The sequence below is a fragment of the Cyprinus carpio genome, chromosome B19 (assembly GCF_018340385.1).
Source record: "Cyprinus carpio isolate SPL01 chromosome B19, ASM1834038v1, whole genome shotgun sequence".
In the NCBI taxonomy this organism is placed as follows: Eukaryota; Metazoa; Chordata; class Actinopteri; order Cypriniformes; family Cyprinidae; genus Cyprinus; species Cyprinus carpio.
The window spans coordinates 18181356-18253444 of record NC_056615.1 but is presented as its reverse complement, the minus strand read 5'-3'; the positions used below and the strand labels follow the sequence as shown (position 1 = coordinate 18253444).

Sequence of the window (72089 nt, the reverse complement as noted above, 5' to 3'; positions counted from 1 at the left end):
TGTGTGTGTGTGTGTGTGTGTGTGTGTGTGTGAAAAAGTTTCTGTTTTTGTTTCCATTGAGAAGCCTGGCAACCATAGTGGGCTAACTTAGTTATCAAGCTGGTCATCTATAAGCTGTCCCTCACCAAAACCAGAAATTGCTAAATTCACTGAGAAATTTCCTGACCACAATCTAAAAATATAATATACAGCTAAACACACAAGAGATGGGGAATGTTTGTAATTGCATAAAATTCAGGAAATATAAACACTGCAACTAAGAGTAGAAACCCGACAGAATGAACAACGTTTCCTGGCAGATACATAGGAACGGGTTTTGTAGAACATGGTTAGCAGCGACATCTTGTGGCAGTTTAAATAGCTCGGCCTCTTCCAAAAGTGCTGCAAAATATTAGAAACGGTAAAAATTGCATTATGCAACCACAGCGGAGCGCTAAAGAGGTGGAAATGGTCTGGAAATTCGTCATATCCGGACGTGTTTTAGACGTTTGTCATTGGCTATTTTGAGTGATGATGTATTCAACACTGGACAAATGAGATCGTGCTAAAAGTGCGCAGCTCTGATTGGATATCGTTGAACTGTCAATCAAGGCGTGCAGTGCCCAGAGAAACATTGGCCGTCAGTTGAACGCGTGGAAGGCTACAGGCAACAGCTCGCGCTCTCACAATCAGAGATTTAGTCAGAGTTAGGCTTTCCTAACTTTAGTAAAATAACTACATTTTATTTTACTTAAATTATATCACAAAAACAACAATAAATAATTAGTTTAATATAAATATTACAACATATTTATTTTATTTGAATATTTATCGTTTCAAAATATTCTAGTATTGCATTTTATCGGTTGCCACTATTTTACTTTGTTGTATGCAACATTATTATTGCTGTTATTATTTTGTCTTATATTATCACAGTTTAACTTTTCTTATTGCAATAATTGCTTGATTTTAGACTGATATAAAATAGGTAGGCTATTAATTATAAAAGTAGAATATATATATAGTATAAAATGATAAGTACAAACTGATTAAAATATGTAGGCCTACTAATAACTACACCGAAGTTTTGCAAGTTTAAACAGGCAAAACTGGGTGGGTTTTTCGAACAATATTAAAAAACTGAATGAAATATAAATAATATAAGTAAGATACGCACAGTATTTTATTTTATTTTTCTGTCAAGTTTATAATGGATTGTTTGATAGCTATAGCCTACATAATATGTTGATGTGAATTATGCGTACTCGAGAATATCCATTATATAATCTTGTTTAGGCGATGTATGTTCTTCTTTCCACAGGTATCTCATTGAAACGACTTAAATTTGGTCTCTCCATTCATTTGCGATTACACACAACTTTGCGGAGTCAAGCAATGTTTGTGCGCATGTCCAGTGACGTCGTAATTCTGTAACCTATCCTAGAGCTCCTTGATCCAAACCCAGAAAAGAGAATCTCTCTCTCTCTCTTTCTCTCTCAAAGTTTTATTTTAAGAGCAAATCATTAAAGTATTTGCCGTTCAGTATTTGTTTTATGCATCCATATGATTTGCACCTCCATAAGAAAACGTCCATTTATTTATTCTAAGCAGAAATTCTTTAGTCAACAAAATATAAATTTGTAAAATGAGTTAGACTATATATAGGCTAATCTGTATATAATTGTAATTTAATGTAATTTATAATCTGGCATATTTGAATGCTGTGGTTGTGAAGGTAGAAGGGAGAGATTCGTGTCCACACCATCACCAATGAGAAATCAAGTAGCCTGTGTGATTATGGCTCCTCCCCAATTTCTCTTTAAATGAGTGAGTTCACTGAAATGCCAAACAACGACCACGATTACTTTGGATGCTGTAACACACCTAATGATTCTGTCATTTTACTGACAAGACAAAGACACAAGCTGAGGTTTCTGAAGGATAATACCGTGCTGGACATTGTTAGGGGATGCTGAGAGATCGTGCTTTGGAGTGTGAACTGTGTAAAACTTTGCAAGAAGTATTTTTCCATTTCATTTGGATGACAAGATTACGTAAATCTTAAAATTCGGATTAAGGATTTTATGATTTTTATATATGCATTTACAAGAAGAGCGGAAGATGGATTAAAAAATATCCTGCGTTGAGGTCTTTAATTATAATATTACAATTATTATTTGTTGTTACTACTGTTGTTTTCGTTATCCTCTTTATGGTATGCTTATAGAAATAAAATGTTGAAAATACAACTGTTGAAATACATAGAATACCAAACACATGGCCATGGACCGTACACATGGATTGTAGATCCTTGCTTCTGCATGTATTTGTACTTAGTAATTTAAATATCACAGAGTGGCATGCACAGTAAAACATTTGGAGTGATAACAGAATCATTCACCTCCTTCTCTGAGCAATATCCTCAGTTGGATGCAGAAATAACCTAATAATCACTATTCAGAGACGTTCAGTGAAACTTAAAAAATAGTGTGCAATTGCTTTTTAAAACAGTAGAGGGCGACGAATGTTTAACTTGCTTTAGCTTAGGCGATTTAGCTTAGCTTGATTTTTTCCCCCCTCCTGAAAGAGTTAACGTTCTTCCTTGTTAAAATTCCAAGTTTCAGTTTGTTAATACACTCTTGCTGTGTGTTTAGGTTCATTTTTGTGTTGGAAGGTGAACCTTCTGTCCAGTCTGAGGTTCTGAATGCTCTGGACTAGGTTTTCATTAAGCTATCTCAATATTTTGGTGCATTGAGCTTTTCTTTTACTCTGATGTGTCCCTCAGTCCCTGCCACTGAAAACAGCCCCACAGCATGAGGATGCTACCAGCACACTTTACTTTTGGGATGGTACTCTGCAGGTGATGAGCAGAGCTGGTCTCCTTCAAACATGATGTTTGGAATTAGACCAGAGAATATTGTTTCTCAGAGTCTGAGGGTCCTTTAGGTGATTTTTTGCAAATTCCAAGTGTTTTCATGTGTCTTCACTGAAGAGAGGATTGAGTCTTGTCACACCGCCATGAAGACTGGATCGGTGGAGTGTAGCTGTGATGTTGGTCCTTCTGTAGATTTCTCCTGTCTCCATATATGATCATGGAGCTCAACTAGAGTGACCATCAGCTTCTTGGTCACCAAGGCCCTTCTCCATCAATTGCTCAGTTTGGCCAGGAGGCCAGCTCTAGGAAGAGTCCTTGTCGTTTCAAACTTCTTCCGTTAAGGGTAACAGAGACTACATGCTTCAGTGACCCTTCAAGGAAGCAAATTTATTTTTTTCCGGAAATCTTCCCCAGGTGTGTTGCTTAATGCGAACCTGTTTCTGAGCTCTACAGGCAGTTCTTTTGACCTCAGGACTTGGTTTTTGCTCTGATATGCATTATTAGCTGTTAGACCTTTTATTAAGACGTGTGTACCTTTCCAAATCATGCCCATTTAATTGAATTTGACACAGGTTAATTTTAGTCGAAGTGTAGTAACATCTACAAACAATAAGAATGCTCCTGAGCTAAATTTCAACTGTCCCAAATAAGGGTATGAATACTTATGCAATGGAATCATTTAAGTGTTTTATTTTTAATAAATTTGCAAAGATGTTAAAACCTATTTTTTGCTTTACCATTATGGTGTATGGCGTGTAGATTTATGGGGGAAAAAAGTAATTTAAAGCAGTTAAACATAAGGCAGCAACATAAAACATGGAAAAAAATGAAGGGGTATGAATACTTTCACAAGGCACTGTAGACAGACAGGTGCCAGATAGATAGATAGATAGATAGATAGATAGTAAGAGCAGTATGTATAAGCCATGTAAGTAAGTTTGGTAATGAATCACCATTCGTGATCCCCTCGTGTCTGTGGTTCATGGACAGTTGACTGATGACGGCACCAGCCATGATATCCGTTGAAAGTAGCCGACTTGAAGAGTGCAGCGGGTTAGTAGGTCAAAACAGAAGAGGGAGTAGCTGTATGTTTTGACAGATTTAACAAAACACTTTTTTCGTTCTTAATAGAAGAATATATATATATATGTCATTAATATGACCAAGAACGGAAAAAATGCCCAGTTCACTTTAATATTTCGTCCAAGAGCGGAAGGAATAAAAAGGAAGTTAGGAAAGCATACTTGCTTGTGATTGGCTCTTCAAATGAATGACAACAGAAATGGTCCAATCAGAGCTTGTTGCCAAGGTAATTCCGTCGCATGTGAGTGGGATTTTATGAATTATGCAAATTTGAGCAGTTGTTCCCCTCCTCGGATGAGAAGCTAGATTCAGGATAGCCGAGGAGTTTTGTTGTTCTTTATAAAGTATATATGTTTTTTTTTGTCGTTGCTACTTAATATATCAGACGAGAATGACTTGTTTTGCTTTGCGTGATTAGATGGCGGCGCTGCATCTCTGAATTAGGATGTTATAGGCCAGGAAGTTATGAAAAGCCGGTAGTGTTTAAGTGCAGCGAACAGTTTCGCCGGTCGGGGCTGCTCTTTGTCTGACACAGAGAGTAGTCAACGCGTGCTCTTTTGTTTGGGGGTTTGTCATTGTTTAACTGCAAACGGGCGAGCTTAGCTCTCGTTTAGGCCTCCCGAGGTTGAAATATTTGTTTTGAAACATGCACCACATGAAGAAATATTTCACCGAGGGGCTCATTCAGTTCACGATTCTGCTGAGTTTGATAGGAGTTCGCGTGGATGTCGACACCTATTTGAGCGGCTACTTCTCGCCGTTGATAGAAACAGACGGAGGGCCGAGCTCGGCTTTCATACAGACCCCGTTTCACCACTACCGGGACACAGCGGCGGGCCATCAAGTGCATCCGAAATGTCCCGAGCTGGACTATTTTTTCACCAGCCGCAGGCTCTTGAATGAAGTGCGTGCGCTCGGGTCCCCGGGCCGCTTCCCCACGCGTGTCAGCGCATGGCTGGTGCACCTGGTGCCTGATGATGGCTCGGATGCAGGTGAGCCACACGACCTGTCAGGGGACCCTGGTGACGAGGAGATAAATCCCGAAAATCACCGGGAAGAGGATGATGAGCACAGGGCTGGAGAGGGCTTCGGTCTGTCAGTTTCTCAGGACCTCACTGTTTCCAGGCCTTGCTGTGCAGCTGGGGAACTTTCCAAAGAGGTAACAATACACTGCTGTATTACACACTTCCCATACTTTTACAGTTTTATTATGTTGCGTTCTCTTCATGGGGCACGCCAGGAGCCCCATATGACGTGCTTTAAGTGTTTTTTAATGAGCTAGCCAGTTAGCTTCATGGCAAGGAACGTAGTATTTTGCACTCGTGAGCAACTGAAGCCAAAAGTGAAACAATAACTGACCCCTCCATAAACAAACTAGTTTAATATTACATATTTAAGAAATGTTGTTAAATATGGTCAAGTTAGATCTACCTAGTTGAATTGATCGTTATTGAGCCTTAGGCTGTGAATTTATGTGTTAATTTACATTGCTTTTCAGCAACGTTACTGCAATTACTTTTTAGGGGAGAATAAAGTTTACGAGGTAATTTATCTGTTCACTTGTTAGTTTGAAGGTCGGTAACCAGATGAACAGGTGGGAGTCAGGTGTGTTGGGCAAACTTTAAATTGAAATTATAGTTTTAACGTTAAGACTGTCAAATACCATTCATAAACATACTCGTGTGTTACCAAATAAATATCTACAGAACTTTAGCAAATTTTTTATTTTTTTCATTTGTTCTGTAATAGTCTGTCTGAGGGAGGAGTGGTAAATTATCCTTCGGTCCAGCCCAAACCTGCTCTTTCTGAAATGTTCGTTGTTACTTGATCATGTCTTGACAGAGCTCAACCTAGTTTTTAAAATCCATGAAGTCAAGTATTATCCCTAGAGTTCAGCATATTATGCGAATGTATCTAGTTTTTGTTTAATTACCGCAGGTGCAAGCAAGCAAAACATAAAGTTCTTTGAATGAGATTAATCTAATGAATGAGTAGCAGTGAGTACATTAGTCTTAAACAGGTGCACTGTAGTTTGTGGAGTAATTTTTTAACCCTCATGGAATTGCTCTTGAATGCACTTTTCTAATCACAGATATTGTTTCACAGATTTACTTTATATACAAAGTTAAAGCCTCCTAAGGCAAGCAATTTAAAAGGGGTCATATGCCGTACATAATTGTTGCTCCTCTATGCCCTGCCTTTCTGAAACACATTGATTTTTACAAAGCTCATTGGTCTGAAAAGCGAGTAGTTTCTCTTTTACAACGAAACAGCTTCTCCACGACATGGCTGCGGTGGCGGCAGCAACAATATTACAGCAAGAATAAAAGTTACGCCTTCTTTCTTTGCGTAAACATTTGGGCGGTGTTATGCAAATCTTCCCACATAGTGACGTAGACATGTGGGGGCGTGTTTAAACTAGGCGTTTTAGGAGGGCGTGGACGAATCTTAACTTTTTGAAAGAATATCTCTTTGTGTTTAAGACTTTAGTCTTTGCAACTTTAGGGATCTTATCTATGCACAAACAGCTTGTAACACTCCAAAGAGAAAGGAAAACTTGAAATTGCATCATATGACCCCTTTAATCCTTAATTTGGACATCCCAATTTCTTTCCAGGAAACTTTACTAGACCAAGTGAATGAGGAGGAGGTGAAAGACGAGAGAGAGCAGGAAGAAACCAGCCCCGCTACGCTGAATCAGCTGACTCAGAGTTTTGCGTTAGAACAGGAGGTAAACAAACTAACTTCACTACCCACCTAACAAGAATGGTGTGTTTATCAGGTTTAATGTCAAAGTTTAATGTAATGTTAATGTCAGGTCAATCAAACTTGCATGACATTACATAACAGAAATTTAGTTAATATTTTACTCAACCAGCTCTGTAAATGAATGAGAACAGTTACACTTGAGTATGTTAGTTATGGTTCTGGTAATTCAACTCCATATGAACTGTGGTGTTGGTGTGAGATGGTAAAGGGATAGTTTGCCCAAAAATAAAAATTGTCATCATTTACTCACCCTCATGGCATTCATTTTCAAAACACAAATGAAGATAAGGAAACCTGAGAGATTTCTGTCCCTCCACTGATTATCCACAAAACTCGAGTCTTCTTGAATTAGAGACATGATCACTTTATATGGCAAAATACTTTTGCTTATCAAATATTGTAAACATGGAAACTCAACCGCACTAGCTTGGTGCAACGTGAGGGTAAATGAGAACTTTCATTTTTGGGTGAACCATCACTATAAATAGTTTAAATAGACTATTTATTTATGTATTTTTGCTGCTGCTTCTTACAGGATTTGCTGGGAAGTAGTACCCTTCCTCCACCTCTTTCTGGGCTTGAGCTTCCTCCACAATGGCATGACTTCCTCTCTGAATTTGATGTAAGTAGTTTCTGTGGAAGACTCATCCTCCTTTAGAATTAAAGGAATTAATTCAATGGTACAATTTTTATGCATTTGGCAGATGGTTTTTATCCAAAATGACTTACATTCAAGGTACACATTTTATGTCAGATTTTAGTTCTTGCTTTCCCCGTGAATCGAACCCTTGACCTAGGCATTGCTAGTGTTATGCATAATCACATTATGCAACAAAAGATGTCAGTAGATGCTAAAGAATACTTGTATAAGAATACATAACTGTAACAACACAAAATGAAATGTATTTGTGTTTTAATTTATGTGCATTTTAAGTTCTATACACTCTTTCAGGTTCTTGTTTGTTTGTGCACATCTGACAATTTTTTTTTTACTTTTCGATCTACAGGATTTTGACTCCATAGTCCCCCAACACATGTCAGACTTAGAAGCTGAACTTCCTAATCCCATCAGCTATGACGTAAGCCTTCAAGATGCAATGGTAACCGGAGGAGATTCAGCTAATAGCAGGCCTGCATCTTCCCGAACACCCCTCTTCCGTCTGGAGTCCACAAACTCTTCTCACTCAGACCCGTCTCAGAGCTCAGCAGGGGCTCTTCCTTCATTGCTCTTCTCTTTGTCAGGGAACAGCTCTCGTAATGAAACCTCCCCTTCACAGATGGGAGGCTATCTAGATGAGGCTGTTTTTGACCACATCAATATGTTGGATTTAGGTAATCTTGGGACAATTGACCCTCAGATGCTGGACGGCATGCAAGGGGACATGGACACTCCATGGCCTGAGGATTCAGACTCTGGCCTGTCTTTGGAGAGCAGTTCAAGGAGCCCCGCATCCCCGTCTACATCATCTGATTCATTTTGTGAGGATGAAGGTGGAGCTACAGGCTACAGCAGTGAAGTGGAGTCTCTTTCATCAAAAGGCGGAGCTTGTGCAGCCGCTTACCGTGATTGGTCACCTGTAAACCTTGTAGAAAACATCTGGCATGACCATTCCTATTCAACTCCGCAGGCGCAAAATTCTACACCATCTAGCTGGTTCACAGCAATCAAACAGGAAGTGATGAGCGAAGATGAGGCTGAACCAGAAGAGGTGAGTCGTGACGAACATCGGGTGCAGGCATTGGGTCTTCCATTTTCAGCTTTTGAGATTGTCAACATGCCTGTAGAAAACTTCCTGGAGCTGCTGGACAGCCAGAATCTGTCAGGATCAGAAGTCTCGCTCTTGCGCGACGTGCGCAGACGAGGTAAAAACAAGCTTGCCGCGCAGAATTGCCGCAAGAGGAAGCTCGACGCAATCCTGACCCTGCAGGGTGAGGTCGAGGGCCTGTCGGTGCAGCGGGATGCTCTCCTGCGCCAGAGATCCCACACAGCCAAAGCACTTTCTGCTGCTGCAGAGCGGTTCGAAACGCTCTCGCGGACTGTATTGGGCCAACTTCGGGATGAATATGGACATCCTCTGAACCCTGAGCACTACACACTGCACTGCAGTGCTAACGGACGGGTGATGGTTCAGCCTCGCACAAACACAACATCACGGACAATGACAAGTAGCAAGATGATGAAAAGAAAGAAGGACAAGAAACCCTAAAGACTTTTTGAGTGTGTGTGTGTGCATGCGTGTTTGTGTTGACATACAAATATTTCTATGTTTTCTGAAAGGTGAGTTTTTATGCTTGAGATAAGATATTATGGGGCATTTCTGGCTCTTCTTTGTTCCTAAAAGCCATTCGTAACTCAAGTGGAGGCAGAAAGACTGTAATAAATAGTATACTTGGAGCATGGGAGAAGCCTTGTTTATTTGCAGGAGAGAAAGTACTGAAAACACTGGACGTTGTGTATAGTAAGAGTGTGTATAAAGAGTATTTCTAAAGAGCACATTTGAAAATTAAAATTCATTTTGCTTTTTTTTTTAAACTGTTAATTTAAATGGCAAGTTACTAAGTAAAGATTTTTTTGCATATGGTCACTGGAGGAACATGTTAAAAAGTGTGATCACTATTTCTTGCCAGAATGAGCTTAAAAGGCCTTCTGGCATTTTCTCACTCTCATTTTGGTCCTAATTTTTTTTTTGGGGGGGGGGGGGAAACGAAAGAAAATATTTAGAAAAATGTCCATATGCTGAAAATCAATGGGGACCAGTGTTGTTCGTTGTTGTCTTTTGCAGACAAGGTTTGGAACGACATGAGGGTGAGTAAAATTTTTGGGTAAACTATCCCTCTAATATAAGGATCCCCACAGACATTGTTTTTTTTTTGTTTTTTTTTTACAGACATTAGAATCAAACAAAGCTTTGCGTTACCTTCATAACCGTGTGTACGTTTTCCACACCATTGAGAAATAAAATGATTTATAATATGATTTTGCATCTATGACAAACAGTGATCACTCAGTTTAAACTTTTCCTGTACATTTATATTACTGTCACTTACATTTGCATTTTACATTTATGCACTTGCTTAACAAGAACAATTATAATGCATTCTGGTAGCTTTTTATAAAGGGGTTACGAGTTTGGATTGCAGATTTGTTTTCAGTTTGGTTTTCCTTTGGGTTGTTTGCAAACAAATTAAATATACCTTTAGAAGTGATCATCTTTGAAGTGAAGTCACAGTAAAGACAACAAATAAAGTGGAAGTAATTAAATGAAAATATGGAATTGGTGAGTTTTGTTCTACCTCACTGCACAGTTATGCGATTTGAAAAAGGCAAATACTGCATTGGTTTAATGACAAATTATTTAGTGAATTCGTGTGTATAGTAAAACAGGGCCCAAACAAATTAACCTCTCAGATGAACCTGTTTATTTCTATTATTGGCAGAGCAGTTTGATTTGTGTTTCTGAGTAGGAGCTGCTTGTCTTTTTTTTTCTTTTTTCTTTTTTCAGTTTTTCTATTATGTGTGTTTTTGAGCAATTATTTGTATGTGTGTGTTGTAAGGGTTTGGAATACATTTTAAACAGGGATGTTCGAAATCTGTCTCTTTTATATCTTTTAAATGAATAAAGGAGGACAAAGTAATTGTTGAGTTTTTAATGGATTATTTTTGTTTTATGGTTCCCATTTTACAGAACATGGTTTTAGAAACACATACAGTGCTATGCTGAACTTGACAAAACCTTAAAGCAAACATCTAATCTACAGGAAAAAATAATTGTAACCATAAAAATCCTTGCTGCATCATGCATTTGTTTTGAGTTAATGTTTTGTAAAAATTTGAATTCCAGAATGAAAATCTAATTTAAACCTGGAAATAATTGTATTTATTTTTTTTAACTCTGAAACAAATATCATTATCATTTTACATGACAAACATTTTTAGTCACTGATCTTTTTTGAAAATTTGTCTCATACTAATGAGCCACTCTGTGCAAAAAAAAAAAAAAAAAACCTTTACAGATTTTGTGGGATTCATACAGTGCCCTCCACTAATATTGGCACCCTTGGTAAATATGAGCAAAGGCAGCTGTAAAAGTAAAAAAAAAAATTCCTTGAAAAAAACAATTGCATTGATCTTTCATTCAAAAAATTCACAAAATTCTAACCTATCATTGAAGCAAAACAATTACAAAAGTGGGGAGAAAATCTCATGATGAAATAATTGTTCTTCTACATTGCATGTACATCCCCTAGAAATTATTTTGAGTAAAATATCTCTGAAGTATGTTACCATTGATATTTACATGTTTTAGCACACCAGGGTGACTAGGAGCATTCCTGTTCCTGTTCTACAGGATTATAAATATGAGGAACACAAAGGCCAAATACCCTTAATCATCCATCACAAGGAGTAAAACCAAAGAATATAGTTCTGATTGTTGAGCTTCACAAAATAGAAAGTGACTGTAAGGAAAGAGCTAAAGCATTGAAAACCCCAATTTCCACCATCAGGGCAATAATTAAGAGGTTCCAATCAACTAAATGTACAAATCTGCCTGGAAGAGGATGTGTGTCTATATCATCATAATGCATGGTGAGGAGGAGAGTTTGAGTGGCCAAAGACTCTCCAAGGATCACAACTAGAGAATTGCAGCGATTAGTTGAGTCTTGGGGTCAGAAAGCCTTTAAAAAAAATTAAATAAAAATATCAAACAGCCCCTACATCACCACATATTGTTCGGGAGGGTTTCAAGAAAAATTCTCCTTGCTCATCCAAAAACAAACTTCAGCATATTCTGTTGTCAGACATGACTGGAACTTCAAATGGCATTGGCTTCTATGGTCAGATGAAACTAAAAAAAAAGAGCTTTTTGGCAGCAAACGCACCAGATGGGTTTAGTACAAACAGGGATAAAAAGTACCCCATGTCCAGGGTTAAATATACTGCGGGATTTTTAATGTTGTGGACCTTTTTTTCTGGAGTGGTTTTTGGAAGTATTGTTCAAATACATGGCATCTTGGATTCTATCAAAAGATAAAAAATCGAAACCTGATGGACTAAAAGATAAAAAATTTAAACCTGACTGGTTGGATCCTCCATCAGGACAATAATCCAAAACAAACATCAAAATCAACACAAAAATGGGTCACTGAGCACAAAATGAAGCTTCAGCCATGGCCGTCCCAGTCCTCTGACCTGAACCCTATAGAAAATGAGTGTGGTGAACTGAAGAGGAGAAGCACCAAAATGGAGCTGTGAATCTGAAGGATCTGGAGAGAAGAAATGGTCTCTGATCTCTTATCATGTGTTCTCCAAACTCTTCAGGCATTATGGGAGAAAACTCAGAGCTGTTATCTTGGGAAAAGGACGTTGCAATCATTGGGGGCCAATAATTGTTGCCAACATAAAGTAGAGACAGCATTTATTTCACAGTGAGATTTCCCCCCAATTTCAGTTGTTTTACTTCAATGATATGTAAGATTTTTGTGAATTTTTTGAATGAAAGATCAAAAGGATAAACAATGCAGATTTATTTTCACAGCCGCCTTTGCTCATATTTACCAAGGGTGCCAATATGGGCAATATATTTCCCATATTTTCCAGTGAAATGTAACAAACGGACAAAATACAGAACGTATATGGAGAGGTCATTACATGAAGTTGTGCAGCTGATCAATAGCTAAATATATCATGTGAACTAATACCAGACAACCTCCATACTTCTGCTATATTCTATGTCAGCCTTTGACATTTGTAGCGGCCAAAGATCTTTGATGGATTCTCCCTACAGTGGCTGTGAATTTTTATGTCTTTAAGAAGATTCATGATGCTAACTTAGATCAATCAGAAATAGCTGATGAGTATATAAACAATTAATGGAATTTTATTCTTCAACATTTAGAGAGATGTCTTCATGGGACACATATCAGGATTAAAGATTAAAAATGATTGAAACATTTATTTAAAATTGATTTAAAAAAAAAATAGAAAATGATTATATATAAAATACAGTGCGATCAGTTTGGACATAGCACAGTGCTCATTCAATAAATGCACAGCTAAACAGGTGAGTTTTGAATCTGGATTTAAATGTGGCTAATGTTTTAGCACATCTGGTCTCTGGAAGCTGGTTCCAGCTGCGGGCGGCATAATAACAAGCAGACTCCCCTTGTTTTGTGTGAACCCTTGGTATTTCTAACTGACTCGATCCTAATGATCTGAGTGGTCTGTTAGGTTTGTATTCAGTGAGCATATCTGCAATGTATCAGAATCAGAATTAGCTTTATTCGCCAGGTGTGCGCAAACACACAAGGAATTTGTTGTGTTTTTTTAAAGGTGCTCCTGGTACATACATACATACATACATACATACACATCTGACATGAGAAATTTTTTTTTAACAAGACTTAGCAATAAATAGTGTGAAAGAATCTGGAACAGTATATTGATTTATGTACAGATTTGTGCATTTTTACTCTATATAGAACTATAAATAACAGAGATATGCATATGTATTTACATAAAACTTGAGAAGGCAATAATTAAAGATGTAGAATGATTTACGGAAATTAATTACAGAACACAGAATTACAGAACACAGGTAATGATGTTAGCTGTTTAAGCTGGAGATGGCATGGGGGGAAAACAGTTTTTATGTCTAGATGTTCTAGTGCACAGAGATCTGTAGTGTCTGCCTGAGGGGAGAAGTGCAAACAGGTTGTGTCCGGGGTGAGAGGGGTCTTTGATGATGTTACCTGCCCGTTTCTTCACTCTGGAGTTGTACAAGTCCTGAAGACTGGGCAGGTGCACACAAAGGATCCTTTCTGTGGTCCTAACATTCCGTTGCAGTCTTCTTAAATCTGATTTGCTGGCTGACCCAAACCAGACAGTTGTAGAAGAGCACAGAACAGACTCAATAATAGCTGAGTAAAACTGTGTCAAAACAATCACACCAAGATTCTTGACTTGATTTTTAGTTGTTTGACCCCTAGAGTCAAGGTATGCATTCACCTTGAAAACGTCATCTTTGTTTCCAAATGCAATAACTTCAGTTTTTTCTTTGTTTAACTGAAGAAAGTTCTGGCACATCCAACTGTTAATTTCATCAGTGCATTGGCAGAGGGAGTCAATAGGGCTGTAGTCATTTGGCAATAAGGCTTGGTAAATCGGCAATTTGGTTCTTTCTCATTATTTGACTTCGTGGGAGCATATACAGGCTGAACAAGAGCGGTGCAAGAATTGAGCCTTATGGGACTCCACATGTCATGGAGGTCCACTTAAACTTATGCTCTCCTATACTCACATAATAAAGCATGAAGGCTGTTTTTATAGATGCTATAGTGAATTTCAAGTTTCGTCTTCCACCACATCCGCTCAGCTTTTCTGCATTGTCTTTTCTTACTCTGTACTGCTGTTGATTTTCTCCGCGGTGATTTTTTTCTGCCAGTCTTCTTACTGATTTTTACAGGAGCAATATCATGAATAACATACTTAACTTTTGAGTTAGATGAATCAAGGAGAAGATCAACAGAGTCTGCAGAAATGCTTGGTGTTAAAGATATAGCCTTCATAAATAGCACATAGTGTTCTCATTAATGCATCGCTTTCTGACAGAGACAGATCTAGATTCAGCGGTAGCAGAGATCAATATATCAAAGATCAGACAGTGCTACATCCTTAATTACAATGGATGAAATGTTTAGAGCCCTACTGATGATTAAATCTAGACTGTGTCCACGATTGTGTGTGGGTTCATGCACATGCTGAATCAGGTCAAAAGTGTTTAAAACTGCATTATTGATTTCTGCATTATCTATGTGAATATAAAAGGGGTCCTACTATGCTCTTTTACAAAGTCTTGATTTTGTTTTGGGGGTATACTAGAACAGGTTCTCAGATTTTGCATCAGCCGGAGAGCTCTGGCCCACAGGCTTTGGTGGTTGTGGGGCCCACTGTTTTTTATTTGATATCTGGGGTATCAACTAAAATATCACTACTGCTCTGCCGTTTTCAAGTTTTGGATGCAGAACGTGGCTAGAACAGATTTAGACTATTGCCTATTTTTAATCCGCTTACTTTGTAGACCCTAAAATAGATATCAAATGATATTATTGAATAATGTTATTTTGCATGACCTGAGGAGGATCGCGGTTGCTCCGCCCTATGAAAACGTCGTTGGACACACGTGACCGCTCATAGGCGTGGCTTTACGTCCTCGCGTTAGATTCAGGCTGGCGTTCGTCGAGCTTCAGTCGGCTTCTGTTTCATTGATTTATAGTGTACGAAGAGAGTAAAAGTTTTAAAAGTTTGTGTCCCGGTAAAGTGCGACATAATTTCGCTGCAGCTGTTTGCAGGTCGGCAAGTGTGGAGCTTTGAAATTCACATTTTAGTCCTTTTCCTTTGTGAGGGTGAGTTTTCGCGCGCAGGCACGCGCTACAGCAGCGTCCATTGTAGTTTGCTGTTAAGAATGCTGTAACCTCAATTACTGCAATACGTATTTTACTTTAATCTATTTATTATTGTTTCAGTTTACATAGATGTAGTGTGCATGAATGTACGGTGCTGTATAACAACATTGTTTTTGTTTGGTGTGTGTGCGCGCATTTTCCAGCTAAGTTAGCTAGTAGGCTAACTCCTGCTGTTTAAACCAGCGCGTGTTATCGTGAAAACCACGCGAACAACGATTTCATAAAATAGTCAGACCTTAATCCGGAGCGTAAGGTTTTACAAAAATATTAAAAAGCAGTGATCTCAAAAAACACCATGAACTGTGTTTGGGCCTCTGGCCTGTTCGTGCATGCGTAGTTAGCTCGTTAACATACTAGCACACACAAAAGGTAGCACAAAACGAAGTCGTAAATATGGCAACTTTTTTTTCTCTTTCAAATGAAGTTTTTTTTTTTCGAAAGGGAACATGTCTGTAAGTCGTATTTAAGTTTTCAATGACTGAAATTTAAATCGCTAGACCGGTTTCTGGGTTATCATTATTTTTTTTGTACATTTTAGGTCGACATGGGTAAGAAGCAGGCAGGCAAATCAAAGAAGGACGTTCAGGAGGTGGAGGAGTTTGTGGTGGAGAAGGTGATTGACCAGCGATTGGTCAATGGGAAAGTTGAGTTTTTCCTCAAGTGGAAAGGCTTCTCAGAGTGAGTACTTTTTGATTTCTTTCAAGTATACTGAACTGCTTGTTTGGGATTTACATAATTTTGATTCACGCAATGAGAGAGTAACAAGAGAACCTTAATCTTCTTCAGTGCTGACAATACTTGGGAGCCCGAAGAGAATTTGGACTGCCCTGAACTCATTTCTGCATTCCTGGAGTCTCAGAAAGGAGTTGTGGAGAAACCAGAAGCCGAAAAAAGAAAATCCTCCACTGATGAACCAGAAACCGATGAGAGCAAGGCAAAGAGAAAGAAGGAAATGGTAAAGTTTTGTTTGGTTATCAGTTTCAGGGATTTGATTTTAACATTGATTAATGGTAAAACTGACTCAAAAATAAAATTGTCGCTCCAGTCTGACAAGCCGAGAGGGTTTGCAAGAAACCTTGAGCCAGAGAGGATCATTGGGGCAACTGATAGCAGTGGAGAGCTCATGTTCCTCATGAAGTGGTAAGAAACTCATTTAGTTTTCTCATGTAGTATACAGCCCTAGTGGAAAAATGACATTTCCTCACCCTCATGTTGTTCCTAACCGGTGTTGTTTCTGAGGAGCACAAAATATAATTTTGTGATAATGTTTCAGTTGTTTTTGTCCAGATAATTCAAGTTTGTGTGGTCCGAAACTACAATGGATCACAATGATTTTAGTTGTATGGACAGAAATAAAACCTTTTTTGAAAATATTATTGTGTTCTCTGGAATAAAGTCAGGAAGTTTTGATACAACATGAGTAAATGATCCCTGAAAATTGATAGTCCACTCAAATGGCGTTGTCGTTTACTCACCTTTGTCATTCCAAACCTGTATGACTTTCTTCTGTGGAAGTATTATGAATGCTAAAATATTTTAAGAATGTTAAAAACAGCTTCATTTCCCTTTGACTTTCCATTGTATGGACAAAATTATACAATGGAAGTCAATTAGAATGGAAAACCCATGAAAGACCTGTAGGGGGCAGCATGTCTACATACAAAGCCTTTTTGATTCAAAGACACAAGATAATGGCTTGTCAAGGCTGCACTTCCTGCACTAATTGTCATGTTACAGAGTCTGTATTATCTGTAACCAGATATATGTTTTGTGTTCACAGGAAGGACTCTGATGAGGCGGACCTGGTACCTGCAAAAGAGGCCAACACCCGTTGCCCACAGATAGTCATTGCCTTTTACGAGGAAAGACTAACTTGGCATTCCTGTCCTGAGGATGAGCAGCAATAGCACCATGTCTCGCTGAATTGTGCTTTATTGTCATCTACCTGTACAGTGTTAGCGGAAGTGTTCATAGCCTGTCGGTGGAGGATTTCTCCTTTTTTTTTTTTTTTTTTTTTTTTTTAATATGTATTGAGGTTTTGCTGGAAGCTATATGCATGACTGTAGTGAACCAATGAAAGTATGTACAAATGAGGTGAGTGTGTTTTTAAAAGTTACTATGTAGGGCAGTGGTCTCCAACCCTGCTCCTGGAGAGCTACCGTCCTACAGATTTCAGCTCCAATCCCAGTCAAACACACCTGAACCCGTGAATCAAGGTGTTTAGGGCTATTTGATAATTACAGACAGGTGTGTTGGAGCAGGTTTGGTACTGAAGTCTGCAGAACAGTAGCTCTCCAGGAGCAGGGTTGGAGATCCCTGATGTAGGGTGCTTTAACTATTCATTTGAACTAGGTGTCACAGCAGTGCTGTTCATTAATGCACTGGCTTGTGTTTTTCTTTCACTCTTGTCATTCAGAGAGATCCAAAACTTGCATTCTGTTCATGGTCATAGTTTCTTCTGGTGGATTATGCTGTCGTTACCGTAGTTGTTTTTTTCCTTTATTTCTTATTGTTTACCTGAATATTGGAATCGTCTATGTAAATGTCTGTGTAAATATTTCTTATTTTTTAGTTCAATAAAGGTTTATATGCCTGCTTTTAATCTGCTTGCATGTTTCTGAAATATCCAAAGCCAAAGTTTTGTCTGAGGTTTATGGCTAAGAAATCATTACTGTCTGCCTCAAAACATGGTTATTTGAGTGCTTTCAAACTGTTTTTGTTGGCATGCAATGGGCTTTCATATTTGTTATGTACTATATACAGCCATTACCACAAAACATATTTGCCCTCTTCTGTTATTTTAACCTTGTCATGGTTTCACACCACCTTAAAACTACAAAATGAAAGTGCCACATTTCTCTTCTGCATGTTCTGTAGGTCAAACCTGTTTTACAGTAATAGTAGTACATTTTAACTGAAGCTAATTACCAACTGCTGATTAAAAATGAGGAAGTGTGTGTTTTCCCATAGTTATTTCACAGTGCATTTGCTTCAACTCTGGCTTCTTTTGTGGGCAGTGTCTCACCTGCATTGCCTGTTTGCCGTCTTTATAGGAATGAGTAGACTTGCAGAAAGAGTTCACTTTAGTGTGCACTGTAATGTGAAAGTTTGTATCAGTGTATCACCTTCAAAAGAACGGTGGGTTACCTTTTTATAATAAGTGCCTTACTCCTTTTACCATCTACAGTCATTTGAGAATGTAGGAAGTAGATAAGAATAGCCCACATTTTGTAATCAGTGACAAATCACTTTTAAGTGTTTAATTGCACAATTTAGTTGAGTAAAAAAAAATTCCAGAGCCAGAATCCTTAATTTTTAGCTTGTTTTTAGGTGTGACTTTCAGAGGTTTCTCTTTTAATATTTCTGTGTCAGTCACAAAACTCAGAAATTGTGTCCCAGACTTTAGCTGGAAACAGATATATATTGTGCATATCTAAAATGCACCCAGACACAGTAAAAATAATGTCATTACGTTTCCTTACCTCTCTGCTGCCTCCACCATCATCAGGGTTAGAGTTCATGTTCTGTACACCTTATCAGACACGGGATGCAGGTGGTTCTATTTGTAAAATGCTTTAGATTGCGTCTCAGAGGATTTAATAACAGTTGCACATCATGGAAATCCCCCTAAAAATCCTCTCAGTGTGTGATCTGGGTTGTGATAGTCATTAAAGTGTGGGGAAAAAACAGTTATACACCATCTGACTCTTATTCAGTGACAATATCTCGAAACAAACAAGAGAAAGCAAAAGAGCTATTTGACTTCTATAACCGCATTTTCAGATCATGACCACAGAAAACATATTTATTACCATTTGCTTGGCTGGTTGCAGGTCTCATGACAAAGATTAGCAGCAAAGTGATGGACTTTGAGTTCTAAGGCTTCTTCCTCTCAAGAACCTGTTTTTGTAAAGTCATCCTGAAATAAGCAGGTCAGATATTGAACTGAAAACTCTTTACAGTGATGATAAAAAATAAATAACTGCACTGGCACTTGCTGATGTATGTGTATTTGTACTAACTACTTAAAGGGTAATATATAACAGACAGTGTTGGGGTAATGCATTACAAGTAACGCGAGTTACGTAATCAGATTACTTTTTTCAAGTAACTAGTAAAGTAACGCATTACTTTTTAATTTACAAGAAAATATTTGAGTTTCTTTTTTATGGATGTGATGTATTTTAAGTTGTTTTTTAATTGTGTTACCTGGACAAGCCTCCTGTTCCCATATTGGGAGAAATCGGAAGTATGGAGGCGTTGTGTGCGCTGTGTGAACATGATGTTACTGTAGTTCTAGACTAAATGTGAATGTGCATTAATTCATCCCACTCACAAAAAAAAACAAAACAGATTTAGTATTCATCAAAATTAATCAAAACAGTGAAATGCAAACTCAGAATATGACGCAAACCTGCAATAACTAAATATATTAAATAACACAAATGTATCTATTCCCATTCCCAGTCTTTGCTGCTGACCTTTAATGATCCAGTTCAACCATACTAATAATCAAAAATGACTTTAGATAAACTAACAATTGTGCTTCATTGTTTTTTTTTTATTGCTGAAGAGTGTTGAACCTTCTTCTCCTGTGTTCTACTGTACAGACGTGAATTTACTTTTCCTTCAGCCTGAGGTTTATTCATTACACTTTTTGGTGTGAAAGGGCTTTTACATTTGCTATAAATAGAACTTCTTATATTAAAAACAATCAAGCCCTGCTCATATTTAAAAAGTAACGTGAAAGAAACGCAAAAGTAATGTAACACATTACTTTCCATAAAAAGTAACTAAGTAACGTATTTAGTTACTTTTTTAGGGAGTAACGCAATATTGTAAGGCATTACTTTTAAAAGTAACTTTCCCCAACACTGATAACAGACAGTACTTAGTGTCTCATATGCTCTGTGTAACAAGGGTACAATCTAATCTGTACATATTGTAGTTACAAGTACTGATTTCTGAATTAGGAAATCAAGTTGCGGTAGAGGTAACATGGTGGACTGTATTATGACACAGGGTATGTATTGATAGGTAAAAGTCCAGCTTCCCACACTACTGGAGCTTTGAGTAAAATATCAACATAAAAGAATTTGATCAGGTATATTTTTGGAGATCTGTTCAATCAATCAACAATCATCAAGCTATTGTTAACACCCCTGCAGAGTCAAAACGGCTTCCTTAATAAAATATTACCATGGGGAAACTGGTAATAAATGATTTTGGAAGGGGAAATGTCAAAAGCAATACTCAATACTCAAGTTACACAACTTGTGTATGTAAAATTTTGACTCGTGCATACTCCACCCAATGGGGATACCCATGCATCCCTTTCTATATCAGTATATATAAGTCAGAAAACAGTGTGGTGTAAACAGGGTCTGCTGAATGAATGTTGTGTATGTTTGTGTCAGACACACCATATGCAAGTTAGCTGTTTCTCATTTAGCAGTGGATTTCACTGAGAGGGTAAGAAAATACATCAATTGCAAAATTAAAGAAACTGATCAGAATCAAAATGCCTAATAGAAACAACTTAATAGATGTGCAAGTTTCATCTGTTTTAAATCTCTGATACAGCCGCCTACATCAGTAAATGTGCTATTGGTTAGAATAAATTTAATGTTAACCATCACACAATGTATGGATTTTAATTATAAAAGATTTGATTATCCTTATTTATCCTTAAAAGCAATTTTTATAGCAGTTGTACATTTTAGTGAATGTCATAGGTATCAATTGCACACGGAAAATATATGTGCAATTACGAAACAAATACACAATAGTAAATACCAAAACTATATGTGTAAAAATATTTTAATGGTTAATTTTCTTGTTAACACTGTATATGAAGATTTTAATTTGTATTTGTTGTGTTTGGAGAATGATTTAGCAAAATAGCATAAGTTCTGCTTATTTCTGAACACTTCCAAGAACTTTTATTTGTGGGAAAGTTTATCTAAAGTGTGTTTAAAATGCATCACTGATACCAGCTGAAAATATTGGGTCTTGTGGCAACATGTCCTCTCCACAGCTGTCATGTGCCACAGACCACAAGTTGTGGTAATTGTCAGTTTGACTTGCTATACGGAAATTTTTGAATTTTTTAAAAAAGAAACTGAAACAATAGAAAGAGACATACTTATTTCTACTTACAATATTTTTTTACTGGCTATTTTTGATTGTATGTCAGCTGTTTAATTATAATACATACATAGACCTACATACATATACACTGCCGTTCAAAAGTTTTGGGATCAGTAAGATTTAAAAAAAATTATGAACTCTCTTGTGCTCATCAAGGCTGTATTTATTTGATCAAAAATACAGAAAAAAATTTAATATTGTGAACTGGTTTTCTGTTTTAATATACTTTAAAAATATCAGTTGTGCTGCTTCATGTTTTTTTTTTTGGAAACTGATACTTTTTTTCTGGATTGTTTTATGAATAAAAAGTTAAAAGAACAGTATTTATTTAAAATTAAAATCTTTTCTTTCTAGTCTAGGCATTTTTATCCATTTAACACATCCTTGCTGAATAAAATTCATTACTTTCAAAAAAAGAAAGAAAAACATTTACTGACTCCAAACTTTTGAACAGTAGTGTATATTGTAACACAAGATTTTGAATAAATGCTATTTTTTATTATTATTTTATATTCATAAAAGAATCATGAAAAAAGTATCACAGGTTCCAAAAAAAATAAATAAATAAAATAAAAAGTCACGAAGCAGCACAACATTTTTAACATTGATTAAAAATTAACATATTATGATTTCTGAAGGATCACGTGACACTGAAGACTGGAGAAATAATGCTGGAAATTCAGCTTTGCATCACAGGAATAAATTATATTTCAAAGTATATTAAAATAGAAACTGTTATTTTAAATTTCAATAATATTTTACAAAATAATTTTTTTTAATATATATATAACTGTATTTTTGATCAAATAAATACGGCCTGATCCCAAACTTTTGAATGGTAAAATATATATATATATATATATATATATATATATATATATATATATATATATATATATATATATAAAGCACTGTCAAACGTTTTAATCGCGATTAATCGCATCCCAAAATAAAAGTTTTTGTTTATATAATATATGTGTGTGTGTACAGGTGTATATGTATTATGTATATATAAATACATACACATGTATATATTTAAGAAAAAAATGTTTATATATGAATAAATATATATATATATATTAAATATATTTATATATAATAGAAATTATATAACATATATACATGTAAATACATGTAAATAAATATATACTGTATGTGTGTATTTATATATACATAATAAATCATCACAGTGCATATATATATATATATATCTATATATATATATATATATATATATATATATATATATATATATATATATATATATATAATTACATAAACAAAAACCTTTATTTTGGATGCGATTAATCGTTTGACAGCACTAATATATATGTATAATTCTATTATGAGTAATGCTTTAAATTTGTTGTGGATTTACTGGCAGGTCCCATTTAGTTTGCATCGCCCCATCCTTCCATAACAGGCTCTTTACAAGTCCTGCATTACACTGTCACAGGTTAACAAAATGAATACCTGTTAGGTCAGACTGAAATGCTTGGAGACACTGGTAAAAATAAACTAAAGCCACTTGCCTTTAATGCTGTGATTCCTCAGAAGGATATGGCCAAGGGGACAGGAAGCTTTTTGTTTATATGGTCATATGGTTAAATCATAACCATTATGATTTTTGAATTACCCATTTTTGTAGCTAAGTTTCAGTAATAGGTTCTGCGTGTATTAGCAAGGAAGCTTATTACTGTGAATATTACAGCTGTTTATATAGTTCATTTATTTAAAGAAAACAAAGAAAAAACCCTGTTTTAACAAATGCTTCCCTGTTTCCTTGAATTTTTTTGAACTCTGAAACAACAGCTATAGACTATTTATAAAGAAGGTCTCTAAATATCACGCCTCAGTCAAGCCCAAAGGTTTAGGAGGAAGGAGTCACAGAGAGTGGTTTCTATCTGACTATTAGTAGGCTAACAGAAAAAAAAAAATAGCCTACATTTCTTCTTTAAAAATCCCAAATCTATACCAACGTACATATTGTTTATTATTATGTAGGCTTGTAGTAGATTGTTATCATTTTAACATTTTATTTGCTGTAATGATAACGCGCATGCTGATATTATGCATGACAAGCAACAAATAACCTGAGAAGTGCTGGAACGCAGTTTTTCAGTGTTGAGAGCGGCGCATGCGCACGTCAAATTCTGCGAGTCAGAAAAACTTTCATTTACCACACGCGAACTTGTCTGCCGCTTTTAATCACATCAGTTCCACGAGCACCTGGACCACGGCGGCAGAAATACGCGACACGACAGAAAAGGTGAGAACAAAAATTGACGTAGCATATCAGAAATATATATAATGCGAGAAGATATATAAACATATGTAGGCTACTCAACAAAACAGTAGGCTACTAAACAGCAGAGTGAGGAAACTTTTGTGTCAGCTGCCGTTCGTTTGAGTGAAAACTGTTCCTCATACATTTTTAATACTATTGTTTGAACTTTTAGCCGGTCATTGTACGTTTTCAGCTTTGGTTACAACTTATAGCCTTCAATTTAACCTTCTGGTAAAGTGTGCTATTTTAGAGGTATGTATTAAAACACACGTGTCAAATGAATGAATTTTAGTGTTCATGTTCAGGGCAAAAAAAAAAAAGTGTATCATATGATTGACTTACATTCAAAAATAGAAAGAAACAAAAGAGCTGTTTAGAATGTTTAGATGAAAAAAACTAAAACAAAAAAACAGGTCACAGTAGCCCTGATCTTGTAAGTTCAGGGTATCTTTTTCTCTGCTGGCCAATTAGTCTGGGATTCCCAGTCAACTAAGTAATTAAGTTATCATCAAAGTGAATTAGTTCGAGTATGAATGAAAGTCACTGATGGCATATATGTTTGGACTAATGCTGATGGGATTTTCATTTCTGGATTCAGGAAAAAGGGAAATGGATCTGCTTTATGGTCCCATTAGAAATGATTCTCTCTTACTTAGCATGTCATTGCAAAGCATACACAGGAAAACAAAGCCTGATTTCATTGAAGGAGCCAAAATGAATATCTGGGTTTGCTGTAGCATAAAATTGATTTATTGTTTTAATGTCTGTTATTACACATTCATCACTGCAACTTGCTTCCCTTTTCAATAGTTATGAAAAGTCATCATTGCTTTGTAACTACTTATAAAGTAAAGTGTTTGGTGGCAGATTGATCAAAATGATGTTCATCATTGTCTTGAGATCTGTAATAACAGTCTGCACTGCCGTTTTTAGACCATTTTCTGTAGTCTTAGTGCAATAGTTCTGAAAAAATCCAACATCGTACAAAAATGATTGGTCAGTTGTTATTTTTCATTACTAATGTAAATTACTTCTAGCCTATTTTTTTCCCTTTTAAAATACATTGATCTTGACATGAAATAGGCATATGCTGGTCTGAAAATAAAAAGCAAACAAACAAACTGACAATGAGACTTTCTTTTTTTTCCAGTCAAGTCTCTGAAATGGAAAACACAAACCTTGCGAAGAAGGTCAGTGTCTTGTTCTTTCCACCTTTTCACATTTTTTTATCTGTTCATCTATAGTTTTGCTTTGTGTGACTCAGCAGTCCTGATTTATATAGTAAACTGATTTTTCAGATGAAACCTTGATTCTGTGGGCAAACAGTAAAAAGCTTTTTTAGATCAACTGGTTGCCGGTAGAGAGAAAATTAAAGCATCATGGGTGGAAACAAGTTTTTAATTACACTTTGTAACTGATCTGTGGTTGCATCATGTCTTTTGCCTGGAATTTTTAAAGAGGAAACTAGTAGCATAATTCCACCAGTGACCATTGATGTCGTTTCTGGTTCATTTGTTTCTCAAATCTCTTTTCACAGCCATGCAATACTATAAAGACTGGCTCGCATTAAAATGACTTCTATTTTGTGATATTTTTATTCAGAAATAATTAAGATGACCTTTCTCAGATTAGGTGCAACTTAAATGGCTTGTATATGTTAGCTATTTTTAGGGAAGTGCTTTGTTTGACCTCAAATGGGTTTGTTGGCTGTGATGCAACAAAGTGTGTTAATTTGAGAAATTCCAACTGTACATTACAAATTAGTGCCTTCAAAACTCCAGTAAGCATGAAATATGGGTGAAAGGTCAGAATCTGAATCAAACTGGTCTTAAAAAGTGGTAAAACTTTAACTCATAATGAGAAAAAGTACAAGCACGCTTTCTGCTGAGTTACTTCCTTGTTCAATTTGAAAAACACCACTGCTCATACTTTTAATTTTTACACTTACTTTTTCCTCTAACTGCAGGAGTTTGTAAGTGTATGGGTACGAGATCCTCAGGTACACAAGGAGGATTTCTGGCACGCGTACATCACCTATGAGATCTGTCTTCATGTGAGTGTAGTACCTAAATGTTTGCCTTGCACTTACTACTGTGGAATGTTGCTGTTCAGACTTTATATTCTGATGGCTTTCTGCCTATATAATTTTTTTTCAGCATCACATGTTAACCAATGAGAGCATTAAGTTCACTGCATTTTCCTTGATTATAGACAAATAGTATGTGTTTCCGGAAGAAGACCTCTTGTGTGAGGAGGAGGTATAGTGAGTTTGTTTGGCTGCGTCAAAAACTACAGAACAATGCTTTGCTTATGTAAGTACATTTCAGGATATCACACTCTGGGCAGTATTTTATTTTCATTTACTGTAAAAAAGAAAAATTGCATACTAATATTAAGAGTTTTTATTTCAAGTACCTGCTTGTAAAAACTTGATTGTTCTTGGTAGGATTGTAATTTCTCCCTTTCTTTGCTATTTCTGTAGAGAGTTACCTAAACTTCCCCCCGGGAATCCTTTCTTCAATCTCAGTAATGATTTTCAGATCACTCAACGGATGCAGGGGCTGCAACAGTTTCTTGAGGCGTGAGTTTCTTCAGTCACTCTGTCATCATTCAACTTAAAAAATTCAGACATTTGCCTCTAGTTTCACAGTCAAGGCTTAAGCCTATTCCCAGACAAAAATGCATGTCTGAGCTGTTTCGATAAGTCAGTGCCATTGTTTTGTCTCAAGATGTACACCAGCAATGTGTTTTTTTCTAAGGCATGTTTATAAAAGCTACTTAAATGTACTAATTGAACCTTGATGTCCTATATTGGTACCATTCATACTGATCTCAGATTGGGATGAAGAAAATGCAGTATTTTTGCCATCTAGTGGCCGCTGGGATGAAAATTTACTTTAGATGGTATTTTTTTTTTTTACTCTAACCAAAAGCATTTATTTGATTATATATTTTCATTATATTTAATGTAATAGAAAACATAGACATTAAAATATAAATGTATGTATTTGACACAGTATTAAAATTGCCCAAGATGGTTTAAATATTATAAACAGTGTTTGTTACAGAAATAGAGATATATTATTAATTAGAAGAACATTTTCAAAAAGTATTTTTTTATGACTGGCATAATTTTATAGAATATAGCATAATAATTTAAATGGATTCTTTAAATAGCCTCATCACCAGTTTCTAAAAATGATTACACTCCATGTTTTTTAATTAAATGTTTGTGTTTATAGCGTTCTACAGACACCATTATTGCTGTCAGACAGTCACCTGCACCTGTTTCTTGCAGTCACAGCAGCCATCGCAAAAATAGATGCGTGTTCACAGGGACAGACGCATTACACGGTTGCGCAGGCAATACAGCGATGTGTCGGGTATACCCGTTTCCCTGTGGAGGATGAGCATCAAGAAGACAGCAAAACATGCTGTGACTCAGACTGTGAAAGGTGTGTGCCTCTGTCTCGCTATATAATAAACTTTCCCAGTGTTATTTAGATTATGTAAATTGCTTAAACGAGATGGATTTGGCATGTTAAATGCTTTATGCATCTATATAATCATGCCATAGTAAAATGTTATAGCTGTATATATACATAAATGTTGAGAAGAATAGCCATTTTTGTCGTTCAGGAATAAAAGGGGCATTGTTGTAAGTTCAAATAATGTACAAAACAGTACATTTAAAATTGCAATATGAATATTTGTATGGTATTTATTTCTTTTTTTGCAGTACAAGATCCTCTGGCTTTGGCGGCAATAGTCTAGGACGTGCCACACCTGTTGAAGAAGACTCTTCCTATAATGAAAGCTTTTCCCATGAATTTCAAGTCACAACCCCTGAGGCAGAACTCTGTAGCATCCTGTCTTCATCTCCTAGCAACCAGTAACGTGCACTCTCTTATATGAACTCAAGAGATGTATACATACACATCCACGCATACTCTGTTAAAGAGATTTGCTGCCCAGTTGCTGCTTCGAACCTCCAGAGTTATATTTGGATGGATATTGAAACAAAAAAAGGTCTTGGTTATTGTTTTATTACAATACATGTTGTGTTGTTGTCCATGATTTTGATGTTTTTTTTTTTTAAATAGAGAGATCTTAATTTAATTTCTGTGGTTATCATATTAAATAATCCTCCTTTACTAAAGGGCTGACCTGGAAAGAAAAAAAAGCTAGTCAATTACAGTGTGAATTATAAGACTGAGTGCTTTTCTTGATCCTGCCATTCAGGGCACACTGGGTTTAATGTGTGCCTGAAAAAAAGCTTTTTAAAATGCTTCATCTGTACTGACGTGCTTTTGTTTAACAGATATTTTTAAAAGTAACCTGACAGTTAATTACTTTAAATGTTTCTTAAAAATTCTTATCATATTAACATTACTAAAAATGAGTTTTGAGGACTGTAAATTTGTGAGGATGTTTTTTTAAGTACAATTTTATTGAGATTTGGTGTATATTTAGCGTGAAATTAATAAAAAAAAACTTTTTTAAATCTGAGTTGTGAATAGAATTTGCTGTTGAAATTTAAATGATACAGATAGTTCTGTTGCCTAAAAGATGCTAATGTATTATCTTATATAAAACCTAAACGCTAAATAAATTTGCAAACTAGAGAAAAGAGAATAGTTTCTACTCATGGAAGCCACTGAAGTGATATCCAATGCATTCTATTTGCTAGAGCAACCATATACCAATACATTGATCATTTTAGGTTAAAATAATTAGTATATGAGGGGAAAAAAATAAGAAGGTTATTGGTGCATACGAGAAAGATGGATTTAACCATGTTCACATTTCCTCTTGCATGGACCACTTGTTTGAAAGATTCAGAGTAGATGTTGCTCGCTGGTCATGCTAAATGGTTGTCTTTTTTTCCTCTCTCTTTTCACTTTCTCCACTCACACGGCAACCATTTTTCAGTATCTAATTGTAGTTTAAGAGAGAGATTAAGTTCTCAATAAATGAGGGATGAAGTTTTTGACAGAAATGTTTGGTTGAAACCGCTGGTCTGATTCGGGGTTTGTTCGATCTGCGTAGGTGTAGATTCATCAGAACGGGATGCAGGGGCTGCCAAACAATTTCTTGAGGCGTGAGTTTCTTCAGTCACTCTGTCATCATTCAACTTAAAAAATTCAGACATTTGCCTCTAGTTTCACAGTCAAGGCTTAAGCCTATTCCCAGACAAAAATGCATGTCTGAGCTGTTTTCGATAAGTCAGTGCCATTGTTTTGTCTCAAGATGTACACCAGCAATGTTTTTTTTCTAAGGCATGTTTATAAAAGCTACTTAATGTACTAATTGAACCTTGATGTCCTATATTGGTACCATTCATACTGATCTCAGATTGGGATGAAGAAAATGGCAGTATTTTTGCCATCTAGTGGCCGCTGGGATGAAAAGTTACTTTAGATGGTTATTTTTTTTTTTAACTCTAACCAAAAGCATTTATTTGATTATATATTTCATTATATTTAATGTAATAGAAAACATAGACATTAAAATATAAATGTATGTATTTTTGACACAGTATTAAAATTGCCCAAGATGGTTTAAATATTATAACAGTGTTTGTTACAGAAATAGAGATATATTATTAATTAGAAGAACATTTTCAAAAAGTATTTTTTTATGACTGGCATAATTTTAATAGAATATAGCATAATAATTTAAATGGATTCTTTAAATAGCCTCATCACCAGTTTCTAAAAATGATTACACTCCATGTTTTTTAATTAAATGTTTGTGTTTATAGCGTTCTACAGACACCATTATTGCTGTCAGACAGTCACCTGCACCTGTTCTTGCAGTCACAGCTGAGCATCGCAAAAATAGATGCGTGTTCACAGGGACAGACGCATTACACGGTTGCGCAGGCAATACAGCGATGTGTCGGGTATACCCGTTTCCCTGTGGAGGAAGAGCATCAAGAAGACAGCAAAACATGCTGTGACTCAGACTGTGAAAGGTGTGTGCCTCTGTCTCGCTATATAATAAACTTTCCCAGTGTTATTTAGATTATGTAAATTGCTTAAACGAGATGGATTTGGCATGTTAAATGCTTTATGCATCTATAATCATGCCATAGTAAAATGTTATAGCTGTATATATACATAAATGTTGAGAAGAATAGCCATTTTTGTCATTCAGGAATAAAAGGGGCATTGTTGTAAGTTCAAATAATGTACAAACAGTACATTTAAAATTGCAATATGAATATTTGTATGGTATTTATTTCTTTTTTGCAGTACAAGATCCTCTGGCTTGGGCAATAGTCTAGGACGTGCCACACCTGTTGAAGAAGACTCTTCCTATAATGAAAGCTTTTCCCATGAATTTCAAGTCACAACCCCTGAGGCAGAACTCTGTAGCATCCTGTCTTCATCTCCTAGCAACCAGTAACGTTGCACTCTCTTATATGAACTCAAGAGATGTATACATACACATCCACGCATACTCTGTTAAAGAGATTTGCTGCCCAGTTGCTGCTTCGAACCTCCAGAGTTATATTTGGATGGATATTGAAACAAAAAAAAGGTCTTGGTTATTGTTTATTACAATACATGTTGTGTTGTTGTCCATGATTTTGATGTTTTTTTTTTTTAAATAGAGAGGATCTTAATTTAATTTTCTGTGGTTATCATATTAAATAATCCTCCTTTACTAAAGGGCTGACCTGGAAAGAAAAAAAAGCTAGTCAATTACAGTGTGTGACTTATAAGACTGAGTGCTTTTCTTGATCCTGCCATTCAGGGCAACAACTGGGTTTAATGTGTGCCTGAAAAAAAGCTTTTTAAAATGCTTCATCTGTACTGACGTGCTTTTGTTTAACAGATATTTTTAAAAGTAACCTGACAGTTAATTACTTTAAATGTTTCTTAAAAATTCTTATCATATTAACATTACTAAAAATGAGTTTTGAGGACTGTAAATTTGTGAGGATGTTTTTTTAAGTACAATTTTATTGAGATTTGGTGTATATTTAGCGTGAAATTAATAAAAAAAACTTTTTTAAATCTGAGTTGTGAATAGAATTTGCTGTTGAAATTTAAATGATACAGATAGTTCTGTTGCCTAAAGATGATAATGTATTATCTTAATAAAAACCTAAACGCTAAATAAATTTGCAACTAGAGAAAGAGAATAGTTTCTACTCATGGAAGCCACTGAAGTGATATCCAATGCATTCTATTTGCTAGAGCAACCATATACCAATACATTGATCATTTTAGGTTAAAATAATTAGTATATGAGGGGAAAAAAATAAGAAGGTTATTGGTGCATACGAGAAAGATGGATTTAACCATGTTCACATTTCCTCTTGCATGGACCACTTGTTTGAAAGATTCAGAGTAGATGTTGCTCGCTGGTCATGCTAAATGGTTGTCTTTTTTCCTCTCTCTTTCACTCTCCACTCACAACGCAACATTTTTCAGTATCTAATTGTAGTTTAAGAGAGAGATTAAGTTCTCAATAAATGAGGGATGAAGTTTTTGACAGAAATGTTTGGTTGAAACCGGCTGGTCTGATTCGGGGTTTGTTCGATCTGCGTAGGTGTAGATTCATCAGCGTCTAGCAGCAGCCGATAAACACTTTCAGTATTGTCATCCAGATCACCAGACTCACAAAACATCACCAATCTCTGCCACTGCCAATCACCGTCACTGTGGTACCAACTAAACCCACATCCCATTATGTTTATATATATATATACGATATATATATATATATATATATATATATATATATATATATATATATATATATATATATATATAATTAAACACTAAATTTAAAACAGAATATTATATTTTACATTTACTATGAAGTTTTAATTATATTTTAATATAAAAATTTTACTCATTTATTTGTGTTAGTTAATGATTGCATAATAGATAGATATATTGAATTGACTTATGAACACACACACACACACAAACATATAAATAATAAATTTACAATCATAAATCAATGCAAAAATCAAGCATTTGTTAAATGTTTCAATTACTCATAACGACACCTAATTATCACTCTCATCTCCCAGTTCATCCTAACAACAATGACATGAATGCATATAATGTATCCAGAAAGAATCTGAGCACCAAATAAGTCCTTAGGGGCATGATGGGGGACAAAACTTGTCGCATGAGGAAATAAAACAAAAAGCCACCTCTACCTTCAAGTCATGGGTCACTAATCAGAAGCACTTAGGCAGAGCAGGGGTTGCTGTGGTGATAGTGGGGTTGGGTGAGGGGAGAGAGGGTCATTTATCACTGGCTGTTTCATAGTGAGGCTGAGCGGAAAAGACAGCACAGACTCTGCAGACAAACGACCATCAATAAAGAGAATTAATCAGCACTGATTACCTGACTCCCCACAGCCAATAATGGAGGCTTGGAGAAACAAAGAGAGAGGGAGAGGAAAGACGAAATATGGCTGGTAGGAAAGACCGAGCCAGATCAGAAGAGCAAAAATGGGTTACAATAGAGTTCAGAGGATCCTTTCACTCTGAATGGACTTGCTCGTCATTTTTCGCTTTGTTTTTCTGTTATTATATTAAATAAACCACTAAAATGAGTGCCATGTCCCAGAGGCCAATAGCAGAGTCTTGTATTACCACTGAACGGCTGTCATTGCCTTGCGGTCTGTCAATACAGTGATCAGAACTCAGCAAGGGCTGATGGATTAAACTGCTGAACAAATTGGATTCTTCTTGCTGTGCAACGCCAGCTAATCGTTCCCCACACACAGCAATAAAACGCACTTCCAGCACGGTCACACGCTCATATTCTCTATTCAGCTCACCATTCACTGCCACATCTGATTCTGATATCTGAGATGACAAGCATTGGCCATTTATACTGGCTGTCTAGTAAGCTAACCATCAAGTAAAACAGAGACTGTGATAAATCAGCCACTTCTGCCCTTTTATACCCAATATCAGAAACATGAGGCCTATTGGCCAGATAAAGCATTCAGTTTATAAGGACGGTTCATTTGTTTCAAATGCGAAGACTTTCATTTGTTTAAGGCTGGCGGTGTTTTGAAATAGATTTATTCTGGAGTTCTGAATTATGTTTGTTATGATCTGCATCTTATATTTTAAGGTTACATCAAAACATGACCCCACTGTGATTACCCTTACTTGTCATGTTCATCATTTTCTTTGAAATAGCATGTGGCAGTCACTCCATTGCTGCAAACCTCCCATGAAGACTTCCCTGGTGCTCATTGGTTAAACTGCCATAACCGGTCTAAATGAACTCTCTTTAATGGACCCTGATGGGTGAACTTAATCCAAACCCAGTTGCTACTGATCAACTGGGGAGAAGGAACAGATGGATTACTTTGTGTGTGTGTGCATGTGTGTTATATTGTGCAGTAATTGCTATGTTTCTCTGGTTTATTGGCTCTTAACCTTGGGCTGACAGCTACTGAGCAGGTGGGGTTTCTGTTGCTATGACAACGGCTCTGCATTCAGGAGTGTGCTGGCATGTAGGATATACCCCACTGCAGCTTGGCCAAAATCACCCATAAAATAAAAAGGCAAAGAAATCTAGAGTGAGTGAGAAATCGAACGCTTTACTTTTAAGGATTTAGTGGTTGTTTTAGAGGGCTGGTTTTAATGGGTTGGCCTCCTTCCCCAGGGCCCAATGTGTGTAGACTATACCAGTGTTTCCCAACCTTTTTAGTCCTATCACTACAGCTCAGGTAATGTGGTTATTTAATTTCAGCTGATATTATATTATACATGTCATTTAGCATTATCATTCAACGAATCATACATTTGTAGCATAATATTGATTTCCACAAAATCATTTTTTTAAAGCAAAAATCAAGATTGTAAGAACTACACGCAATTTCTTTATATAGATGTGGATTTAATCGTTGTGAATTTAATAAGAGTAATATAATTAATATAAGCAATATCTTTTTTGTTCCATTTAATTTTGTTAATAGACATTCATAAGAGAGGTTAAACTTAAACTCATATATTATGAAAAGGCATAGAAATATGACAAAATTAATGGATTGCTTGCTAAAGGGATGGATATGATGAGGTTATTATGGTGGTAATTGTTGAAAAAGAGGAAGTATTATGATTATTATTTTTTTATAGAAGCTTTTATTTTTTTTTCTGTTAAAATTGTTTTTAATTGAGCTGTTGTTTTTTTAATTGAAATTTTTTTAATATAACTATAATTTTCAAACTACAATTATATACTTTTATGCTTTAATGTTTTTAAATGTACCCTATTCCCTTTCATTCACACTGTAAGTGTAAAAAATTTAAACAAAAATGTAATTTTCTGGCAACCAGCACTGTGCTGTCGACTGATCTTATAACTTGTTTTGAATCTAGAATATTCCTTTATTAATCTGGCACCACTGGAAACCCAGCATGCTTTGCAGCTGTGGTCAAATCACACTGAATTTGATATGATTCCTCGCTATAGGACTGTAAAATGTTTCAAACAGGTTTAGGGAGTATTTGTAAATGATTAGGTTTACATTTCACTGTAATATTGCAAGTTGCATATGCAATATTACATGTTGCATAGGCAATATTAGTATGCAATATTATAGCATGTAGTATTAGATACTTACAGTAGATTAAGAATAATTAACATGTTTTTAAACACTTCAGGTTGGGAACTCATTGGTTGTCTTTCATCACAGGCCCCAGGACAGTGTTTCTGGTTTCCCCCTGATGATGGCACTGGCTTACTTTTGTTTACTTTTACTTTTTCTTTGCATAAAAATACTGATGAGCATTATCTTTAAGTGCAACTCAGACTCAACGCTCATTAAAGAGGTTATAGATTCTATTACAGCTTCTCTTTGCCATGAGCAATCCCTCACACCGCATAACACAGTACCCAATAAATACAAGTATATTTACAGCAGCTTTTATTGTGACAAACATTATTCTCATGGTTAGTTAATGATGTAACAAAGTGACTTGTAGTGGCTGTTAGTCATGCACAGAAACATTAATAAAAGTGTGCATGATGCAGCTGCAAGGCAGCAGAATGTAATCTTATTTCCTATTTGATAATGAAAGAGGGAATGAGCGAGAGAGGGATACAGACAAAGGAAGAGCAAATGTGCGTAACCAACTGAGTGACTAATGGGGGATAGAGGCCGAGGGACGCAGAGAGGAAAGGCGAGGGAGACCATCTGTTCTTCTCTCTCCTTGTTCTACCCCCTCTGCTTTCTAATAACTATCTCGCTTCACTTCAGATTCATGATGGGATATGCACACACATAAACATGATGCAGAACAGCCAGTCCAATTAGACTACATTAAAAGAGATTTCGTGATTTCGCTAAATAGACCTAAGTTTACATCAAGCTAAATGACGTTTCATCTAAGTGATTGACAGACTTGGCAAGTGCAGGAAAATGAGACGTTCATCTGTTTGGGGTCTGGAGGGAATGCAACAGATGGGCCTTGATGGCAGGCATCAATCAGAGAGATAGCTACCAACAAGAAGAGAAGAGAAGGGGCGGGGAGAAGAGAGAGCGAGAGAGGAAGGGAGAAGAGAAGAGGGGGGAGTGTGGGAAGAGGGGGGTTTCCGGTCTTTCCCCCCCTTGGTGGAAGCGGTTTGAGAAGAGAAGGGAAGGGGGGCGGAGAAGAGAAGGAGGAAGAGGAGAAGAGAAGAGAAGAGAAGAGAAGAGAAGAGAATTAAAATGGAAGGGACTGACGATCGATTACTGAATAGCCGAAATTGATACTGCCTCTCACAGACCTTATTAAATTCTCCAATTAGTGTGAAGACATAAATAACTGCCTCCAATTTCAGTGTGTCACTCAAGGGCAGGATCCAGCTCCAGGGAAACAAAACAATTTAAATTACGTTCCTCTCGCTTTGTGTCCGGCCTCTCTTTTAATGCCGTAATTACGCTACCATTCTTTCGCTCGCCCTCGCGACGATACATCACCTCAGCTGCGTCCCCGATGATAAACGCCCTTCTCAAGAGAAACGGAGCTAAAAAACAGCCCCTGTCCACTTTCCTTTTTTTTTCGCAGGGGCCCTCTCTCTCTTCTTCACCGTGACAGTATTTCACCGCGAGCTGCTGAGCCCCCACATCTATAATTCACGCGTCCCTCGACTCGGTTGCTGTCGGTAAAAATAGGAAATCCATCACGGAGACAAATGGTCGTTAAATGAAGCCCCGCGCAGCAGATAGGCAAAGCGGCAGATGAGGTTTAATTGTCTCCGCGTGCTCATATGAAATCAGTTCATGACCGTGGCGATATGACCGCGGGCCTTTAGAGGTTGTGGGGCATATTCTTTAGGGCTACATAATAGTGTCAGCGAATAATTAAAAGGCTTTTAATATCGGGGCATATGAAATGGCAGCAGGCTATGGTTACTCGGTCTTTTGTGGGCTATCGCTGACAAATATGATACATAAAGATACATTAAAAGGGTCAGATATGCGAAAGTGGGGCATGTTTTGGTAGATTCACTTATATAGCTAACATGTTTATGCGGCCTATGGACCTGTTATTGCATTGCACTTTGCCTTCAAGTGGAACAGAGTTAAGTTTATGGTATAGCCTTTGTCCACTGGATTTAATTTAATTTAACGCCTTCAGAGAAATTTTCTTCAATAAAACATGAAGAGTCATGAAAATTCTGTAAAATTAGGTTTAAAACGGGTGGTTAGGCTAGTGATAGTAAATAAAGGGAAATATAAGAAATGTGATATTCTTAAAATTAAAACAACCTGAAGACATTGGGTTACATCAACATAATCAAAATAATAGTATTTTAACTATCAACAGCACGTTTTCACTTTATATGGTGCCTGTGGGAATCACAGAGATACATTTTCTCTAATTGTAGGCTATAAAATTACAACCATTGAGACATGAATTACAAGTTATGAAAATGTTTTAAATATATGATCGGAACATGATAAGCCTGAAAGATGAATAGCAATTAACAATAGGTTCATTTTAAAGAGCTTAAAAAGACAAATTGTTCTTTCAGAGAGGCGCTAATGAAGATCATGAAATACTACCAGACCACTAGAGGGCACTGGCCATGTGGGGGACAAGGGGATGGGTTACATTTCCTGCAGTGAGACCTAAGGTAAGATTTTCTGCATCACATCACATATGTAAATTAGTGCTGTCAAACGATTAATCGCGATTAGTCGCATCTAAAATAAAAGTTTTTGTTTACATAATATATGTGTGTACTGTGTGTGTGTGTGTATATATATATATATATATATATATATATATATACACACACACATACAGTATATATTTTGAAAATATTTACATATATTATATTATATATTATATTTAAATATAATTAATATGTAAACAGCATATTTTTTTAAATATACATGCATGTGTTTGTATTTATACACACACATATATTATGTAAACAAAAACATTTATTTTGGATGCGATTAATGTTTGACAGCACTAATGTAAATATAACACATGCAGCAAAATACAAAGCGCCAGAAGTCTTCTGCAGTAATGGGGGGGTAGAACCAGTACCGTTCACAGCCAGACCTACCCCTAGGAAACATAATCCAAACATGAACAGTTTACATCATAGCATGCTAATGTGAGCCAGAAAAAAATAAATTTCATAAATGCTTTAGCTAACACTGAAAATAAAAGTGATGGTCCAACCATATACAAGCATATGTTCCAATTAGCTTCTGAATGAATGGGCTGCGTAAAGTTAGCAACCATTACCAGCATTGACCTTATTTGGCAAGAAAAGTTAAAACTGATGTAACTGTGATAAAGAAATAATTGGCATACTTAAATTTTCAAATGTATAGTGTGGTTTGTGCTTAATTAAGACAAGAGCTTGTGCAGGTTTTCTCTCTCTCTCTCTGTGTGTGTGTGTGTGTGTGTGTGTGTGTGAAGGCGAGTGCACTTGAATGCATTATTCATAGGTCAGTTTAAATAGGAATTTTAGGCTGTACAGCAGCCTTTTAAATCTCCCATCAGTCTGTCATCCTCTGATTCACGGCAGCACTTCATCACCTACCTGAGAAGGGAAAAGAGAGGGAAGGAGCTAACAAAAGAAAGACAGAGAGAGATCTTTTTGTCTGTCAAGCTGACAGGCTGCAGTTGCTGTGGCAACTCCATAACATCTTTCTCTGCCAGTCGGGAGGAAATGAGCTGCCATGTAGCCTGTCGACCATCTATCACTCTACACTTAAATGTGCACACATACACACACATTCATTCTCGCTCTCGCACACGAACGCTACATCATGTTGCAGGCTATCAGTGTTTTTTTTTAAGCAATATTGTTGTATTTTGCTCTTATTGATTAAACCTTTTCAAAGAGAAAGGGAGAAAGAAAGACAGAGGAGGAGGAGCGGTAACAGAATGAGCTTAATAACTTGCTTCCCCCTGCTGTTGTCGAAATAATTACAATGTGCTCTTCTGTAGCTCATTATCATAATACATTTACAATGAGTATGCAATGTCATTCAGAGGGCAGCTTCTCTCAGACACAGAGGGAGTCTGCAGGCATAAAACTGCCCGGTCAGCAGCTGGAAGACTCCCCCAATAGGTGGCAGGGCTATAATGGTGCAGCATTAACTTCTGCCATGCTGACAGTGCTCTCTCTGAGCCACATAACACACAGAGGAGAAAAGAGACAGACAAGGAGAGAGTGAGAAAGCTGAGAGAGTGACAGATAGAGGAGGAGGACATGAGCAAAAGTGTAAGGTAAAGTGAAAATGAGATAGAAGGGAACAGGAAGGAAGAGAGCAGGACACAGCAACAAGACCTCTGGCCTAAAGGGCTCCTGGACATCTGATGCCCCCTGTGCCATGTATAGAGTTGCTTGTCTTTTACACAAACAAGAACACACATGCACGTTTACTATGCTATTTAAAAGACTCCTGTTGTTTATATATAAACATAAATTCTATACAGTTTATATTGATATATAATCTATTAAAAATGAATTTTAAATGAAAATGCAATAAGTTAATTTAGGCAACACAACATTATATTATAATGTGCTGCTTTAAAAAGAGATATTAATGCTGACATTACATTTATCCTTTATTGATAGATACCATTAAATTAAAAACAATCTGTAAGTCTGTCTGATAATCAATATGATCACAATATATTGTGTATCCCCAACAGATAATAGCTATAAAATGTAACAATATTTATTAATATTAGTATAATTAGTATAATTAATGAAGTGTGTGTGTATATAATATAACACACACACACACACACACACACACACACACACACACACACACAATATTAGTTTAATGTTATATTAATATATTACTTTATTAAGTATACCAACAATTATACTAATATTAAATATTATCTATCTAGAGAGAGGTAGATATGCAAATTACTGATCTGAAATCTAATGTCTAATATTATAAAATTAAATTCTAAAAGTCTACACATGTAGGGGATTTGTGAATATAACAATAACTGGATGTATTATCAGAACACGATAAGCTTGAAAGATGAATAGCAATTAGGGTTCATTGTAAAGAGCTTAAAAAGGCAAAGATATACAGTATATCGATATATAGCCCATAAAAAGTTATATGGATATGGATTTATTTTTTAATATATGTATATTAAAAATGAATATATGTATATTCATTTATTTATTTAATGTATTACTTTTTACTATTGATGCTGTTCCTAAAAGAAGGTTTTGTCAGGTTATCTGTTGGGAACAAATTTTTCCTCAAATTATAGCCAAGTAAACCCACACATGCACATTTACACACAGAGATAAACATTTGCAAAAAGCCTGTCAACACAAGCAGAGTTGCATTTTATTTCTACAGTATTTCCAATATCCACATCCTTCATCCACAACAGGCAGTTTGTGTGTGTGTGTGTGTGTGTGTGTGTCTGTGTGTGTTTATGGGTGTGTGCCGTGCGGAATCCAATAAAGCGACAGCTGTCAGAATGATGGAGTGTCTGTCAGACAGGATGTGAGCAGCATATGAGTTCAGTGCTGCTGCCTGCATCATTGACTCACATCTTTCAAGTCATTGAGAGACACAGTCAGACTGAGACCCTCACAGAACTCTCAGAATCTGTCTCTCATTTGCATAAGACACGTATCATATCAATGTTTAGCTACTGAGCCACTTCTCATAATCATTTTCAATATTCATTTTTTGTTTAAACTTAATTATTTACAAAGACACTAACTGTATAGGTCCCGTCAGCCATAAGGGAGAGAAGGCCTACCCACACAAATTGTCCCAGGCCCTGATGCAAAGACTTATTGTTTCCAAGCTTCAGTAGCAAATGAGAACAGAATTATTCCATCCACTGATGCTCATGCAGTTTCACAGAAAGCCACACAATCAGTCCTGTTAACTGTATTTGTTACACTAAATAGCTAAACTCAGACTAAGTACATTAACTTTGAACTTAAATTTAATTTGGCCATGGAATAAGTATTAATGTTTTGTTGTTAATCTTACCCACCTAAAATCAAAACATGGTTAAACCTATTTCTAGTGAATTAGTCAGTAGCTCCTGATAGTAGCCTATAGCCCCAATTTAAATGCTGACAAATCTTCATAGTACAATATAAGATCTCTAGTGCCACCTAATGGAAAATTGACAAAGGACTGTGCACGTCAAAATCGAATCATTCTGAGTGCTCCTTTTTATTATACCTGTCCGCGTCCCGTTTTCATTGTATGTTGGAGTGTCATAGACACAGTAATAGGCCTACCAAAAAAGCCTATAGAAGAATGCAGATTTACATTTAAAATAAAGAAAAGTTGCGCTTTAAAACTAAAAAAAAAAAAAAAAAATCACAGCTGCGCAATAATCGTTTTTAAAACCAATTTTAGAGAAGGGAGTTGGCAAAATAAAAAATAACGAAGGAAAAATTACGACATTATATTACATACTTTATAAATCACTTGAGAAATATAAAAAGAGTAGGCTACGCGCAAGAGAGATTGGAAAGAAAATTATATAGAGCATATAGTTATCTTATTTATATTCGGTCAAAACTCCTAAAGAGACCTGCAAACAAACCAAATAATACTGCAAATTTATCATTATAATGAACAGATTCATCTTACAATTTATCTCGAATTACTGTTGCAAATGTGACAACAATAGCGAAGGAATCCATAACACTCATTCAAATGCATGCCATTTTCACCATGATTCTCTTCCCTTTTAACCACTAGGTGTCACACAACAACATTTAACGGAGACTAGGGAAACATTGGGAGCGCGCTGCGCGCTGCCAGGTGAAGAGTTCAGTGCGCGCATCCGAGTGTGATGATGCGCGACCTCGCATCAAACTATAATTCAATTTGCCACGAGGTAGTAAATGCATCGCTCTCGACATGTAGTATTGCAATCATCTAAATAACGTCCTTAAACTGAGGCATGCCAATAAACAAATGCTCCGGACTATTACGAACACTTAACCTTATGGACGGAATATGTCTGCCCCCATTCATTTAAGCGTTTCACAGCGCACCCAGACATTGCAGCCACGAAATGTACAGCGAGAATGGGCCGTTTATATCTATTGAGCATTATAATTTTAAGATGAATCCATGATTGAAGAAAAAAAAAAAAACTGACAGTTTATGTTCCACTAACTCTACTGCCATGGAGAATGTAATAACTCTCACATGGAGTGTGAAAACTTACATGATGTTTAATGTTTGCAGATTTTTGGATATGATCTCAAATAATCTCTTTACCAGAAGAAGATTTATCAAATTTTACTTTATACCTTTATACACAGCCCAAGTTTTAGACTTTGTAGTGAATTAAATCAGTTATTTGTATTAATCCAGAAAAAACATCCCACTGTTTATATTTTGTAAGTTTTTTTTTTTTTTTTTTTTTTTTTATGGCTAATAAAACAAAACGCCTATTAAAATGATTAAACACATTTTCTTTAATGGGCTGATTTATGTGCTGCTCTGAATAGGTAATTTTGATATCAAAGAAAGTTTCCTTTTTTATTAGCCAGAAAGCTTTAGCAATTTGCAGGTCAGTTGTGAGGACAGCAACACTGTCATTCTTGAGAGCAATTTACTGGACAAAAATCTGTGCAGTGCTGAAGAAGTCTTCAAATTTTTCAGCTCATTTTCCCAGAATAGAAAGAATATACATTTTAAATGCATATATCTGCTAAAGCATTATTTTATTCAGTTTTGAGAATGCTACAATGCTAAAATATATAACCAAAAATCTTGACCTGAATTTTTCATTTTCATTTAACCATATGGGATAGCAAAGGGTGTGAACTTTTTCATTTTTAGAAATTCATTTTCTTATTCACACCACATTAAACAAACACATCTGTGTTTTATGTATTTGGAATTGCCAATCTGCACATTGTTTGATACTCAGACCATATGAAAACAGACCTACAAGTACTCATAAGTCCTGTTAATTGCCATAATTATGAAGTGACGACATTGTGATTAAATTACGGCAGCACCAGCTGCTCTGAACCAGTCACGTGAGACATTCTGGGCATGTGTGTTTGTGTGTGTGCACTGCAATGACTGTAACCTTGACCTGTTATCATGAAGTTCATGCTGTCTTTTCCCCAAGACATAATTTATGTGTACACAGAAAACCAGCAAGAAAATAGGATGCACACAGGCACATGCACGTCAACACACATGACGGACTCTTCCTCTCGTACAGATTACAGAAGTTGACTGAAAATAATGCACACATGACTTTTGTCAGACTGACAGGAAAGGGTCATACACCTTTGCCCTGCATGCATCGTAAAGAGAAATAGTTTATCAGCAACCTATACACAGACATGTGCACTGGCAAAGAGAAAGGTGTGAGGACTGATAAAAGTAATCCAGTGGTCAGCATGCAGATGGCTTCTTCCATTGAACAGGCTTCCTGTTGTAGTTCCACAAAATTCTCCCCTTTCACACTCTAAATGAACATATGGAGAGCACTAATCAGAAGAATAAACCGTGTTGGCTTGAGCCAACTTGTGGTTGAAATTCAGTCTGTCCCAATCAGAACGTCTCCATTAGTTTCTGACCATCTGGTCATTTGTGTTTACACATGGAAATGGATCAATTAATCAGATTCATTTTCTTTTCCATGTTTAAAGGAATAGTTCACCCAAAATTGAAAATTTGCTGAAAATGTTCTTGCCCTTAGGCCATCCAAGATGTAAATGAGTATGTTTCAGATTTGGAGAAATACCATAACATCACTTGCTCACCAGCAGAACCTCTGCAGTGAATGGGTGCCGTCAGAATGAGAGTCCAAACACCTGATGAAACATCACGGTTATCCACATGACTTCAGTCCTTCAATCTTGTGAAGTGAAAAGCTGCATGTTTGTAAGAAACAAATCATCATTAAGATGTTTTAACTTTAAACCGCCTCATCTGGCCAAAATTCCAAGTCCATAATCCATAACAATGCTTCCTCCGGTAAAAAAGTCCATCCTCTGTTGTCCTCTCACTTTCAAATACACCAACATACTTGTTTAGAACTGTTCTGGACTGTGCTTGATCTGTATATAATTCTCTCTTGATTCAGACAAGTTGACAGTTTCAATGGATTACTTACATGGGGATTATTGTGATGTTTTTATCAGCTGTGTGGACTCTCATTATGATGTGACCCATTCACTGCGGAGGATCTGCTGGTGAGCAAGTGATGTAATGCTACATTTCTCCAAATCTGTTCCGATGTAGAAAAAAACTCATCTACATCTTGGATGACCTGAGAGTGAGTAAATTGTCAGCAAGTTTTCATTTTTAAGTGAACCGTACCTTTAATTCTTCCTGCTCCACTCCTTTTTTCTCTGTTCTTTGTCGTATTCATAAGGAACACTTCATATTGTACAGCGTGACTCTGAATTTGACTCGCTTCTTAATAACATGCACAGTGAAGATATTTGAGCTGGGCCAACATTTGTGCTGTGTATCTGAGGATCAATGAGTGGTCTTAAGTTTATCTGATTTTCCACTGGCCGGGCCGGGGACAGGTCGATGGGACTCTGCTGGTGTCAAGTTGACCTTTTCAGGGCATCGGCGACGGGCCATCCCTTGGGCACCCCCACCGTTCCTGTGTCACACTCTGAGTGACACCGGTCCGTTCGGCTCAAATACAAAGTCCGGCCGGACGTCTATATTGCACTGTCGCAGCAGTGACAGAGATTGGCTGCAGTATTTGTGAGCTGTCCTTTGCTACTGACACATTGCCGATGAATGCAGGCTAATTTATGCAGCCAAATCTCCTCTGTGCAAAAATGAAAGCTAATTGAGTCATTACCTGCTAATTCAAGGCAGGATTGCTTGTGTAAATTGGCTTACTTTGTAAAGCCATGTCCAATAATCTCTCTATCTTGTCTCTATCTCTTTTTACATAAAACTAAATGTTTTTAGACTCGCTGGTATACACCGTTATTCCATTTCATATTCAAACATTTTGTTTTAATGTTTTTAATGACTTTTCTTACTGTATATCATGATTGTAACTCATCAGAGCATTGCATTTTTACAAGTGATGTCAATGTTTTTCAAAGTGCGTATAACTTTTTAAAAAGTAAAAGTCCTTTTCATTGTCTTTTCTACATTATATGTGATTGAATTATTGCGTCAGTTGCAATTATGATGTTAAATGTTCATTTTAGTCATATTGCTGGAGGCTTTTCCTATCCATACGGAACAGAACTGATGGCTTATCATACTGATAAATCAGTGTGCCTCTGATAAAGAAAGAGCAACAATGATCAAAAAACTAAAATGAAACTCCATCTAAAGTGAGATCTAAGAAAATAAACTTTTATCAAACCAGTTCACACTTTTAGGACATAATCTCAGAAAATAATTATTTAATTATACACAAGCTAATGTCTGCAGCACTACATCATTCATTATGAATCTCAGTGGTTTGTTTATGAATCGATGTGGACTTTTCCGGAAGGACAGTCACACTGTCATCATCAAGATTAATTAAGATGTTTCCTGCATAGATAATGGATCCAAAGCCATCACCGTGACAACTGTTGAGCACCTCAAACTCGATGTGTGTGTGTGTATTTGTGTGTAGATAGAGTTGTAGCAATAAACAACTCTAACTGCATTTTTCAGACAGTTGTGGTTTCCAGTGGAATTGAATGTAATGATCTTTCCTCCTCCGTGAGTCTGGTTCAAATAAAACTGTCCATTTCTCTTCCTTCGTGGTTTCTTATGGGAATAAACAGAGTAATTTGTCTTTCTTTTGTGGTTTTAGTGGAGTAAATGTGAGACTAACATCTGACACCCACCCTGACCCTACTGCCGCAATAAGCACTGAAAGGCCCCTACACTAAAACACTTTCATTTGCTATTAACCAGTGATTGGATTTTACAGCTCTCAAAAGACAAAAGTTTCTGGCTTTCATACAATGTCCAAATATTTTGTAAAATATAGTGTATATACAAATATAGTGTATATTTGAATGTAGTGTGTGAATAATATTGGTACCCCTAAAAAGAAAAATGATTAGTTTTGGTGTTTACATTACATTTATGCATTTAGCAGACTTACAGTGCATTCAGGATAACATTTTTACCTGACATGTGTTCCTTGGGAATCAAACCACTCTACCACTAAGCCACACGAACACTTATTACAAGTTTAATACAAGTTATTAGGGCATTTTTTTAATAATCCAAAAGAAAATGTATTTTAATTTCATGGTTTGATTACTTTAGTAATATACAGTATATTCAATAAATTGTAATTGGCTGTATATATAACTGTAGTATTCTCTTCTTTAAATTGAAAGACCTGTGTTCCACTGTTGAATTATATACATCATCATGAAACATACAGATGTGTATGTATGAATCCAAAATGATTAATCATAAGTATTAGACTATGAATAACAAAAGTAAAATTTATAATGACATTTATAACAAAAGACACTTATGATGTTAAAAACATTCTTTTAAACTTTCTATTCACTAAAGTATCCTGAAAAAAGTATTAAATTTTCCATAATAAAAATATTAAGCAGCACAATTGTTTTCAACATTGATATCAATAAACATGTTTTTGAGCACCAAATTTAAGAGCAGAATGATTCCTGAAGGAGCATGTGACACTGAAGACTGGAGTAATGACTGCTGAGAATGACAGTTTTGCCATCACAAGAATAAAATACATTTTTAAAATGAATTTTATTTAATATATATTTCATATATTTAATTATAATAATAATTTATAATTATATTATAATTTTAATTATAATAATAATTTAATTATAATATATATTTATTATTTATTAATTATTTTAAAGTGTAATGATATTTCACAAAATTACTTTTTTTAATGTATTTTTGATTAAATAGATGCAGCCTTGTTAAGCATAAAACATTAATTCCTTTTTTTATTATTATTATTATTTTTTTAATAAATTTTAACAAAACAAAACTTTTGAACAACATAGGTATTTGTATCTGCATTTTAACATTTATATATATGGAAACAATGGAAAAACATTGTTTTAAAGCAAGGATGTCAAACTCAGTTCCTGGAGGGCCGCAGCCCTGCAGAGTTTAGTTCCAGCCCTGCTCCAACACACATACCATGTAGCTTTCAAATAAAGCCTGAAGGACTTGATTAGCTGGATCAGGTGTGTTTAATTAGGGTTCCATCTAAACTCTGCAGGGCTCCGGCCCTCCAGGAACTGAGTTTGACACCCCTGTTTTAAAGAAAAAGGCTTTTCTAGCACTGGTTGTCATCTTAAATCACATTGTTACCTGAAAGCCCCTTCTCCTGCTGGTGATAAATGGGTGTGGCAGTCCCCTGGTTTGCCTGGTTGCCTCATAATGACTTATTTTAAGCCATGCTTAAAAATGGCACTGAGATATTGGGTCATGTTTTTGGATGGCTCCATAGGGACAAAAGGAGAAAGTTGAGGAGACAGAAAGAAAAAAAAATCTCTTGTTCATTCCAAAGTGACTGTTCACTCATCTGGCCTTGCCAGGCTGAATATATATGATTTATTGTATAGTGATAAATTGACAAATGTATCTAAAAATGTTTTATGGGGATTTTTTTTTTCCTGTTTATAAGTATACATTTGATAATGATTCAGCATTACTGGGCTAGTCACTTACGATATAGTTGGTTGCATTTAATTTGCAGCTAGCCTCATAAGTTCTCCTTCCACTCTAGTGTAATGTTACATTAGTAAAGTACTTTCAAATTTTCTGAAGCTTAGCTTGATGTAATTATATCATATTATGTTGAAGAATTTAACATTCACATACTGATGGATTAATGAAATCTTTCAATCACTGTATGGCTAACACGACTATTTTGACATGTGCAATATGATGATTGTAATTTGAGATGCCCTTTTGGCCTTGGTACCATCTAATGTCAAATAAATCCCTGGTTAAGTAGTTGGACTGTCCTTTTTCTGAGATTAATGGGCTTATTGAACTTACATTGTATGAAATATAAGAGACCAAATTCGAAGGGAGAGGAAGACAGTGACTGATAGTGATCAACTCAATAAACCAATGAAGGTGGCAAAAGATCGTTGATCTGCACCACGGTCACACTATTTTAACTGACAGCATTTCTCTCTGTTTAAATTTCAGGCAATTTTTGGACAAAAATGATGAAGAAAAGAATTTTGAATCACAATGAATCATAGCGGCCATGCAGGAAAACTTCTGCTTTAACAACATTCTGTTTTGAGTGTCAAGCTGTGAAACTGTCAAATTACCTTAGTGTGTGATTTCATCTCTGCTGCTGACAAGTCTGCCAGAGATGGGATTTTAATCTCTTAATAACTGTGCTAACGTTTTTCTGCATCCCTGAACACATCTGTTCATACTCACCAGTCAAACACACTTTGGAAAGAGAGAGAGAGAAGGAGAGCGATACCAAGTACCAAGAAAAGAGACTGATAAATAAGCAGACATTATATAAAAAAGTGCTTGCATTATATAAAATTGCCTATACAAACAATCACAAGATACCTGATTATTGTTAGATCTTTGATTTGTTGTACACAAAGACATACTTGTGTCTTGAGTCATGATGAGGTGTCAGGGTTCACAAGCTCCAGCCTTTGAAATGTTTAGTCACGACAACCAAAAGACATTTTGTGTGTGTTTTTCCTGCATAATATTTCCTGTTGAACAAGATGGTTATTAGCTAATCAGCTAATTAGAACCCCTGGGTTTAATTAGGGCTATAGAACACATATACACACACATTTAGACCATCTACATCTCGCTGCTCTGTCAGAGTGCTTGTTAATTACTTCAGTGTTCATTAGTGACAGAGCCCCAGGCCTTAATTAGAGAACTGGATACAAGAGGCATAAACAAGAAGTATGGTCTTAATTACACACACACACACACACACACACACACACACACACACACACACACACACACACACACACACACACACACACACACACACACACACACACACACACACTTTCACTCCCTCTATTCATGCTGTCTGTGTATTAACCATGTAGAATCTCTGAATGTCCTCCATCGTGCGGGTTGAATTTCTTCTGTGCTTTGGCTCCACTCACCTTCTTTAATGTATTGACAAACAGATCAGGTGAATGACTGACCAGATGACCAACTGATCCATTGATTTGCTTTAGACCGTTGTCCTTTAAAAGACATGCATTTCCAGGTTTTTGGGGATAAACGGTACAGTTTTGTTAAATATATTTACAAATAGTAATTAAAATAAATACATTTTTATTTAAAAATAAATTGTGCATTTTTAATAACATTTTAAATGATGCTCTGCTTCTGCATAAATTAACATTTATGCATGTTGCAGATGCAAATCCATGGCATAATATTTGTGTTATTTTAGTAGCATTGAGATACTATTATAGTTTTTTTATTTTTTTATTTTGAATATCAGTTTTAAGTTGTATATTCTCCATTTTCCTATTAACTTCAAAGTGTTAGTAATTTTGTAGTGTGGTTTTGTAATTTTTTGTATTTTACAAAATTTCTATTAATCATTTTTATTTCAGTTCTAGTTGTTTATATATTTTTTTTCATTTAATGTTTATTTCAAGTAACAACAGTGTTTTTAATTGTTTTAATGTTACTTTCAGCTTTAGTTTCAGCTATATATAATATAGATACATTGCATTAAAAGTGTATATTTTAGCATTATATATTGTGTATTTTGCATTCCATGCATTGGATCCATGACCTTGGCGTTGCTATTGTCATGCTCCATACTGTTTGACCTGTAAATTCTATAAATTAAGAACAAACCCAAACACAATTAAGGTGAAAAACAGAGCAGATCATAAAAGACAGATGTGTGTTACAAAGCAAGACAAAATGTTCCTTATTTTAATGAGTACATTAAATATAGAAATTTAGAAATGTATACAGCTGTGAATGAGTGAATGTGCTCCTCTGGGCATGTGTGTCTGTGCTCATATGCGATGAGGCCTTTATATGAAAGATGGTCCACAGAGAAGCTGGACAGGTGTGTTCTGTATGTGGGAGGTTGGCTGAGTTAGAATTTAGAGTTCTGGTCCATGTGCGAGTATGTGTGTCTGGAGCATAGAATTCAAAGCCCAGCGATAAATCATTTGGAACCTCCCTCTGTAATCACACACACTCAGAGTTGTGATGTATGAGCCATGTCAGAATCAGAGGCCCCATGACACACACACTTCACAAAGGAACACAGGCAAACACACACGCACACACATGGTGTAAGAACAGGCAAGAAGTAAGTGAGAATTTGCAGTGGTGTTTGGGTCTCCATAGGCTTCATGCTCTTCCTCTGTCTCTCTCTCATCTGCCCCATTTTGCTGTCTGCGTCTCTCATTCTTTCTCTCCTCCATAACTTTTCTCTCCAGGTTACTCTCAAACAAACATAAGAAACACCAAAACCCCTGTATTTCTTATATTCAAGACTTATATTGATGTTGCAAACCTGAAAAACTGGTGTAATAGTGTATAGAAACAACAACAACAACAACAAAAAAAGATTTTAAAGAAGAATACCGGCTGACAAAATAATTTAATTTCCATCTGCAAGTTAAGCAAGTTTTGTCCCAGAAAGTGTCTTCTGAAGTTTAGTTGAGAAGCTTCCCCGAAACATGACTTTTAAAGATGGGTATAGATATGGTAAAGGTTGCTGAAAATAATCCCAAACCATCCATATCTAGTCTTGGCTGGTTTAAGAGTGGATTTGTACACTTTTCACCTGCTCAGACTAGGAATCTAGGTGGCCTTCTAGCTAAACCAGCTAAACTTGACCATGCTGGGATACCAGTTTAGGACCAACAAACCAGATTTATGCCTTGTACTGTGCTAAAAATCCTTTATCTAATTTGGTGTTGCTGGTCAAAATCATCAATTGCTTGTAAATCTCTCATTATATTATCTATATTATCACCAAATTTTTGATGCAAACTTTTTGTAAACTTTCTGGAACTGATTTAGTCATAGGCCTCATTGATCTGAGCCTAAACACTTCAGTTTTTTTAAAGGAAAAAGCATTAGTTGTAAATAATTTTGGCAATGTCCACTCAAAAATTAAGATTCATAAGCTCATGATCAATCAGTTCAAAAGATTGAACCCAATATTTGTTAATAATATAGCATAACAGTAAATTTCTAAACAGATATTTTGTCAGCCAGTCATTTTTGACCAGGAACACCTTAGTATAACAAGGTGGAGAAAAATTATTAGGGTTAAGCAGTTTTTTTAATGTTGTTTTAATGTTGAAATGCACAAGGTTAGTGTGTCATAAGGAGCATAAGGCAGACATGTTGACTCATCAGAGGAAGAGAGAGGGTATCCATGGGGACAAGTGAAAGCTCTTGCTCAGCAGTTTTCATAGTTATGCCGGGGAGAGGAAAATCGGACATGATGAATAATTTAAGATTCATGCTGAACATTGGACATTGACACACACACACACACACACACACACACACACACACACACACACACACACACACACACACACACACACACACACACACACACACACACACACACACACACACACACACACACACACACACACACACACACACACACACACACACACATTTAAAAGACAGGAGAGTATACTTGCTGACAACCAGAGGAACTATGAGTGCACTCTGGGACTCTTTCACACTGGCTGCCTCCTGTTCACTGGCATTCCATGTGACTTATATCCTTTGGAATTGTTTTAATATAAGACTACGGAGGGACTATGAGAGAGTCTGAAACATAAAAATGCTGCCTCATCAGAGCAAGTCTGAATCAAATGTTGGCATAAAATCCTTTCTACTGAGACAACATCATCTGGTCGATTTTTTTGAGAGTAGCACAGATGTGTCCTTGGCTGCAAATACTTACAATCCAGTGCTTTTGATTAAAAGAAAAAAGATGCAATCTGACAAAATAGTTCATTTATAAATGTATTTTGTTTTATTATCATGATTATTATTATTATTAGCATTATTTCTTAAGTCATTTTATAATTTAAAACATTGCAATTGTCTAAGCATTGTAATCATTAAATATTGCTTTACTAACTTCAAAAATGTATTTTTGAACAACCCGTATATCAAAATATAAAGCCAATTTTTGTGAATACAAACAGAATATTTTGTGTTTCACAAACTGGGCAATAGTGCAGTAAAGAAATTGCCTTTTAGTTCATTCTTTTCAAATTCATTCAGTCGACCACTGAATCATTCATGTAATTACAACAAATGCCTATAAGTGTCAGAACTTACAGCACCTGGGTTACTTTAAAAAACGTCATATTGGTGCGATTAGAATCATTCATTCTATCAGTTTAGTTGTGAAAATGCCAGTTTGCCATAGTGTGAAGTCCTCCTCTTTGATTTTTTTTTTTACATCTAGGCAATCTGTAGAGCTGTATAAGAAAGGTGAAATGGTTCAAATTAAAGCACCATCTGTTCTAATTCCACCACAAATAGAAAAATAGACCAAATTGGTTGTCAAGGTAACATGCAATCTGCTGGGACAGGTGTAATGGGGCATTTTGAGTGTTCTGGGTTTGTGTGAGGGAGGCAGGTTGTTTTGTATCAGCCATTGCATGTTGCTTTGAACTAATATGCATTTACAGAAATTTAGTGATATGTTTATTGTTTTGAGAAATTATCAGAGTTTTTATAAGGTAGCTGTGAAACACTGCTGCGTTCCATTTCTTTTGTCTATATGTTCTTATGTGTGTCTTTATGCGCAGAAGTGGCAGGTTGCCATAGCAATGCCCTGGCACCATTCTATCACAGCTGGGATGAGAGCGAGGACTGGGGCCTGACCCTTGTGTGAACCTAGTGGGGTGTGATGCCTTCAAAACACAAGCTGGTCACTTCACAGTATGAGCCAACGTATGCGTTCCACAGACAAGCCATTATAGACTACATGTGGGGGAGAGCTGGAATATAAACAGACACCTTCACACTGGTCTTTTTACAAGCTCTGTATGTCCTTGGGCATAAGTCATAGTTTTGGTTTTGTGTGTTAGAAAAAAAAAGATATTTAATTGGTGTATTTTAATTGTGTTTTTAAGTGTTTATTGTGCGGCTTTTGGCTTCAGTCTGAAGTGTTATACCTAAATATCTGTATATTTCACAGTATCATCTCGCATTTTCTTATGCTTTTGTTCTCTCTTACACACACATACCCACCTTGAACTTACCTCTATTTCCTTCTGTTCACATGCAAACACTCACACTCACACTCACACACACACACACATATAAAAGACAACATCCCCTTGTGTAAGATCAAGGTGTCTACCTCTATGGAGCCAATATCAATACTGCTTTCAGAAACAACAGATAATATTATGGGTGAGAGGATGTGTTTGTTGATGAGATTGAACATGTAGACACATCCGACTTACATGTCTGTTACCACTAGCAGCACTTGGCCTGTATATAGAGCATAAAATACCAATGCTTCATTCACATGCAAACATTCATAGGATCTTTGTTGTTATGATGTATTGTCAACAGAAGGGGCAGTAGTGCTCTCTTACTGTGCTCTCCTCCAGTCTGTGGTATGTCAGAACTGAATTTGTGAGAAAATAATGTTTTAACAAATTTTGGTTGTTCTGGTTGTGGTGTGATGGTATCATAAACATAATGTCTGATGTTCATAATCACGTTTTGTAACTTAAAGCCTACAGTTTCCTGTTATTGTTAGGTATATAAACATTATTTGTATAACAAACATGTGATTTGGCATTGTGTTATCTTATCAACTGGTATGGTTAGAGGAAAGAATACAGAAATACAGAAAACTAAATATTTGTTCAGGTCACGACCCACTGGAGTAATGACCTCTTGTGGTCCGCTGGGCATGCTGGATATCATCCTTACAAAACAGTACCCACATGGACACATGCACACACACAACACATCCAAAAACTGGCAAAGCACAACAAAACATTTACATATACTTTGATCAAAAAAAGGAAGTGTAAGGGCAACTGTAGCTGCGGGCTGGTTGGCAATCTTTGACATGCAGTCTCTGCATTCCAGTTCATGAATAACAGTAGTCAAGAGCTGTAGAGATGATAGAGAGAGATGATAGTATCTTCCAGTTTATTACTGTCACATTTATAGTGTCAGTCTTATCACTGAATACTGATATTACTAAATGAAAATTAGTAGTAAATGAAACAATGGACAATCCAGCATATTCTTGTCTTTCCATTTTTATAATGGTCTATAGCCTACTCCTTAAAACCCAGTCAAGTACTTTATATGAGCTGAAGCATTGGTCTCCGAAGTAAAGTACAGTAAAGAGATATTTTCCATGTGGTTGAAAACCACATCAACGAATAATCATTCAAAAGACAAAGAGGGGTTGGAATGAGACATGCCCTTAAGGCATCAGACATCACAGCTGCAAACTTGTGGGTCACCAAAATATATGAAACATATTACCTCCATCTCTGCATTATATGTGGCTGCAGGGCTTTGTAAAAATTCTCATTTGAAACTCTTTCAGAGGTGTGGTGTTGGTTGTACAGTGCATAGTTTAGGAGCTTTCAATCATTAAGATGGTTCCTGGGAGAAAAAATGTAATTTAACTCTGTCTCGTGTTGGCCTGTCACACAATATCAGTCTTGAGAACATGAGCTATTTTGTCTTTCTCTAGTACTATATTAACAATGAAAACTGTGGACCCAGCAGGGAAAACACCTAGAGCTAATTTCAGCTAATTTAAACAGATACTTTGCTCCTTTTCCCTTTATAATCATCTGAAGAGATGTTTCCCAACATACCTCCAGCATCATCTAAGATGGGAAGATTTCTGTTTACTATGCAAAGGAAGTAGAATATTTACTTAATACAAATTTCTGAATGTGCTTTGTATATTAATGTATGGATATTTCTGAGCTAAGTATGTACTTATTATTGGTAAGATGTTGTAACGGGGATGTGAACGAAGGGGAACGTTTCTGCTTAAACCTCCTTGTTTTAACTACAAAGCTATTGCATTTACCAAATAGGCCCTTTCAATATGCCCTCTCAATTGTGATGTGAATCAGTGACCTAAGGATGATGAAAAATATCCTAACCTAATGGAATCTCGGTCATCTTGGTCAGCCCCCTGAGAGATTGGGAATAGATTAAACTGCTGTTTATGTCGCTAAGCTAACAGGCTAACACCATGCTAATCCCACTAAGCGGCTGTTTATGTAAACGCTCGAGCCGAGGAATCCCTGATGAGGGATTTATTGACCTAAGGCTCAGACATGTGCGTGCACACCTCCACGCATTTAGATCACTTCACAGTTCCATGGACGTGTCAATGGAGGGATGGACAGATGGTCCCAAAGGCACTGAAATAGACACACACACCCAGTCCGTTTCTCCAACCCTTATCCACATACAAAAACAGAAAAAGTGTTAAAGAGTTAAGCTAAGTTGACCAGATTTCTGACATGAAAATTAAGGAAATTCGTAGTTCAGGGGTCAAATTATTTCTAAAACTTCCAATGTCATTCCATATGTATTTAAGAAAGGGAGACAATTCTAGTGTAATTCACTGTGATACATGTAAAATTACTCAAATATACAATTAGTCATTAACATACACTTAAAAACATGTCAAGACTATTTAGAGTGACTAAAAAAACACTCAGATTCTCCAGCTAATCATTTTATTTGATTTGTTTATTTTTGTTTGTTTAGTTAACAAGGACATTGCACTTTAATAAAACATTTCTGTAAATGTACCAGGATTAGCCCATGGCTATTTTTCATCTGTAGTCCCTGCACAGAAGTCACCCTGAAAAGAAATATGATTAAAATATGTGGAAAAAACACCTAACACAATCCATAAAGCAATTTATTAATAAAACCAGAAATAGAAAAAAAAACAAAGAAAAAAACAAAACAAACATAACACAATTCAAAATTATCTATCATAAAATCAATCAAGAGCAACAGAAATGAATACAAATAATAGTAAGACAGCCAGCAGATAGAATTAACCATTTCTTCAACTGAACTCTAAATAACTAATATATATCTAGATCTTTTATAGTTGCTGGAATAGTTTTTTGTTCCTAAAACGTTTCAAGAATGTTAGGTTATGGTTATGAAAAATATAACTTACAAAACACAGAGAACTTATACATTCATATAAGTGTTTATTTGTGACAGGCAAACAGTCCTTACAATGTTCGGGATGTTATTCATGTTTTCTCTTTTTATAATAATTTATAATGTGCATATGTTATTTTGTTGTTCAGATTTATTCATTTAAAATTTTAACCTAAAAGGATTTTTAATTAGGAATGTTAGGAATTAGCCGAATGTTTGGAATTAGAAGCCAGAAGAAAAATACTAAACTGTACACTATACTTGAAGTGTTCTGTTTGCTGGATGACGATCTTCAGCTGGCCATGATGTCAGCACAAATTCAAAACAATTTGTGCATTCACAGTTTGCTAACAATTTGCTATTTAATCCAAATTATATAATATTGTGTAGCCTCTAAATAATTATTGTATTTTTATAATGCAGTAGAAGTAAAACAAATCATATTTTATTGTAACTGTGCAGCTATGTGGGTTGCAGATTGATTGAAAGACAGCCGTCATCCTCAAAGAACTTCAAACACAACATAATGTTCACCGATGTTCTGTTTTTTAGCCATTTAAAGAGATTAGATGTGCTTTTTTTTCAATAGGCTGTAGGCTAATATATATTCAACATATACTGTGTATATTTCGCTTTGAATGCTGTTTTAAATGCATGTCAAAACACAGGGACATTCTCCACTGATTAATATACTTATCAAACAAATTGTCTATTGTGATAAATGCATTTGTATGGAATATTGTTTAAACTGACTTAGGAAGTGTACGTTTTTTTTTTTTTGACCTCCTTCAAAGAATTTGACTCTGTGCAGCCAGCTGCCATTTGGCTATTGGCGCTTGTGTCTTCAGCCTCTCCCTGTCCTGTCTCAGTATTGCCGTGACTGCGTTAAGTTCCTGTCAGGATATTGGCTGACAGAGTGTTTAGCATGCACGCTGGGGACTGGTGTCTGAGCGACCAAAATGCCAGTCTATAGATCATGAGGGGACTAAAGATCACATCATCGGCCACACAGACACATGGGTGACACGTCACGCTCCGGTGGAATGATCCCTGCCAGCGTCCGGCGGTGATGGTCAGGGTAAAGACAGCTCTGTCATTAAATGCTGGCTTGTACTGGGAATCACTTAGCCGCAGTTGCACAAATTATAATGTGGGGAGATAATAGTGCACAGGTGTGAGCCTAAAAGCCCAAAGAGGTCAGGATCTGCATATATACCTAGGCTGCCTATGCAAAGTATCTAAAAACAAGGGGCCTACTGAGGTTTTCTGGTCCAGCACTAAACAAAATAGCAGAGATGCATTTCTGGTCTACTCATCCTCATGAGATATATGTCTGTAGGATTAAATGGCACAACACTAGGCTCAATCCATAGTTTAGCCTGTAACTAAGTGGCAAGATGAAGAAATTGCCAGAAGGTTTCTATTAATCTCAGTCTTTTCAGCAGTTGATAATTTCATATGGACAGACTATGATGATGCGATTTCAAAGTTATAAACATCGTAAATCTTAAAAACACTATACTTTGTGGTTTCTTGCCTTGGAATTCAATAACAGAAAACTAGTTAATGCTGCTGTGGGTGTTTTTGATACAATAGCTGAGGGAGCGACAGCAAACTTGACTTCCATCTCTCTTTTGACCAACGTAATCAATCTTTCAAAATGTTCTTTTCTTTTAAAATTCCATAGACCGCTATTGTGCAATCCTTTTTCTTTTGGCTGTTGGGGCAAATTATAATGCAAGAATTCGACACTATAGAAGTTATAGAAGTGACATAAACAACTATGATGACTTCCGCTTATGAACGCTGGAAATGTAAAAAGTTCCTTTGTCAGTAGACATATTTTGAGGATCATGACCGTCCATAAACAAAAACGTCACAAGCTATATTTCTACCACAAATGCAGAGATATTAGAAGATTTAAAAGGATAGTTCACCTAAAATGGAAAATTCTGTCATCATTCACTACCCCTCATGTTGTTTCAAACCTGTATATCTTTATTTTTATGTTGAATGCAAAAAAGATTTTGAAACATGTCTGTGACAATCTGTGGGGTCCAGTGATGTTTGACTTTCCATTGCATGACAAAATAATCTTCCTTATCCTATTTATCCTATTATCTACTTGTCTATAGCTAAACCTGCAAGACTTAACTAGTTTAATGTTTTTAGCATCCTGTCTTCAAGTCTACATCAGCACCTGGTGATGATTCAGCTCAGTAACATATCCATCATATCCAAGCCATCCAGTCAACCATGAACACCTATTGCCTTGTAGAAGATGTAGTTTGCATTTCAATCCAGTCTCATGCAGGTGTGTGTCAGGTGTGACTTGGCTTTGCCTAGAGGGGACAGACAATAATTACTCTTGCATAGCTTCACTGTAAGTGTCTGACAGCTTGTCTATCTTTGCCTTTCTCTTTTTTTTTTATAAATGACATTTTAGTGTGACAGTGAGTAGGTGTGTGAAAAGACATGATGTTTCAGTTCATAATCATAGTTGAGTGTCATACCCACCCCAGGCTGCATTTCCATTCTTTTGAGAACAAGAAGATCATTATTACTTAGACTCTGACAGTGTGACTATTGTAGGGATTAACAGGAAGTGAAGAAGCAGTTTTTGAAAACCAAGATGTACAAATGATAACACACTCATGCTTCTTGCCCTACGGTCATCTTTGTCATTGAAGACTGTACCGTAATGTGTGCATATATATAAATATATATATATATATATATATATATATATATATATATATATATATATATATATATATATATATATATATATATAAAACATTGGTGAGAATATTGTCAAATCTTAGAGCAGGACTCTTAAAAAATATAGTCTCTTAAATTGACTGACTACATTAACTCTTGTAATAGATGAAGTCTTCATATGTCCTTCCTTACATATCCGACAACTCCAAAAAAAAAAAATAATAATAATTTGTCAGACAGACGACAAATTGCACCAAATCCACATAGACAATGTTTAAATGGTAGGCCTGTCAAAAGGCATGTGAGCATCATTTTTCATTTGGATCTTGTGTATGTATGCTTTGTGTATGTGCGTGAATGCTTTGCAAGGGAGGAAGACTATTTCCTCAGGGCTAATTGGTGCAGGTGAGAACTCGAAACAGAATCGGTTTTATCTGATGAACCACGGTTTTGCTTGTAGGGAAAAACTGACTTTGGAAATATTCCCCACCAGGCACGTGCACATGTAGACATCAAAGGGGGCTTGAGCACCTGCCCCTTTTTTCTTCCTCAACAAAAAGTGCCCTTTTTTCTGGGCAGTTATATATATATATATATATATATATGTATATATATATATATAAATTAATATATGTATTATGTGTGCATGTGTGTGTTTCTGTTTGCACACAGCTTTCCCTGTCAAACAAATAAAAAAGCAAAATATCAGGTCGGGTCGGGAAATGTTGAGACTCAGTTGTTGAGACTGCCGAGTTCTGATGCCTTTCTCCCCTCCACACAGGCGCAGCACAGCAGTGTAGCACACATGATCGGCACATCACATCACAGACAGACTCTTTCCAGTTGTGTTTGTCTTGGTGTGGAGGTGAGTGGTGATAAAAAAAGGCTAAGATACCTGTGCCTCGAATTTACAGCTAATTATCCAAAAGACAAAAGGAAAATATAGTTAATTTGTCTTGCTAACATCCATGACTCATGAGCTACCATGTAATAAGTTAGTTTTAAAGTTCAGCTAAGGCAATATATCATGGGCATACAGGCTAACTTAATGAAGAAACGACAGCTAAATAGTTAAATTAATAATGTCATCAGAATCGCCACATTGATATGCAAATCAAGCGTTAAGTATTTAAAATACATACATTTGCATACATTTGACACAAGGCATTGCAGATAGGATAAAAAAAAATAACTAAAGCATATCACCACAGAACTTCCCCAGTTATTAGTCAATGACTTACATCAAGAGTCTTTTCTCTTTAAATGTTATGTTTAAATCTTGTTTTGGTGCATTTAGAAGAAATCTACAGAAGCAAGCAGACAAGGGAAGTAGGCTTAAAATAAACACCTTAATGTGTATTTTGGAAATTTCTTTTCCTTTAGAGCAAAAGAAGACATGGGAGTAAAATAGACCAAAATCTCAAAATTTAACAGTACATGAAGTGTCCTGCCTTAAACAATAACTTCATAATTTTGATCTCAGGCTCCTCATCTAATAACTATCCAGTAGTATGTTGTATACTGATCTTAACATCCCTCCCTCAAATGTGAAACAAAGTTCTTGTCACCATCAGTTTGTGTGTGTGTGTTTGTGTGCATGGTACTGTAAGTGTAATTATAACAACATCGTGAACTGATTATTTTGTAGACATCTTTTGAAAAATGAAACAACATGAAACAATTGGGTGAGTGTGAGGGAATTAAAATAAATAGGTAAGTGAGTCAGAGTTGTGTTAAAATATTGAACGTTTCTTTTAGTAAAATAAAAATGAGAAGTGCCCTTTTTTCCACTTGAGCCCCTGCTCCTCAAAATGTCTGTGCACATACCTGTTCCCCACTTCTCATAACCTATCTTAAAGATATTTTCAAGACATTTTCACATGACCAGCATCAGTAGTTTTTTGCACACTGTACAACTAACACAATTAGATATAGAAAATTAAAAGGACATAAGCACACACAAATACACAAGAACCTAAACCATTTTGAACAGGAATTATAGTTAAAAACATGTATTAAAATGTTATAAAAGAAATTGCTTATGTAGGTGCTCTGACTAGACCTTTTATCCAAATTTCTTTTTTTTAGCACTTTAATTTGCAGAAGATTGTATATATGTCAGGAGGCTGTACTGTAAAAAAATTGATTGGTAACACTTTACTATATGGACCAATTCTCACTACTAGCTAGTTGCTTATTAGCATGCATATCACTAGCATATTGGCTGTTTATTAACACTTATAAAGCACATATTTTGCATGATCATATTCTAAAATCCTACCCAATACCTAAACTTAACAACTACTTAATTAACTATTAATAAGTAGCTAATTAGGAGTTAAGTGAGGCAAAAGTCATAGTTAATTAGTTAGTGAGAACTGGACCTTAAAATAATGTGTGACCAAATGATTTTTCAAAATTAATAAATGTTTTAGAAGAAAATACTATTTCAGTCAGTATTTGTGAGCAAAATTGTTAGTTTAATTAAATGTGTTGTTCCATGTCTTTTTTGTTATTTAATTTTTTTTGTCTGTAATTCAAATTAGCCTGTCAGTTCACTATTGCTCTCAGTAAAAGGTTAAGCGATACAAACTTGCTCTATACAGCCATTCCTATGCCATGCATCTATATGGAGCATCAGAAAAGTTTATTATTATAAGTATGATTAGATTGACCCTTCAGATGGGAAATATTCTATAATTAATTTATATTAGTTTGTGTGTGTATGTGCAAATTTCCCCCCCCATGTGAATATTCGTATATGCATATAATCTGAGGTGCTTGGTTTATTTAAGTTATTGTGGATCCAGTCATTTCAATCAAGTAGTGGCATTCACATCAGTTAAGTTGTAGTGAGACGTTCTGGGAGGTGTTGACAGACTGCACAAAAAGAGCATGCTAAAACATTCAGTCCATCTCCACGGTTACCCGATCTCCTGCACAGACGGGAGGTGCCTCATTGGCTGCCAGGCTGGGGTCACTGTGAGGTTAAGACAGTGTGATGGATGGACCTCTCTCTTTCTCTCCTTTTTACTCTATCTGCCTCTCTCTACCCCCCATTTCTTCCTTTTTTTCTAACTGATGCTCCCTTGAACACCCCTCTGTAATGCTCTTCTTATATCAGCTATAAATTTAAAATAAAAAATACAGGCTTTATTTATGACAATGAGAGTAAAATTCTGTGTATATTGTGTTTGTGTTATTACAGTACAGATTCTTTTACTGAAAGGACGGTTTACTACATAATCACAAGAACAGAAAAGCTGTGTTGAAGCTTCACACTAAAGTGAAAGTCCTTTTATAACATGAGACAACATGTCTCATCTTAAAAGTACAATTGCAGCTAATATGTAAAACATTCCTTTTCAACTTTCTACGTGTATGGTCCAGTTCCATCTTTAGCTGTTTTAGGATGGACATTTGGAGATGTTTTCTTATGCTAGTGTTTTTGTCAACACAGGAAATGTCTGGAATTTAAGTAGCATGAGCATCATTAAAGCATGTAATTATAATAAATAAGATAAGTTTTATATTTTAATTTAATTCCTTCCCTATCATGCTTAAAAAATATTTTTATGAATTGCAATCCAGAGCATTTTTTTTTTTTGTTATCTATGTTATGTGAAAAAACAATATTCTGTCGGAAAGAGTTTGATCTTTGAAGAAAGTATGTTTTTGCTGTATGTGTGTTGCCAAGTTTGTATCTCTGTGTGTGTTATGCTTAATACTCTTTCCAGTTAAAGCATAAGGTTTTTTTTTGCTGACCTGCTTTTTTTTCTGTGGCTTTGTGTTATGTTATTATGGTTACTCAAAGCAAGGCCACAAGAAAATGAAAGGGTTTTGTGTTTATTTCTTCATTTTTGCCTATTTTAGTTACCAATCAAACTGTATTCTTCTGGTTTGGATTCCTCCATATTCTTTTGCAGAGTTGGTAAGGTTTTTAATTTATACTTTTCACTAAAACAGGAGAGCATAACTGAGTGAAACTAGAACTTTTAATAAGAAGACTAATTATAGACAAAAAATGATAGCACATTTTTTAGGTTTAGAACAATGCTTTACAAAATAATGAATTGTAATTGGGGGGAGGGCCTGGTTCAAAATTAAGTTATGTTAGACACTTGTTTTAACATCAAATTCGTAGCAGTGTCCACATTAAATGGCCAAGCTAAATTTATTTCCTCTTGTACTCTCTGTCTCTCACATATAATCCAAAGTGACCTGCAACCTGCCTAAACACAAACAAAAAAATATGACCCAAGGAATTTTGTGAAGTAAAATGGGTCAGTTTTTGCTGTAAATGTGTTGGTCAGTCACCCACATAAAATATATTATTCATGTTAATATTCAAATAATAAATAATAAACAAAGACAGAGAAATGTGTTGTTAACTTTCAGATTCACGTTAAAATGACTACACGACTAAACTCATGACTCCTATGAACTGACTCTTATCCCAATCATCTCTGTCAAAATAAATAAATACATGCATAAATTAAAATAAAATTATGTATTTTTCTTTCTATTAGTAATGGCCTTCAGACATTCATTTGTCTTGACGCCTGTGCGCCTGTATAGGTATGTTCAATAAAGCCATTTTACACCTAGGGAATTACGTTTCTTATATATATAAAGAGCTGTAAATTAAAAACAAAAACCTTAGCATTCAGTGTGAAAATCTTATACACAATAATCTCAGGGCTCAGTGACCATTCAATGACCTCGGGGTTTTCTTTCGAGGGTCAGGTCAATGCAAAGTCGCATATTTCCTCGATTTCGAAAACAATTAGTCTGTAAATGAATATTTGCTTGAAAAAAAAAATTTTTTTACAACAATATCATTTTTTTTTTTTTTACAACGATAGAAACAACTTTATTATTGTTGTTGTTATGGAATAATTAATAGCGGTAAGTTCTGTTTTGTATATGTAGCATATTCTATTTTCACGAACGCTCTTTTCGTTAATTTGCTCTTTTAATTTCTTGCTTAAGACCTGAATGTTTAATGAAGTTTGATTGTCAGGAGCTTCAATATTTCTTTAAATCCCTGGTCATTAGTTCAGTGAATAACTCAATGAATAAACAAATGTGTCCTTTTAGTAATTATAATAATAGTAGATCCTGTCTCCCTTTTATAGAAATGTAAGTAACATTTCAGTTTTTAATACTTAACAGTCTCTTAAAAAATTAAACACGGTCAAAATGGCGATTAAATTTAGCAAAATATAAACATACTCACTGCATAACGGACATGTCATTTCATAACATTTATTTAAAGTTTCTTGCTTTATTGTAACCCGTTTTTGTTTCTGGCGTACCTAAATTGCAAAGAATATAATCGCATTTATGTTTGCACAATCACGAGTCCTCCTGTTTAAATCTGGTCATTAGAGACTGAACAGACTGACCTTTAAATCTAAGAATGGAAATTTTAGATTGATTTGTGTTTATCTCTTCAAATTCTTTCTTCCGTTTTTTTATAATTTAAATAATTAGATACATTTTTGTCTAATGGTTATTTTATTTTTTTTTATTAACCTTTTTTTGTATTTTGATAAAAATGTACATAATTTTATAAGGTTATGAACTTTTTTGCAACGGTTACTCAATGGGGACTCAATGCAATAATAAATATATTACTAGGCATATTACTAAATTCATACAAATGGCATATAGGGCCTTCTTTTGCGTTGATTTTTTTTCGTCACTTCAGCATGAGGACAAATCAATAGTGCAAAGCATTTTCAGTGCGTTCACAGGTGTGCCCATGCCCGAAAATGTAGAGAAATATCTTACTCATAAATTCAAAAGAAAGTTGTCTTCTTATCCAAACTGATATTTTGCATTGATTTAGAAATGACATTAACACGATTATCGTTTTGAACATCAACAAACAAACACACGTCGCGCCTTAGGAAGAAGAACTTACGCACCCAGGAGACCAGGAGATATTTAGGCTCCATGCAGACTCACACGCAACCCTCATGTTCAGGTGGATTTAAGGTAAAGGTGAAGCTCAAACAAGACCGATGTGAGGATAGAGAAAATGGCGCACTCTCTGTACTCAAGGAGTGTTTTTTTTTTTAAACAAAATAAAAATATATGTTTTTTTTTAAAAGGCAGCATGCCAGTGGGTCTTAGAAAATATTTTCTGTGCTATATGGGCAACTGTTTGGTCGTGCCTTTATAGCTGTATTTGAGAGTGTGTGAATGAGAGAGAGAGAGAGAGAGAGAGAGAGAGAGAGAGAGAGAGAGAGAGAGAGAGAGAGAAAGAGAGAGAGAGAGAGAGAGAGAGAGGGTGGGAGGAGGAATGAGGAATTGACAAGCTATCTTACTTGAATGTGATGTTTGGCTTTCAGATCTGTTATTTAGACTTTGTGCTCTTTATTTTGCTCTGTTACCGCCTCACTCAACACTTTGTACGCAAAACTGATAGGCTGTGATATGAGGAATCAGATATGTCATCAACACAATGGGGTCAGGCCGACTCATCCTTGTCGATAGTTAAGATGATTTAATCGATGTTCTCTCTCTTTTTTTCTTGTCCTCCGTTTTCCTTCGATAAACCAACAGGTCAATAGGGTTGTCATAACGAATGACGGTGACAGCATTGCGCGTCCACTTTCGTGGATAAACATGCTTACCATGTGCCAATATAGCTTTGTCCCTGAGGAAGAAACCACGAGCAGATGCATATATCAGTTAAAGAGCCAGAGAGCAAGTTATCTGTGGATTGAGACTATGCAAACAATCGAATCGATAAATCAAACATAAAAGTACAAGTCAAGTCAAGTCAAGTCAAAAAAAAAAAAAAAAACTCTTTGGAAGCATGTACCTAAACGTTATATAAATTACTTGTAGATTATTTAAAGTTACCAGAAATATTTGGACAGGCTTATACCAGGCATTGACACCACCACGAGTAAAACACCAGTGTTCAAATAAATTGTAATTAAGTGAAATTTTAATTCACACATTTAACTCACCCGTATCTTGATCGTTTTCTAAAGCATGTTTCTAAAGGAGATTTGAGTCTTTATCTTTGACTGATAAAACTCAGTACAACCGGATGACAACTTTGAAAAGTTGTGCATCATGTTGCAGAACTCACAACACATACACAACATCAGGGTTAACACTATGCACGGTCCAGAAAAATTGTCAGTGTGTTGAAACAAGCCTTTGGCGAAACGTACAATTGATTCGTCTCTCTTAATAATACATCTCTTAAATATATTGCACTACTTCCTTTGGTTCTTGAGGTAGGTATTTTGACAAGTGGTGCAAGTCCGACCAAAGACGTGTAATAGTGCAGCATTTGTTATTACTGTGCATGAAAATGCACAAGAAACTTGTTATTTGTACAGATTCTTGACAAGGTGTCCTAAGACAATTAACAGTCATTTCACAATAACACAAAGTAGCACAGATAAATACTGAGTGTTCAAAATCTCTAAGTTGTGCACTGGTCTCTGTATGACACTGATGTCACATGATGATTTTGACAATAACCTTGACAGGAGAGTCACTAACAGTACTCCAGTATCATTAACAGGTTGGCAGAACAAACGTGAGAGGTTTTTAATTCGAGGTGTAGGCATCAACAGTCGGGGAAGAGGGAGATGGAGTGGGTGGTGCGGAGAGCGACTTTTCAGATGCATCCTCCTGTTTTTCGTGACCATCCTTCGTATCGGACTGAGATTTGGGCAAAAGACCTTCCTTTTCTCGCTTCTTTTGCTTCATACGACGATTTTGGAACCAGATCTTCACCTGAGTCTCGTTTAATTGGAGCGCAGCCGCGATCTCCACCCGCCTTGCACGAGTCAAGTACTTATTGAAATGAAACTCCTTTTCAAGCTCTGTCAGCTGTTTTGTAGTAAAATTGGTGCGTACAGTGTTTGGCTGCCCACCAAAGCCATACTCTCCAGCCTTCCCTGAAGAGAGAGGATAAATAGATGAATAAATGTGTGCATGCGTAATCTTGACTTAATTATATCACATCAGTTTTCCAGAATTTTACACAACCAGGGTGTTCGCAAAGCAATATTAAGTCAGTCCTTGTTTTCTTTTTTCATTCGTATCATAAATACTGTAACCTGAAAAAAGAAAATCATGTGAAAGTTCTCTAGCCACTCACCTGTTTTCGGCGGGTTCCGTTTAACCTTCATCCAGTCAAATGTCTGCCCTGTTGACACGCCATCTGATAGAGGTGAACAACATGCGTCGTGATGAGTCACATGCAGAGGGGATAGCGGATTTGAGCAGCCCGCCACAAACGTTAGGTTTGCCTGATCCGAACTATTACCATATGTGGCTGAGGCATACTGGAACTGACCATGGAGGTGAACGTTTCCGCTACTGTAACCATGGCGATGGTGACGGTGCTGCACCACCGTGGAGGAAATATTTCCAGAGTAAACTATCGGGCCGCACTGGGGAAAGCTCACAGACGAGTCCACATCCTGATTCAGGGCATAGTGACTGTATCCGGCGCAAAAACTCTGAGTCCCATAACTTGGATGGGCGCTGTAGGTAATTGACAGAGTCCCGGGGGACTGGTACGAGCCGGCTTGGTGCGGCTGAGGGTTAATTGCGTCTTGTGATGATCTACTGGACATGTACCTCTCGTCCCCACCGCAGCTATTTACCCTGACAGCACACGATGACTGAAATGTTGAAAGTCCTTGGTCACCATGAAACGCTCTGAGTGAGCACGAGCCCCCGCCACCTGCATCTCCACCACCACTTATGGCCGAGAAATCTAGGAATGTGCTCATCGTGGCATCTTCTTGGGCGTCTTTGCGCGTGGCGGCCACACTGACAGATCTTTGGGCCTGGGGACTGATTAACGACGCACGACTCGCACCATTCACCCGGGGTTGAGCCGAGCCACCCTTCTGCCTCCTTCAATCAGTCGTGGATTGGGGGGTGTCCGCGCGCTAGTGATATGAATGACCAGTGACAGTCACGTGGGGTGGGTCAGCCAGTGATCAGTTGTTCTGTCTCATCTTGATCTTAAGTGGCCTTGCACTGACAGATTGTCGTTAAAGACCAGGCTTATGTAAATGCCGACCTCTTGTCGATCAACGTGACGTTGGCCCACCTTATCCCCCACTGAAAGGATGGATTCGCTAGCAGAGGAGCAAGGAGGGATGTAGTTTCACAGACACCGTCCAGGCAGCAACATATCGGTGTGGGGAATTATGTTGAAGAAATGCGCCAGGTAAGATGAGCTCCAAACCACAGGGAAATAATGTAAAGGGAATGTCTTTTTTATCTCTTTCTGGTTTATTGTATATTTTAGTCAGTTGCGCTGCTTTGTGAGGTTGCTATGCAGTCATCAGCTCTAATTAATCTGGCCTTGTGTATAAAAATGATAAACTGGTAATAAAACTGATTGTATTTTTTCATTATAGCTTATCTTTTCATTAGAATGGTTTTGTAGTTAAGTGATATGGTTGAGTTTTTTTGTTTGTTTGTTTTCTATAAAAAGCCTGCATAACCCACTGTATATTTATTGCTTTAGCCTGCAATTTTTGTATAAAATCCATTTAAATTTTATGTAAAAATCCCGAAAAAAATGAACCTGAACTTTGTCACGTATTTATTAATAAACAATTGCTTGTTCTGCTGTATTATCTTTTGTGATCAGTGGTCACAAAGTGACCAGTTATCACATGAAAGTGTATTCCTATCCTCTAGCCCAGGGGTTTTCAAACCTCTCCATGAAGTAACCCCAGCACTGCACGTTTTATATGTCTCCCTATGTCTGACACACCCACTTCAGGTCTTGCAGTCTCCACTAATGAGCTGATGTGTTGAATCAGGTGTGATAATTGAGGGAGACATACAAAACGTGCAGTGCTGGGGGTACTTCATGGAGAGGTTTGAGAACCCCTGCTCTAGCCCAGTGGTTCCCAACCCTGGTCCTAGAGGCACCCCAACACTGTACATTTTGCATGTCTCCTTTCTCTGACACACCAATTTCAGGTCTTGCAGTTACTACTAATGATCTGGGGCAAGTTCAAGCTCAAACCGGTACCCGACGTTTTGCTACGGTTTCCGGTTTGAACGACATGTTTGCTGGAAACAGTGTGAAACGGTTTTCAACGGGGTTTAAGATACGCTTTCTCTTGTTTGGTGGGTGTGTCAAAAATGTCAACCCAATCAGCAGCAACATATAAACCATGCGGTATTAAAGAGATAGCTCGCCCAATGCAATTAACATCAAAACAAATTCACAAGAGCAAGTATATTGTTTGCACGTTTATTTACATGAAACGCAAAATAACTGAAATTATAAGAGCACAAGTATAGATCTGGAACTTGTTTAAGTCTGTCTAAATATAATTTAGTAATTGCAATGTCTTCTGGTCCATATCCTTTCCTTAGGAAGGTGTGCTAGACCAGTGGTTCTCAGCCACATTCCTGGAGGACCCCCATCACTGCACATTTTGCATGTCTCCTTAATCAAACACACCTGATTCAGGTCACCTGCTCATTAGTAGAGATTCACAGACTTAAAATGGGTGTGTCAGACAAAGGAGACATGCAAAAAGTGTTGGGGGTCCTCCAAGAATGTGGATGAGAACCACTGTGCTAGAGCTTAATGTTACATAAAAATATTTTTGCTATTGTATTGTGGAGTGACACTTTCATAAACTTTTCTACACTCAATCATAGCACAACAACAGTGATCAACAATAATGATAAGCCTTATACTCACGATAAAAATAAAAAGGTATAGATCATAACACTCTGAGGTAAGAAGTGGATTATGGCAAATATTTGATCACAATAATTAGGAACCACAGTTTCCAAAAAATCTCATCGCTCAATTGGGATGTTCTCTTTTATTTTGGATGGCAAGCGCGGGGACTGTAACAACGAGCATATTTTGTAATATAAAACACATATTTATACCGAGTTCATCAGGATCCGAAAATTCTTCAAAAGAACAACCTTCTCAGCTGCCATAGTTGCAACTCTTGCGTCATCAGAACAGGGTGTTCAACGCACCACCGTTTCCGTTTAAAAACCGTTTTGCGCAGTTTTTGTCGGGGCTGAAAGCAGCCCTGATGACCTGAATCAGGTGTTTGATTAAGGAGACATGCAAAACGTGCAGTGTTGGGGTGCCTCCAGGACAAGGGTTGGGAACCACTGCTCCAGCCTATAGTTGAGCAGGGGGGACGTGCGCCCCCTCTGGATAGAAAGGAAATTTTTTGAGAGATGTCCAATGTTATTTTTTTGTCCTCAAAATGGCGCTTTCCACAAGCTTCTGACGGCCTAGTATTTCTCATCCTCTCTTCTTAACACATCGTTTTTAAACATGGTCCCTGACAAACAAGGCAAGAAAAATAACAGCTGTTGTAATGCACTTACTGTTTGTTTATTGCGGCTGTTCTTCATCTTGTATCGAGTGTTAACACAGTACAAATTAGAACCTTAAAACAATGCATTTAAGCAAAATGTCACTACGAATCCGTCATTTGAGGTTTAAAAAGTAGAACCAACTAAATCTTGCAGAGCTTTTCAGCCACATTCACAGACAATATTCGGGGAAGATGTAGGCTATAGGTAGTGTGGGTGAAAAATATATGAACAAAAATATGCTTGTCATTAAGATTATACTATTTTATTAATATTGCAAATATTTTTTTTTTTTTTAAAGTCTTTAATGTAGGGTTCATAAACCATTTCTATCACATCATTTCAGTCAGGCTAGAAAAAGAAACCATAAAAGAGACAAGGACAAATATGCCACGCGCAATGAAATATGTAGTTTATGAGTGTTTTGTGTAATTCTAATGCCGGGTGTTAAAACGCCAATAAAAATGAATTATTATCCGTCCACGTGGGTTGTGCTTCGGGATCCAAAATCTTCTTAATGATAAACAGTGAGTGAAAACACTTATTTGGGCAGACTGTTCACATGCAGTGATTGTCTTGGTGCTGTCAACTTGCCTGAAAGTCTTTGATTTATGAGTTCGTTATGGAAAGAAACATCTTTGGCATTTCCCCACGCTGAGCGGAGAAAAGAGTCTGAGACAAAGAGCCTAGCTCTGGCAAAGAAGCCATATTTGAACGCGGTTTTGTCATGTAAAATGACTTTAAATTAAAGATTTGAAAAGTTTACACATTAATATGTGAGTTTATACTATCAAATATAGTAGGAGTAATTATACAGTTTGTTAATTTGCCTCGTGCAAAATGGACAACAACATAATATTTCATAAGTAGCTAATGATTTCTAAGTGCACATTCATTCAGAAGTTTAAATAAATATTTAAAATGTTTTAACTAGTACTTATTTTCCCATGACATCTAATAATGTTTCAGCATGGAAATCACACGTGAGGAACATAAAATGTGAAATTATCAAATCAATGTTCATTTCACACATTTTTTTGTATGACTTCTGCAAATAACACTGCAGTACACGTGAGTCTAATAGTACATTTAATTTAGTTAATATTTATTCATTTTGAAGTGTTATGACTGGTATAATGGATTTATATTTAGTGACAAGCGAAATAATAGGTTGTTGTAATTGCTGATTTGAGAACAGAATATTGTCTTGAGATTTGTATTTACAAAGTAGGCTATGTTTATTTTTTACAAAAATAAGCAGCACTCGATACAGAAATACAGAAAATTATCTATACTAATACTTCTGTTATGAATGCATTAGGCCTATGCAAATTACTAAATACAGGGCACAGGACTTATATAGCTTACCTTTGATATGTTATCATAATCGCGTCAGTTATATTGAAACAAAAAAATCATTTAAAACTCCCGGTTTATCCTTTCATTTCCACTTCGATAATCAGTAGTTTGCATTTTGTTAATCAGAGAATCCGTAAATAAATAAAAGTCTGTTAAAACAACATCTGTGCTTTCCAGAGACTTGCACAGCAGTGGCGAAGCTGCATCAGACAGACATGAGTCGGTCGAAAAAAAGACAGACATGTCCATAAAATGCGGGGAATCGCAATTGTCCGGACTGGCACATCGGTTGCATATTATTGTCCCCTTGCCCAGAGCAGTCCTAGGTGACTGACTGGAAAAATCTTTTAGACTTCTTTCCATAAATCTGTCAGAAAACATTTAAAAAGTTTGCATATCGTTATCATTACAGGACTGCCCAGAGACGTTTGACAGGTCGTTTTGAAAAGTGTTCGACTCTCCATCTTCAACGCCCAATTTGTCATGACTGAGGCCACAAATGGAAGCGTCCTCGTCGCTCTGTGTACTGCTATCCTCCCCGACAGTTGTCTTGCTTAGCTCTCCGTGGATGTCTTTAGTCTGGGTCGGGCGTTTATGTTCCATCCGTCGGTGCTGAACCTGGCGTTCCATAAGGTCGAGCAGCACGGCTATTTCCACACGGCGTGGTCGGCAAAGGTATTTGTTGCAGTGGAATTCTTTCTCCAGCTCTAAAAGCTGTGTGTTTGTGTATGCTGTTCTCAGGCAGCGCGAACCTCCTTCTCCACTAGACAAACCGAAACCGCCCTCGAGAAGCTCGGGTGTGCCTGAAAAAAATGAGTCCACAAAGGAACACACGAACACTTATGTTGTTTAGTCAAGCTTACGATATAGGAGCATGACAACACCTAGTATTTTTCTATCGTAACGTTAATGTAATCTTAACTGTGAATTGCAATAACTCAAATTGATGAACTAAAAAAGTATTGTAAGAATAAATAAAAAACTGTAGACAGCGAACAGCATCATCGTGTGTGCAAGGTACCGACTACCATCTTCTAATGAATGCCCAAGTGGCCCCTTCCGCCCCAACAGTAATCTATCATTCTCCGTTACACGTCAGACATCAGAAAGATCTTATTGATTTGAATTAAGCTACAAAAAAAAAAAAAAAAAAAAAAAAAAAAAAATACAGAGGTGGTAAATGAGATTAATATGAGGTAAATAGTGTGGAGAGGATTGTGCAGATGTACGGCGATGCTCATTTTCTCTCGGACCTTTAATGACCTTATTCTTCCCATCTCTCTTTGCTTAGGTTTTCCTAAAACTCACCTTTTGGAGAGAAGCAAATGACTTTCGCTGTCGGAATCATGAAGCCGGTCGGTGTGAGAGGACAGTTTCTCGTGTTAT

At 36.3% G+C, this 72089-nt stretch overlaps 5 protein-coding genes, 1 long non-coding RNA gene and 1 pseudogene across 8 annotated transcripts in view; 5 read left to right on the top strand and 2 right to left on the bottom strand.

Moving 5' to 3' along the window:
* Positions 1 to 4188: 4188 nt before the first annotated feature.
* On the top strand, positions 4189 to 8937 carry LOC109110994 (endoplasmic reticulum membrane sensor NFE2L1-like). Its single transcript, XM_019123954.2, has 4 exons — positions 4189 to 5096; positions 6555 to 6668; positions 7242 to 7328; positions 7714 to 8937. Exons 1-4 carry the CDS (start codon positions 4584 to 4586, stop codon positions 8911 to 8913), a joined length of 1914 nt encoding a protein of 637 aa, XP_018979499.2. The 5' UTR covers positions 4189 to 4583; the 3' UTR covers positions 8914 to 8937.
* Positions 8938 to 14887: 5950 nt separating this feature from the next.
* Positions 14888 to 17771, top strand: LOC109072345 (chromobox protein homolog 3-like). Of its 2 annotated transcripts, XM_042746054.1 has the most exons (6): positions 14897 to 15109; positions 15594 to 15621; positions 15708 to 15847; positions 15956 to 16124; positions 16215 to 16309; positions 16950 to 17771. In XM_042746054.1, the coding sequence occupies exons 2-6, from the start codon at positions 15616 to 15618 to the stop codon at positions 17074 to 17076; spliced, it is 537 nt and encodes a 178-aa protein (XP_042601988.1). In that variant the 5' UTR covers positions 14897 to 15109; positions 15594 to 15615; the 3' UTR covers positions 17077 to 17771. The 2 variants fall into 2 exon arrangements, with proteins under 2 accessions (XP_018979501.1, XP_042601988.1); XM_019123956.2 differs by lacking the exon at positions 15594 to 15621 and having other exon boundaries at positions 14888 to 15109.
* Positions 17772 to 23349: 5578 nt separating this feature from the next.
* LOC109096576 (sorting nexin-10A-like) lies at positions 23350 to 28110 on the top strand. Of its 2 annotated transcripts, none has more exons than XM_042745570.1 (7): positions 23350 to 23588; positions 24757 to 24796; positions 25573 to 25659; positions 25818 to 25918; positions 26089 to 26187; positions 26849 to 27061; positions 27346 to 28110. In XM_042745570.1, the coding sequence occupies exons 2-7, from the start codon at positions 24770 to 24772 to the stop codon at positions 27500 to 27502; spliced, it is 684 nt and encodes a 227-aa protein (XP_042601504.1). In that variant the 5' UTR covers positions 23350 to 23588; positions 24757 to 24769; the 3' UTR covers positions 27503 to 28110. The 2 variants fall into 2 exon arrangements, with proteins under 2 accessions (XP_042601504.1, XP_042601505.1); XM_042745571.1 differs by lacking the exon at positions 23350 to 23588 and adding an exon at positions 23668 to 23858.
* On the top strand, positions 28005 to 30161 carry LOC122140734 (sorting nexin-10A-like). The gene is made up of 4 exons (XM_042745508.1): positions 28005 to 28020; positions 28656 to 28707; positions 29371 to 29583; positions 29864 to 30161. Exons 1-4 carry the CDS (start codon positions 28005 to 28007, stop codon positions 30015 to 30017), a joined length of 435 nt encoding a protein of 144 aa, XP_042601442.1. The 3' UTR covers positions 30018 to 30161.
* A 34697-nt stretch (positions 30162 to 64858) lies between these two features.
* On the bottom strand, positions 64859 to 67791 carry hoxa1a (homeobox A1a). Its single transcript, XM_019124775.2, has 2 exons — positions 66112 to 67791; positions 64859 to 65908 (listed from the first exon to the last, which is right to left on the bottom strand). The coding sequence occupies exons 1-2, from the start codon at positions 66749 to 66751 to the stop codon at positions 65556 to 65558; spliced, it is 993 nt and encodes a 330-aa protein (XP_018980320.1). The 5' UTR covers positions 66752 to 67791; the 3' UTR covers positions 64859 to 65555.
* Positions 67792 to 70563: 2772 nt separating this feature from the next.
* LOC109111788 overlaps positions 70564 to 72089 on the bottom strand; it is a 1798-nt pseudogene continuing 272 nt past the window's right edge.
* The window catches only part of LOC109111790, a 4388-nt gene continuing 3545 nt past the window's right edge, over positions 71247 to 72089 (top strand). Inside the window, exons 1-2 of the long non-coding RNA XR_006157318.1 lie at positions 71247 to 71378; positions 71995 to 72089. The exon at positions 71995 to 72089 is cut by the window's right edge and continues 145 nt beyond it. This is a non-coding gene — a long non-coding RNA (uncharacterized LOC109111790). The remainder of the gene's footprint in view (positions 71379 to 71994) is intronic.

Coding starts and splice junctions, on each gene's coding strand:
- LOC109072345 (XM_042746054.1), top strand. Junction 15,848..15,955: donor AAGTGGAAAGGCTTCTCAGA/GTGAGTACTTTT, acceptor AATCTTCTTCAG/TGCTGACAATACTTGGGAGC. Junction 16,310..16,949: donor CTCATGTTCCTCATGAAGTG/GTAAGAAACTCA, acceptor TTGTGTTCACAG/GAAGGACTCTGATGAGGCGG.
- hoxa1a (XM_019124775.2), bottom strand. CDS start 66,751: ATGAGCACATTCCTAGATTTCTCGGCCATAAGTGGTGGTGGAGATGCA. Junction 65,909..66,111: donor ACGGAACCCGCCGAAAACAG/GTGAGTGGCTAG, acceptor CTCTCTCTTCAG/GGAAGGCTGGAGAGTATGGC.
- LOC109110994 (XM_019123954.2), top strand. CDS start 4,584: ATGCACCACATGAAGAAATATTTCACCGAGGGGCTCATTCAGTTCACG. Junction 6,669..7,241: donor GTTTTGCGTTAGAACAGGAG/GTAAACAAACTA, acceptor TGCTTCTTACAG/GATTTGCTGGGAAGTAGTAC. Junction 7,329..7,713: donor ACTTCCTCTCTGAATTTGAT/GTAAGTAGTTTC, acceptor TTCGATCTACAG/GATTTTGACTCCATAGTCCC.
- LOC109096576 (XM_042745570.1), top strand. CDS start 24,770: ATGGAAAACACAAACCTTGCGAAGAAG. Junction 25,919..26,088: donor CAGAACAATGCTTTGCTTAT/GTAAGTACATTT, acceptor CTATTTCTGTAG/AGAGTTACCTAAACTTCCCC. Junction 26,188..26,848: donor CTGCAACAGTTTCTTGAGGC/GTGAGTTTCTTC, acceptor TTGTGTTTATAG/CGTTCTACAGACACCATTAT.
- LOC122140734 (XM_042745508.1), top strand. Junction 28,708..29,370: donor GCCAAACAATTTCTTGAGGC/GTGAGTTTCTTC, acceptor TTGTGTTTATAG/CGTTCTACAGACACCATTAT. Junction 29,584..29,863: donor TGTGACTCAGACTGTGAAAG/GTGTGTGCCTCT, acceptor TCTTTTTTGCAG/TACAAGATCCTCTGGCTTGG.